We start from the raw sequence: 72,089 nt of genomic DNA on the forward strand, positions 1-72,089 counted from the left end.
CCTCTCCGGCACACAGTTCCAGATATGATAGATTACAAGAGAACTTAGTCTGCAGACGAACTTTAAGAATCACAAATGAATTTAGTAAGCTTGGGCCTTTTTAGCGAAAAACTCCCTTGCTGTACTGTTTATGATGGCATGACAATTTACAACTTTACGAAGCATGTTATATTTCATAGTAGGCATATGTGCCCACTGAGTACTTTTGTACTCAGCCCTGCATATATTTCTAAATGTGCAGGTTGAGCAGCTGCCGATGGTGATGGAGTGACGAGCGGGACTCTTTTGTCTTATTATGTATTAATGAACTCTAGGGTTACATGTCTTCATACATGTAATCAGAACCTTATTCCGCTGCGTACTCAGAAGTTTTATGTTATTTTGGATAAGTCGGAGTTATCCGAACTTACTAGTTATTTGAGTCTATACGACTAAAACTCCGTTATATTATAAATATCCCTGTTGTTAACAATGATACTGCGATCCTTTCTTGTTTGATTATTCCCCTTTCTACCCCGCTTCTAATCTCCCTCCATTAGTCACGGTTTCCCCGGCTTAATTATCCTTAATTATGTCCGGTCGTGACAGGAGGTGGCGGCGTAATCATCTCCGAACCCTGCTTAACATCCCCTCCGACTACACTAGCCTCTTCCTCCAAGGCGGCGACACCACGCATTACGCCACCGTCCCGCTCAACCTCTGTAACCCCTGACGATGTCATCGATTACGTCATCACCGGATCCGAGGGTGACAAGGTCTTCAAAGAGGTTGCCAAGTACTGTAAGCCTAAATCGATCTGGAGCAGCAAATCGAAGAAATGCACAAAAATCCCCAATTTCGATTCGCTCGAACAGATCCCTAGCGCAAAGTATATATCTCCTTAGTTGTGGCAATCAAACCATCCATGGCGTCGACTTTAAGACCTACTCGAGCCAATGAACGAGAACTAGGTGCTCGTCGCCAACATGTCGTTTGCGAGCAGGCAGCGGCGGATCCACGTGGGGCGGTGGGGGTACCACTGTACCCCCAAATTTTTTCTTCTTTTAGTAGTAATATTATATCCCCAAGCTCCAACCCAGTAGTGCCTTAAGCTTCTCATATTAATATATGTTTGGGATTCGGCCCAACAAATATAAAAAGAATTACACATATCAAATTTTGAGAGAAATTAATAAGATAGAGTCAGAGGAGAGAGAGAGTGTCAGTGCCCCTAACACACAACACAACAAGTAGTTTTAAGAAAAATATTTTATTAATTTTAAATTCATCATGTCCTCTATTTTCATATAGAATTTGATTCTTTCATCTAATTATAAGGTATTACATATATAGTGTTTGTTTAAATTAGGGGTAGTATATAATGCATCTAATCTTTTTGATAAAATGACTTTGTAAATTATATATTCTTGGCTATTTGATATGCGAAGTCGCTTATGTTTTTGAATAATTTTAAATTTGCTATTTTTATATTAAATTAAGTATTTTTATATTTATGTTTATGAGATTAGTTTTTCGTACCCCCAATTTAAAAATTTTAGATCCGCCACTGCGAGCAGGTGTCCGGGAAGGGAAAGAGCAGATCTTGTGTTGAATTAAGTTGGTCAATACAAATTCTCTCTATCATGCATGACATGGTGATAAATCAGTATTTTGCTAAGACAAAGTATTTTTCTCTTTGAATTGTTGCTTGGGAATTTTCTGTTTTAGAAGGATACTCATTTGTGAATTTAAATAAGAGTATAATAATTTTATCAATATTATATAAGGTTGGCCAAGCCAAGCTTCTCACATCGAGTCGGAGAATTCGTAGTTAATTACTGATTAGGAATCGATAGCTAAGTAAATATATAGAGCCTAATGATTGAAGATCCGGTCTTGAGTGTTGGAAAATAGTGTATTAAAACTATGTGTTCACCCTGAATTATTGTTCTATGTTTTGAGTAGATAGACGAAGTATATTTATTTTCTAAAAAAATTTCATTTTTGATGAGTGAGGAATAATTTTATTTTTTTTATAAACTAGCAATATTAGATAAAAAAAATTAAAATCGCACCACAGAGGATTCGAACCCAAGACATTTGACTTTAAGCATTAATCCCTTACTACTTGGCACGCACTACCATAATAATTATTTAAAGTGTCACTTGAAAGTGGTGTTGTGGGAAAATGTGGATAAGCATAAAAGGAGATTTAATGCCTATCCCACATTCGATTAACTAGCACTAGCATTAATTAATTCCTTATACAAATTATTACAATGGTACATGTAATAATTAACTGAACATGACTATGGGCATTAAAGCTCACACGTGCGTTGCCGCCGCCCGTCCGACCCTTTCTCCGGCTCCCGACGCTCGATCCCCGATCCTCGGCTGTGGACGAACTTGGACTTGGATCTTGACAATTGATCTTTGGGCCTTCTTAAGCCTCGTGAGACTTGTTGGGCTTGTTGGGCTTACCCGGCTCGGGGCCTATGTGACCCAGCCGCCTCGTGTGTCCTTTCAGGTTCCGTGTTGCTTCATCTCCCACTAACAATAGCCTCAAGCGCCCCTTATAGTTGTGGCTCCCCATCACTTTCGGAGTAATGGACCTAGATGGTGATGTACTCCAATAGTCTTTCCCTGAATGGGCGGAGCCTTATAAAAGGGAGTCATACTTGCATCAACACACACCAAACAATCACACTGTCATACTCTGCATTTCATAGTTGTTCTATCCTCATCTTTCAATTCGTCGGAGACTTCTTAGTTCGTGGTGCAATTACTTTGAAGGACGAAGAAGTAGTAGATCCATAATTTTAAATTTGGGGATGCAAAAAATAATTACATAACCATAAATGTAAAAAATATTTATTATTAAAAGTAATATTCTGAAACATTAATGTTAAGTTTTACAGTCATACACTTAAGAAATACAAAAGAGAAATATATAAATATCTAATTTATTTTTCGATGAGTCTTCATTATTTGAAAGTGATCGACAATTTCGTCATTAGAAATCAAAGTGACCAAACAATCATTTAAAACTATTTTTTTTATGCTATTTCACTACTTATTTTGACATACTATATTTTTTTTCTTTTTCTAATTTTTCGGTTGAAGGTTTGAAGTTGTTGTCTTTTTTGTTTATTTTCATATTCATTTGGTGATAGATTGATTTTTGAATTGGGATTTAGGACTTTTTCAAAATTAGACTTATATTTTGCACCGGACTTATAATTTGATTGGGGATACAAATATTAAATGTAAATAATTTATATATAATTATCAATACTATTAAAAAAATATATTTTTGGGGGTGCAACACTTAACTGGATCTGCCACCGGAACAAAGTAGTTTCATCTTTGGAACGACACATAGTACTGTGAGCTCTATTAGGGCGTATTTCGTCTCGCAAAAAGAGGACTCCTCGACTTGATTTTGAGTTTGTTCTAGTTTATATTTTTCTTACAATTATAAATTTTCTTGTTGTAATCTTTTTTTCCTGTTTTAAATTGTATTGTGCTTCATGAGGTACTAACTAACCTTTAGCAACACCATCGAAATTAGTCCTAACAAAGTTACAAAAACATTCATTATATGACATGAAACAAGAATATGTTTCTTGAATTTGATAGGGAGTGAGACCAATGACAAAGCATACTGAAATTCCTTTCAGGTTCCTGTAGGCAATTAAATTTATAGCCTATTAAATCCTGCTATGTGGAAATTATAAATTAAATATAAAATTATATATTTTATTTTATATTTTGGAATTAAATTAAATATAATTCTAGAATTAAATAAATATATAATTAATATTTGATTATGTGGATTTATTGATTAGTCAGAAATTGATGTGGAAAATCTATATAAAATATTAAATATTTTATGTAGATAAATATGAATCTTGAGGAGCCAATCAAATCGCGCCACCTCAGCCCTAAAAGCCCAATATGAGGGCCCAAAGCCCACCAGCCCACTCTATTCTTCACCTATAAATATGGGTTATTTGTGGAGTCAAAGTGGACAGAAATCATTTAAGAGCTCAAGCGAGTAACTCACTACAACGAAGTCATCTCCAACATTCGAAGAGAAGAATCAAAGGATTAAAGTAGAGAATCACAACCTGCAACAAATTCATTTCAATCCATATATTTTAAATTTATACATATTTTTGTATTTCATTTATTGAATACAATAAAAATATGTGTTTACACTTCCATAACCATAACTCATCAAAAAAGTGTAATTAGTCGTATCAGTATGTTAGTAGAGTGATGCAACTGTAATACGAGAATATAACAATATACAAAATAAATAAATAAATCAATCAATCAAACCACTTAAGTTGATAGTATCACTTGATATATTGGAATATTAAATAATGAAATCTTACGCTTTTATTCTTTCATTATTTATTTCATAAAACAATTAATTTATCTGCATGTGAATATGTGATGTATTAGTTCCTTATATATTTATTATGGGTAGTTATGTACCACACTTCTGAGTTCTGACTATTGGCAGTTGACTTTCTAATTTTTAAGGGAATTTAAAATTTTTGTATTTGTTTGTCTCAGATAATCAGATTGTTATGTGCTGCGAAAGTTGTAATTCCAAGTATAATAAGCGAAACATAAGTATTGATTTTTAAGATACTGAGTATTCAAAATGATAGGTATTTCAGTCTTTCTATTGTTAGAGCATCCGCATTGGTGTTACATGATAACTTACTTTATGAGGGGTGGTGTTACATGATAGCTTACTTTATGAGGGGGACCACATGATGTAAAGAGGCTGCATTGGGGTTACATGATAGCTTTAGTTTTGATTTTTCCATTTTTCATTTAAGTTTAATTTCATAAATTTAAATTACACAATTTACTTCAAATTTAAATTGCATTAATTTTGAAATCCTAAAAATTACATAAAACTTAATAAAATAAAAACAAATTCTACAAATAACTATTCCGGCCCTAGAGGTCCGAAACGTGCCCAAACATGCTCCATCAAATCATATTGGAGCGCGGTGTGCAACTGCCTATCTCAAAGAAGGGCATCTCTTTGCACATATTCCTCAAATTTAAATTACACAATTTACTTCAAATTCAAAATTCAATTTTTTTATTTTTTTTAAAGGCACATGTAGAACACGTGCCTTGCTTCAACGGTTGTGAGGGTTACACGATAGAACGTGTAGCCCTCATGTAAGTGTTTGTTGCATCGATTACACGATAGCAGCCTTACACGAGTAGGCTGCTATTGTGAAACCGTTGCAGATGCTCTTATTATTCAGTTACCTAAAAAAAAAGTGTTATTATTCAGTAATTTGTTCATCATTTATCATTTCCAAATTTGTTAAATTAACAATGACATATGATTTCTGGACTAAAGCTATTGCTCATTTCAAGGTGATGACGCTAACAAAATTAGATCCAAACTATGTGAAGTTAGTCGAGATTTCAGAAAGCACAATTTATGAGTATATCAGAAAGTGAATTCATCTGTACAAAATATTATTCTAGGATCATCGAAGAGAATGATACCTTTCAGCAACAATTAAAGGTGTCACACATCAAACATAGTATAAAATTATCAGTGATGTACCAATTGATCTACTAGTGATATTGATTATTTTTTTCATCTTGGTGCCAAACTGAAGATTTTATATAGATTGAAATGGTAATCCAAGATTGAGGCAGTAATGTACAAGCAGCACAATATTCTTGAAACATTAGGCAGTAGTAGTGCATTCTAGTCAACATAAGAGTATCCAAATATTAGCATCATCGACACATTCTCATCACAAGAAGCAGAAGATAACGACCTATTGGGGTCTTCGGGTGAATCTGGCCACAGAACAAGATACATCATACATTACTCTGCTTGTAAAACTTGGTGTCGAGCACTTGTTTTCCACACATCGCACACACTCCTACATTACCAAAAAGGGAATAATTTCAAGCTCTTTGCAACCAATTTCTTTTATTAAATTAACACATCATTGAACAAATGGAGAAACTGATATACCTTTACTGTAAGCACATGTATGGCAGTACTTGCCATTCTGATGAACTTGCTGCTTGCATATGGTACACTTTGTTTGTCCATAAGGCGCCCATCTGCAAGCAACCGATTTCATTTAACTCAAGGGGACAAAAAATACACACTAAAATAGTCGATTGTAAATGAGGCACAACAATTATCAGATCATCCTACTTTAGAATCGAACAAGCAGATTGATGTATTATCCCAAATTGATTAGTCACGAAACCATTTGTCTGCCAATGGAAACCTGATGTTGTAATTAGTATGATTAGTATCTCAAAACTGATGAGCAATCCAATATCCAATTGAAACTCCAATAAAGTCCACCGTGCAAAACCTATTCTTTATCTTAAGCAAATTGACTTCAGGAAAGTAATACCTCATGTAATATTGGTGTGAACTGATGGTTATAGAAGGAGAAAATTACACAAACAAGTGTTTACTAGTTAGGATTGATAATAAGTATGTTTATTGTCATCGTCAGGATTTCTCCAATCCTACTCTTCCGATTGGATATGAATCAATCAAGTAAGCTAAAGTTGTAGAAGTTATCAAGGGCCATAAGATATTCAAAAGTTCCAATCTACCTTAAGGGTCCGTTTGATTTGCAGTTTAGGATTGATTAGGATTAAAATTATCTTGAGAAATTAGTGTGGATTTATACTATTTCATGGGTGTTTGATATCATGGCTACTTAATCCTATATTGTGTTTGATATCCATAGGATTATGTTGGATTATATTATCTAATACCAAAACTATCCTCATATAATTTTAAAAATACCATGTATGTCCACCATTACTTGGGCATTTGCATCGATATGCGTGAGGAAGGGTAGCAAAATTTTTATCCAACTTCGCAGTACTAAAGTTATCCGGGGGGGGGGGTGGGGTTAGTAGTATGGATTATTCCCACAAAATAGTACATAGAAGTGGGATTAAGTAGGAGTTGACCACATTAATATAACATGATATCAAACATCACACTAATTTGTATTAATTTAATTTATCTTACCTATAAACCCATATCAAACAGGTCCTAAGTAAACAATAGATTAGCCTATACTATGTTTATCTATAATCATTCTATGTTAATGCCCAGCAGTAAATGCCCCCTATAATTCGTATACAACTAGAACAATAGCAGTAAGACATACCAATTACGGTACCTTATCATATAACCATAAACATTAACCAAAGCATGGTGCGTTCACAAATGTGGAAGAGAAGTGATTTCAATATCCCAATTCAAGAACTCTCACAAAGCACAAGAGCATTCAAGCAATGGAAACATATCTGAAACACACAAACAATTCAATAAACTAACCCTACAAATAAAGTTGCAAAATGAACAAGCATTCCAATTAATTATGAACAAACACATTATTCACAATACGTCTTACAAGAAATCAAACTATGCTGTCAAAGAAAGTTGTCCAGATTCATTCAACTCAAAGCTCTAAAACAATATTTCCACTATCTCCAATTAAAAAACAAGGGTAATTTTTTTATTTATCAATAAATTTCGCATATAATTCAAGCAAATTGACTTAATGAATTTGAGAATTTGCAGAAAGAAAAGAGCTTCGAGAAAGGAATACCTATTTTTTTTGGAGAGGAGCTTGTTCTCGTTGATCTTACGGCCGCCGCCTTCGGTGGTGTTGTGGGCTCCTTCCTTCCACTTATCCGGCACGATCACCTTCCCAAGCTTCTTCTCGCCTGTATATGGATACACGTAAAAATCCCCAATTCGGTGAAAACCCTAACGAAATTTCACAATTTCACATACGATAGCAATTGTATTAACAGAAATCAAGGTGGAGAAGGAACTCACACTTTTCGCAGACCATAGCGCGGTTGGATCGTTTTCCGATTGATGGAAGCAATCAAAATTCAGTTTTGGGAAGAGAAATTAATATGAAATCGCGATCGTTTATCAGATTTCCTATCGGAAATATGAGAAAGGAAACGGATTTAGATCAATTGACTTATATACCCTTACCTAAGTTTTATATTGTCCGCTTTTCGGGAAATATTCGGTTAATCGAAACCAAAATAATCACACAACCGATATAGATTAGTTTACTAATACGTCCTTTCATTCGGTGCATGCCCTGATACCGTATATGATGAGGACGGTTTGAAAGTTTACATTTTTTCATAGAGTAGTGATTTTCGGACACTGCATGAAAAACCGATTTTTTTAAGGTTTTTTGATTCAGCCGGTTTTTTGCTAATTTATGGTTTTACTAAAATATCATTTCCTAATATTTTTCAACTACTTTTAATCTTATTCAAAATATATTTTATGTAATTTTTTTTTTTGAAAAATATATTTTTTTTTTGTTTTTTTTTTTCTTTTAAAATATTCTTACCTTAAATTTCTCAACCACTTTTAATCTTATCCTAACTATATTTTATTTACATTTTTATTTTACCTAAATTTCATTTTTTTTTGCCAATTTTTTTTTAGTGGATTTTGAAAATAGCCACTTTTATATAGTAAAAATAAATTTTACGCACTAATATAAAAACTTAAAAAAATACTCACATTTACCATTTTACCCTTACATATAAAAATTTTACAAATACCCACGAATTCACAACCAGTGAATTCACAACTGAATAACAAGTATTGGTTGTGAATTCAAGTTTTAAAGTTTGAATTCACAACTATAAATAGTGTTAGTTGTGAATTCGCGTGAATTCACAACCCACACTATTTCAGGTTGTGAATTCACAACCGATAAAACTTGAATTCACAACCAACATTTTTTCAAGTTGTGAATTCACAACCAATAAAACTTGAATTCACAATCAACACTATTTCAATTGTGAATTCACAACCAACGCCGATGATTCAGTTGTGAATTCATAAACTTGGTTGTGAATTCAAGAACATTTGTACAAAATTTGCACGATTTTCATCAATTTCTTCAATATGTGATCCAATATACTTAGTATTCAATCAAAGCAAAGCTTATGCAGAAAATTTATTACATTTCCTTTATTGAAACGAAATACATCGCTTGTAAACATCGAAAATCCCCAAAATAAGAAAAATTTAAAAAAGCCCCAAGTTCATCTCAAATTAGGGCACGATTTCCCCAAATCAGGAAAATAAATCAAAAACCAAATCAGGAAACTAAATTAGGCCAGGCTCCCTTCACGCCGACCTTCGCGCGGTCGTTGTATGTCACCTCCGGCTCGTAGCGGTCGGCGCCGGGAGGAAGTAGACGGCGGCGCGGCAGAAGGCGAAGTCTCTGGTGCTTCTCCAGACTGCGTGGGCGCTGCAGATCCAGCGGCGATGCAGATCCAGGGCGGCTGCGTGGTGAAGGACGGGGCGGCGCGGCCGAGGCCAGGCTCCGCTGGACGCGATCAGAAGCAGAAATCGAGAGAGATCGAGAGAGAGAGAGAGAGAGAGAAATCGGCACTGAGGCGGCAGCGTGGTAAAGGACGGAGTTGGCGGTGGCCGTGCTAAGGCGGCGGCGTGGTGAAGAGCATGTGGCGGCGCCGCTTGGAAGAGAAAGATCGAGAGAAAGAGAGAGAAGAGAGAGAAGAGAGAGAGAGAGGAGAGGGCGTGTATAGAGAGAGAGAGCGGGTAGAGAGAGAGAGAGATGAGAGAATGAAAGGAAATTAGGGTTTGCCCATTTATATAGAAGGGTAATTTAGTCCTTTAACACAAAAAGTGAGTATTTTTTTATGTTTTTATTTGAGTGGGTAAAATTTATTTTTACTATATAAAAGTGGCTACTCTTATATATTAACACATTTTTTTTTCCGAAAATTATATTTTATTTTTAAATTGTTTATTATTTTTTTTTTCATTTTTTATTTTTCTTTTAAAATATTCTTTCCTTAAATTTATCAACTACTTTTAATCTTATGCTAAATATATTTTCTTTACATTTTTATTTTACCTAAATTTCGTTTTTTTTGCCAATTTTTTTTGCCGAAAATTATATTTTATTTTTAATTGTTTATTATTTTTTTCGATTTTTTTATTTTTATTTTAAAATATTCTTTCCTTAAATTTATCAACTACTTTTAAAATTTATATTTTTTTCGAAATTAATATTTTAGTTGTTTTAAGAGTAAATTTTTATTTTTTTTCAAAATTATGTTTTATTAATTTGTTTCCAGATTTTATTATTATTATTATTTATTTTTTGAAATTAAATATTTTTTTCGAAATTCATTTTTTTCCGAAATTAATATTTTAGTTGTTTTAAGAGTAAATTATTTTTTTTCCAAAATTATGTTTTATTAATTTGTTTCCAGATATTTAGGGATTCTCTTAAAAATATTCATAGATTTGTTTCCAGATATTTTATTATTATTATTATTATTATTATTATTATTATTATTTATTTTTTAAATTAAATATTTTTCTCGAAATTTATATTTTTTTCGAAATTAATATTAGTTGTTTTAAGTATAAATTTTTTTCCCAAAATTATGTTTTATTAATTTGTTTCCAGATATTTTTTTTATTTTTAAAAATTATTTTTCGAAATTAATAATTTTTCGAAATTTATTTTTTTTATGTGGATTTTTGATTGAACCGATTTTTTGCTAATTTATGATTTTACTAAAATATCCTTTCCTTATATTTCTCAATTACTTTTAATCTTATTTATTTTATTTTTTTTGTATTTTCGTTTTCTCCATTTTTTTGCCCCGTTCCTTCTAATGTCGTGTACTTATGTTTATTTTAGCTTATTTTACCTTTTTCATACATTCAATTTAATTCTTATGTTGATTATAAAAATATTAGTTGTTAATATAATTTAACTATATTGTTGATTAGTGTTTTAAGTGTGTAATTAATAAAGTATAAATTTGATAAAATAAGAGAGATAATGTAATAAAAGTGATAAAATAGGAGAGAGAATGTAATAGTTATTACCCAAAGAGGAAATGTGTCAAGATTCGTGAGACAGCCCAAAAAGAAAAACGTGTCAAGATTCGTGGGACGGAGGGAGTATATGTTAAATGGTCTTGCAAGCGAAATCCAATCGTAATTTTATTTTTATTTTTTCCAAATTCAATAATTAATTTCAATACATTGCAAAATGCCATCGTATAATGCATTCTTTCTCATCCAAAAATATGTTAAATAGTGTCGCGGCCGAAATCCAATTGTATGAATCATTTCACTTTATTTCATTTATTTAGATATTATATTCACAAATTTAACTTAAATTAATTAATAACTCATAATTTTATAACAAATAGTTATATCGACTTCGTTAAACTATAGTATAGCAGTTCATTGTCTTATTGGCATATCACGTTTAATTGTTTTCAATAAAGCATTGTATTTCCCTCAAGTATATGCATGTTAAATAGTTTTATATGTTAATTTTATTTCCAAATTCACTAATTAATTTCAAATAATTTATTAACTTTATTTCATTAAATATAATTTTTTCGACTTCACAAAGTATATGGTACATAGTTTTCCAAACAAAATTCATTCGTTTGATTCATTTATTTTAATTTTCTTATCGTCACTCACACAGTAGTAGTTGATTTTCTTATTATTACATCACCTTTAATAAAGTATATATTATTTATTTTTTCGATCTATTTCCCATCATATGATTCATTTTATTTTTAAAAATGTAACTAATTTAGTTTAATCAATTAGTTCAACTTTATTTCATTGAGTATAATTATTTCGACATCATTATTTAAACTATAGTAGTTCATTTTTTTATTATCATATTGACATCAATACTATATTATGATACATTTTCTTCAAGTATATGTTATATAGTTTCCCGAGCGATGTCTCATCGTATGATTCATTTTGTTTAAGTAAGATTTTTAATTACACAACATAATTCCATTGAGTAATATATTTATTCATTTATAATATATTTTATGCAATTTTATGTTTTTTAGGCTAAAACATATTCAATTGTTTTGACAAAATATACATTACTTAAAATATAATATATTATAGGCAATTTTATTTTTGGCAAAACAACTTCAATTGTTTATACAATATAAATATTCCTTCATTTATAGTATTTAATTTTATAATTTTCATAATTTATATTGCCCACATACACATTCCTTCATTTATAATATATTTAATATTATATATGTCTTCATTTAATTGGCCAACATATATATTCTTTCATTTTTAATAAAATTTCCTTCATTACATATATATCTTATACAATTCAATTTATTTCATTTTTTTTCAAATTCACTAAATAATTCAACTTTATTTCATTGAATACACTTATTTCGACTTCATTAATCACACAATAGTGATTTATTTAGTTATTGTCATATCTATATAATCAAATAAAGTATATTTTACATACTTTTCCGATCAAAATCCCATCGTATGATTAATTGTTTTATTTTTTATTTTTATCAACTTCACTAATTTATTTGAATTAATAAATTCAAATTGATGAACGTTGAGTATAATTATTTCTTATATTATATCGCGTTTAATACTAAAATATAATACATCGTCTTCATATATATGTCATATAGTTATTGACTTCACTAATTTAATTCAATCAATTAGTTCAACATTATTTCATTTAGTATAATTATTTCGACATCATTATTTACACTATAGTAGTTCATTATCTTATTATCAAATCGACATCAATACTATATTACAATGCATTATCTTCAATGATATGTTATATACTTTTCCGACCAATATCCCAACGTATTCACAATTTCTTTTTTTCAAGTTCATTAATTTATTTCAATTAATTAAGTAAACTTTATTCGTATTATTCCAATTATTATAATATATTTAATCTAAGTATATATTATTTAATTTTTGAATCGATGCCCCATAGTATGATTCATTTTATGTTTATTTCTAACGCATAACTAATGCGTTTGTCACTACCGGACAAGGTGGCAAAGTATTACTCACATATTATTGAGGTCTCAGGTTAAAATCCCGCAAACACACCTTTTTCTTTTTATTTCGGTTTTTTTTAAAAAAAATCTTCTTCCAAATGTTCTTTTTTTTATTATATTTCATTTTTTTTTAAAAAATAATCTTCCATATGTTCTTTTTTAAAAAAAATTCGAAAACAATATATAAATGAAAACAAATATAGGATTATTTTGAAGGGAGTCTTTAAAATTAGTAATAATAAAAATAATTAACATAAATATCGCAACTTTTGCTTTTATTTCGGTTTTTTTTTTAAAAAAAAACTTCTTCCAATTTTATTTTTTTGTTATTGTATTTCATTTAAAAAAAAAAAAAATCATCTTCAATATGTTATTTTTAGAAAATTATTCGAATAAAATATATAAATGAAAACAAATCTAGAATTATTTTGAAAGGAATCTCTAAATTAATAAAAATAAAAAAATTAACATAACATTCACAAAATAAATTATATGTGGAAATAAATCTAGGATTATTTTAGGAGAATATCTAAATTACTGGAATCAAATATAGGATTAATCTTTGGAGAATGAAAATCTCTAAATTAGTGGAATCAAATCTAGGATTATTTTAGTATAATATCTGAATATGTGGAAACAAATTAATAAAACATAATTTTGAAAAAAAAAACAATTTACTCTTAACACAACTAAAATATTAATTTAAAAAAAATCGAAAAAAAATGTAATTTCGAAAAATAAATATTATTAATAATAAAAATATATGGAAACAAATCTATGATAAATTTTAAGAGAATCCCTAAATATTTGGAAACAAATTAATAAAACATAATTTTGAAAAAAAAAATAGTTTACACTTAAAACAACTAAAATATTAATTTCGGAAAAAATAAATTTAAAAAAAAATTAAATTTCGAAAAATAAATAATAATAATAAAAATATCTAGAAACACATTAATAAAACATAATTTTGAAAAAAAAAATAATTTACTCTTAAAAACAGCTAAAATATTAATTTCGGAAAAACATAAATTAATTATTGCAGATAAAAAAAATATAAATTTAAAACGATAAAAAAAAATAAAAAAACAATTTAAAAAAAATATATTTTTCGAAAAAAAAATGGCAAAAAAAAAATGAAATTTACATAAAATAAAAATTTTAATAAAATATATTTTGAATAAGATTAAAAGTAGTTGAAAAATATAAGGAAATGATATTTTAGTAAAATCATAAATTAGCAAAAAACCAGCTCAATCAAAAAACCTTAAAAAAACCGGTTTTTCATGCAGTGTCCGGACACCGCAGTGTCCGAAAATCTTTATTGCTTTTCATAATAATGTTTACTTTTATTAATAAGAACTTTTACTTTTAATTATTTTCACTCATTAATATATTTATTCTTAACTATTTGGTCGTATAATCATTGTCGTATAAAAAGTAATTATTGTTACAATGAAATGTTATATTTCTAAATTATTACATTTATTCACGATAAGTGTTACCTTTATGCATCAGAACTTGTACTATTACGTAAGTATACATTAATTTGTGCGAACAAATGTATATCTTATGCTTATTAAAAGTAACCCACCGCATCTCATGCGGTCAACCGCACAAGAGATCAACCCTTTGTTATTTTAGTTCGTCCATCAATTTGTATTCTATTTATTTTTCGTAACTATTCCCTTAATTGCCATCTTTATATTTTACACTTATTTACACATATGTTATTGAGGAACCCACCACTTTTAATCTTAAAAAATATCATTAGTCAACTATACTTACTAATTGTGGATCCCCTTTTCCACTCAACAAATAAACAATACTCCCTCCGTTCACGAAAAAGAGTCTTATTTCCCCTCTTTTTTTTGTCTACAAAAAGAGTCATGTTTCACTTTTTATACAATTTTACGCTTTCTTGACTTATCTATTTACTTGATTTGCCACTCATGGACCCACATCAATAAATGCTAAACACCCTAATTAAATTCTAGTTTATTGCTTAATTAAATCCAAATTCAGTCAAATTAAAACTATTTCTCCACTTTTTGGGTGAAACCTTAAAGTCTTCTCCACACATATTTGCACCGCCTCCCTCTGGTGTTGCCATCTCCGAAGCGCTACCTCCCTTCTTCATCGTCTAAAAAGCGCCACTCCCTTCAAAGCGCCACCTCCATCTGAGCCTGAAATCTCAAATCGCCGCCTACCTTTGAGCCCGAAACCCTTAATCGCCGTCTTTCTGCCTTCTTCCTTGTTCATCTTCAATGAATCCTAAATCGTCTCACTAAATTACCTCCCTCAGGCGCCGCCTCTCTTCTTAATCACCGCCTCTGTAAAGGTGTGCCGCCTCTTTTCTCCGAAGAGCGCCACCACCGACCGTCTCTCTCTGTGACGCATCAATCAGCAGCCGCAGGAGGACCCGCTGCCGCCGCCGTCACCCTTCATGCCTCACTCCAGACCTAGAAATCACCCCTTTTGTTCTCAGGTAACAACGACAACCCCTCGTTGTCTCTAAAATTTTGGCAACCATTGCTTCCCCCAGCCTTGACTCTATCGCCGTTCGGAGAGACGACAACCCCAACCTCAGACCTTTTCCTAGATGTTCATTTACTGTTTTTTTCCTGAATTTGAGTGGAAAAATTGAATTTTCATTTGAAATGTAGCTATAGCAAATCTAAATGTATGCAATTTCATTCTCTTCGATGAAGTTTTTTTCTTCAATTTGGGAAGTTTGGTGGAGCCGAATATGTAAGAATTCGATGTATTCCTATTTTAGATGCCAGTTTGCTATGTAAAGTGATGGTGCTAATTTTTTCTTATGCTTATTTCTTTGAATTATTTTGTGCGTAAAAGTATAGGTGCTTCAATGGAGAATATTAAGGGTGTAAATCGATTTCAGTCTAATAAAAATGTGTTAGTCTTAATTGAGATTAAGTATTTAAAAAGTGTCAATTAACACTACCCCTACAAATTTACTTTTATCCCACTTACACCTACTTTACCAACTTTCTTAAAACTCGTGCCAAACCCCAAATGAGACTCTTTTTTTCGTGAACGAATGGAGTACATTTTTTCTTAAAACACTTGCCCCTTTCCCTTAGGACACGAATTGGTGGACAGAGAAAGTATTTTATATATTTTTTAAAATTTTAATTTTTTGAAAATTGAAAAGATATTACTCCCTCCGTCCGCCAAAAGTATTCCACTTTGGCCGGGTACGGAGTTTAATAAAATGTGTGATGATGTTGATGTAGTGGAGAAAGGGTCCCACCACTTTTTGAGATGTGTGGTTGAGATTGAATTTGGGGTGAGTTTTTTGTAAATAAAGAGTATTTGTAAGGATAAAATATAAAGGTGGATGGTGGGACCATGGCTTAAAAAGGAAAGTGGAATACTTTTTGCGGACGCCAAATATAGTAATTGTGGAATACTTTTGGCGGACGGAGGGAGTATTATTTATAAATTGATTAATTAATAACAAGAAAAATTAAAGTCCATTAAATTATTTTAAATTATTTTATCTGACGTAATATATTGAACCAATATATATTCTAAATTTAAAAATCTATGTTTTCCATATATTGATGTAGTCTCAAAATTTGCTCCTGCATGAGACTCAACTTCAAATACTCCATCCGTCCACAAAAAATAGTTAATTTTTGTTATTTTAGGACGTTCAATCCCTTTTCATTTTTGAACTATGTTAGGTCCGGAGGGTCTCGAATAGGTGTATGGGGGGGGGAGAATACACCTATAGGCTATTTTCGATCTTAACACAGAGATCAAAACGAAACTTTAAACACAAACTCTGACACCTGTTTACTGAAAAGAGTTTTGACCAAAGCAGGGTTGATGACTGATACTGAATACTCTTCAGTAAGGAGTTATCAGTTAAGCCAAAAGAACTTAACTGATGCACGTAAGACTTCAGTCGAGTTTGATAAACAGAGATGTTATTAATCTTACTGACTATCAGAGGATAGATCAGTCAGACTGATAACACATGCAGCGAAAAGCTTTTGTTTCGCAATAGCCTGTGAGTTAAGCACGTTGTTAGTCTTAAGTCACTTTTTGCAATTAATCAGTTTTCAGTTTATGAAAGGAAGAGCACAAGTAAGAAAGTAAATAGTGAAAGCTGTAAATAACACATAGATTTTTACGTGGTTCGGAAAACACTTCCTACATCCACAGTCGGTTGATCAGACCAACAACTTCACTCTGCAAGTGCTTGCGGGTGCACTGCAAACCGATGCTCGTGCTTACGGGTGCACAACAAACCTGAACGTGTGCTTGCGGGTGCACACAACCGAAACAACTGAAGATCCAATCTTCAGTACCAACACACCTTGTTGGATTTCTAACTCCTGGCACGTACTGGGCACTAGGATCTCACGGAGACAGATTACCTTCCTGAACTCCTTTACAACTCAAACACTCGATTCAGTCGGTCGAAGGGAGGTTTGAAAAATTGCCAACTAAACTTCAAAGAACAAGTTCTTTGCAGTTAGTTTGACCTAGGCTTTGGATAAATAAGGTTTGCCTAAGGTCTAAGAGAATTTATGTAATCAACAGTGACTGATTTTTGGCTTTAGGGATTCTCTTCTTCGATTCAAACTTTGGAGAGTCTGGGCTTTAGCTGAGAAACAATTTTAGAAGAGTTTCAGCTTATGTTGTTGAATCGGTTGAGATTGAAGTGATCCTCGAGCGCTATTTATAGGAGAAGTCTTGAATAGATCCGTTGGCGGAGAATGTCTTCAAGATTTCTTTCGTTAGATAGTAATTTGAACTTGGGCTGAGGCTTCAATCTTCGAGGTTCCTTGTTTGGTGAGAACGACTATGTTGAAGAGCAGGAGATGCGACATCTCTGAAAAAGTAATTACTAAAGAGGAATGACCTCTGCAGAGAAAGGACGATCCTGAGATCTCTGAATTTAATGCGGTTGTATTTCTGTAGTGCGTGACTTTCTTTGAACGTTGGAGGTGCAGTTCGAGGAAGAATGTTTAACTGATAATTGACTTTAGTATCAGTCCGCTGATTCCACTTGGCACGCATTAAGAAATCAGTTCAAAGCTAATTCTTCGACTGATGCTTCAGTCGGCAACTTCAGTCTTCAGTCTTCAGTCCTTCGTTTTTCAGTCTTCAGTCTTCAGAACAGCAAGCTAAACTAGAAAAAGAACTCTAACACTTGAGTTCAAGCAGTTCTAGTCTATTACAAAAGAAACCTATTGATTTTGGTATCATGAAAACAAGGATTAGTATATTTCATTAAGTTCCCAACAATTTTCCCCTTTTTGATGATGCCAAAACCACACTACAGTTCTAAGCAAGAAAAAGACTGAACTCAGAGCACAATTTCTAAAACAGGGTGAATACTATTCCCCCTTAACAATAGAACCTAAAACTTGTACTCAGAGAGAAGAACACAACAGTTCAAACAGAACAAGGACAAGACATAAAAACAATAATCAGAGTCTGGACAAAAAGTCATTGTCTTTAGGTTGAGATCAAAAAGAATTTTTTTTTTCATTAAAGAAAACTGATGAGAAATCAGTTTGAAATACAGGAAAGAAAAGGAAGAACCAAAGAAACAAAACAGAAGACTAAGGCTTCTGACCATACAAACTGAAGAACGCATTCCTGATATTGTTTTAAGCATCTGAGCCGTAGTTTGTAGGTACATTCCAAATGTTGCAGATGCTCCTAACTTCTCTTTTGATAGAATCTCTGTTGACGCCGTTTCTGGTTCTCGGAGGGCAAACCGTCGTCTTCAGGGAATTTGAGGTTGGAATTCCAGCTTTCCTTAGAGCAGACTGCATTCTTATAACCATTGCTCTTTCAGGCTAGTTTACAAGGAAGTATTTCCATGCTTCATTTTGGAAATTACTACTCCTGTTGAGATTGGCGAAAATAACCCATTTGCTGTAGCATTCTTTCAACTTTTCCCACCATTCATTCATGTCAGTCGGTATCCATTGTTCTTGTCACTTAAACCTGTCCAAGTAGGATACCAAGAGACCTTCGCTGATATATTATATTAGTCTTTGTTGTTCTCGAAGCCTTTGTGGGAAGGGTTGTTGAGTATCTTCGCCCATAAGGAGAACTTTCTTGGCCTTCGGCTCTGGGTCTCTAGACGATGAGGTTTCTTCTCTTGATCTCTTTCTGTTGAATTCTCTTGAGGTAGAAGGAGCTTGTGCATAGGGGTTGGTAGCACGTGAGAAGAGAGCTTGAGCTTTGACAAAGTCCTGTGCCAAATCTTCAGGGAGGTCAAGTTCCAAATACTCTTCCTCCTTTTTGGCATCATCTCCAGGGAGAGAGTTGACTATTCTTTGAAGATCCTTGATGTCGTGAAGCATCGATTGAATGAGCGATAGGTTGGATGAATCACGAACCATGTTCAGCTCACTTTCAAATTTTGCCAGGCGAGCAAAGATGGGACGGAGTTCTTCTGCGATCATAAGTTTAGCATCTGCAGCAGTCATGAAATCTTTCATGAACTCGATGCGCATTTTTCCAAGGTGATTTTGTAGATCGAGAAGTTGTTGCTTGGATTTTATCTCCGCTTCCAAGACTTGTTGTTGTAGCTCGTTGATGTCCTTTTGAGCTTTTGGAAATCCCTCTTGAACTGAAACCATGTCCCTTTTGAGAGTAAGATGATCAATTTCTGCTTGTAGAATTTTACTTCAGAGAACGGTCGGTGATGCGAGCATCATGATTGATCATGTCATCTTGGGCCTGTGCTTCAACAGCAATGAGATACCTTAGGAACTTGGCGCTGTAGATGTCCTAACGTTCTCTTTCATGTTTGAGCGTCTTAATCGTGAATTGTTGATCAGAGATGACATCTAGCAAAGCATCAATTTGATTCTCAGTGCCTTCAGGGATTTTGAACTGAGACTTGACAGGTTCTCTCATTTTCCATTCAGTGAGATATCCATCAGTGTCAACATCTGAGTCATATCGAATGACACCCGGTTTGCGAGTGATTTCGATGACTTCATCTGGTTGCTCAGGAGGAGCAAGAGGTGCCTGTGCTTGCCCTTGAGAGGTTGAAGCTTCATGGGATGATGTAGCAGCATCAGTGCCTGTGGTTGGAGCAGGAGGGAGAACTTCTTTATCTGTGGGAGAGGAAGGAGCAAAAGTGCGTCATTTTCTGATGTTGTGGCCCTCGGTTGGAGTGGGCTCATCAGTGGTGAAGATTGGCGGTGAGAAAGGTAGAGGAGCTTCTATGATGTCCTCAACACGTCCTTCCGGAGATGAGGGATCAGTATCGTCAACTGATTTCATCTCAGCTGAAGAAGGGGAGCTCGAATTTTCAGCCTTGTCAAGGTCACTAGGCTGAGTATCCTCAAATAGAGAAGGCATGATAGTGGAAGTTTCTGTCATTGACTGACTGATTGGATCAGTCAGTAGGTGATTCAGAGAAGCAAAACCAGCTGCAGAGTCGTCTTGAGGAGCAGATTCAGATGCAGGGGCTTTTTGAAGAGTAACTTCTGGTTCTGGATTTTGATGAGGATGAGGCGATGGAGCAACAAAATCAAGGACTGGAGTCTCTTCAATGATTCTCGAAGTGGATGTGCCGGTATCTTTATTGAGAAACAGGGTATTCTTGGAGTAGCCTAGGGATTCAAGATAGTCCATGGCGAACTTGTCAAAACCATAGATTACATCCCACACTCTGATGCTTAACAGAGAGGCTTCTTCAACTTCAAATGAATCTTCAGTTTCAATGCATTGAAGATCATTGACCTGAGGGCAGGGAGCCGTCTTCAGGAAGGTGTAGGTAAGAAGTCTGTGAAGATTCTGGTAGACTTCTAGAGTGGTATCAAAATCACCAAGAAGATGCAGTAAGTGATTTGTTACATCTTGTCTGGCTTCAGATTGCATTGCTGTGACTGCTTGGATTCTTGCTGATGAACCAGTGGGAGTGGGTTCAGAAGGAGTCTGCAGTACAACATTTCCTTTGGATTTGGGAGAGATTGGAGTTCTGGAAACAGCTTTGAGCTTCGGTTTGGGGATAGTTTTGGATGTATTTTTCAGAAGAGATAAGCGAGGACGACGAGGCACGTTTGTTGTATTGGGAATGGGATGCTCAGAAGTGGGAGGTTCAGGGAGTTCTGATCCGTTTACTCTGGGGAGGAGAGAACAATTACCTTCGCCTTTGTGGAAGGCTTAGGTCCACCTTTCGCAACCTTGAGAAGTCGAAAACTATTCGTAAATGGCAGCATCTCCGGCCAGTAAACAATAGGGAGAAGCTTTGTCCCTTGAATGATGATTTGGGAAACCCTGTTTTCCTGTCGGAGCAAGTTTGCCGGCTTGGAGTTGCAAGGCTCGCTGAAGAGGAGTTTGAGATAAGCCTCTTCCCAGTTGAAAGGTCCTTCCTTCAAGAGAGTGGCCAGAATATTCTTCTGGGGCTGAGAAGCCTTGTCCGGAGTTCCCGTTGCGCCTATCCAGCATTTCTGAATGATTTTGCCTAACAGAGAGTATTCAGGCTTGAGGAGAGATAGAACGAGTGTCCCTTCAGTTGACTCGTTTGGATTCTTCATTGCCATTTTGTGGGCGACATTGGTGTCCTCATCTGAAAGGGATGAGAGTGAAGAACCACTGTTCGGAAGTTTGAACAGATCTCTGACAATGTCTGTAACATTGAGTGTTTCTTCCTGTTTGTCCGAGAAATCTGATGTTGTGAACACAGTGATTTTGGAGAGAAGTTCACCAGAATCGTTGAATCGCAGATTCTGATAAAATTGTTTGACGGAGTTCCCGTTGCGCCTATCCAGCATTTCTGAATGATTTTGCCTAACAGAGAGTATTCAGGCTTGAGGAGAGATAGAACGAGAGTCCCTTCAGTTGACTCGTTTGAATTCTTTAGGGGCTGAGAAGCCTTGTCCAGAGTTCCCGTTGCGCCTATCCAGCATTTCTGAATGATTTTGCCTAACAGAGAGTATTCAGGCTTGAGGAGAGATAGAACGAGAGTCCCTTCAGTTGACTCGTTTGGATTCTTCATTGCCATTTTGAGGGCGACATTGGCGTCCTCATCTGAAAGGGATGAGAGTGAAGAACCACTGTTCGGAAGTTTGAACAGATCTCTGACAATGTCTGTAACATTGAGTGTTTCTTCTTGTTTGTCCGAGAAATCTGATGTTGTGAACACAGTGATTTTGGAGAGAAGTTCACTAGAATCGTTGAATCTCAGATTCTGATAAAATTGTTTGACGGCATCAATGAGAAGATAGTCAGCTTCCTTGGTCATAAACGTCGTCCATTGATGGCGAGTCAGAATTTCTTCAATATTAGAGTGCTCCGGCTTCTTCTGAAGAGATGGAGTGTCCACGGACTGTTCGTATCTGATTCATTTGGTGATGCAGTCGATTTCCTTGGTGCCAGATTTCTTTCCATCGGATTTGCTCATTTTTGTGAATCTGCAGAAAAAGTGTTTTGGGACAGGGAAAAATCTCACAGTTGATGGCTGTAGAGGGTAGTTAGTTGAAATGGGAGAGGGAAAGAGTAAATGTGATGATGTGATGAGAGTGAAAGACATGGTTTGTGGAGACAAAGTGCAGAAGTGAGACGTGGTGACAAAGTGTGATTGTGGAAGATGAACTGTTACTTAGGGCAATTGAAAAGACATCGACGGTTTTAAATCCGCACGCCAAGTCGTATTTAATGATATTTGAAATTCGTAATTAATGCCCATCAGAGAAATACCTTAATATAAGAGATTTTAAATGATGAAGAATATTTGACGCAATCTCTTACTCATGAAAAAGGGGCGGAGATCAAATCATGCGATGATCAGAAAAAGATAAGTTCAAATAAGGTATTTTGAATTAATCTCATTCATCAAGAAAACATGGTCACCAGTCAACATTTAAACAAAAGTAATCTTATTTCTTATCAGTTAAAGATAAGGGCATTTCAGTCAAGTTCCAAACAATCAGTCAGGAAGGATATCATTAACTGATTTGAACTGAACAATGTTCCCCCTAAGTTTGAAGACCAGTTGTCAACATAAAGACTGACTGAGGTAGATAACGCGGGAGAGACAAACATAAGCAAGGATAAACTAGTTTCAATGCATCAACAGTAAAAAATTGCAATATAAGACTGAACAAAAGGAGGTCGTCAAAACAGTTATAGAACATCATTTGCAAGTAAGAATTTTAAAGACAATTGACATTCTTGACCTTCCTTTGTCTTTAGTTGATGCGAAGTTTCTTGCTTGATTTCTTCTGTGGACTTTCAGTTGTCTCTGCAGCTTTCTTCCCTTTTCCCTTCTTGTCTTCTTCTTGCTTCTTGTTGTCGTGAGATTCAGGCACAACACTGCCTTTGGTCTGAATTCCCAATTGATGTTGAAGATTCATGACAGAGGATTCAAGGAGGACAAGTTTGACCTTGAGATCGTAGGTCTCCTCTTCTTGTATGAGCAGCCTTTCATCTAGCATTTGAATTTCTTCGTCAGAGAGAGGCCTTGCTGACTTCGGAGCTTCATCGGTTGAGTCTTCATTCCCTGTGTTAGAAGGAAGAGTTTGACTAATTGGAGACTCAGGATGAGTTTCATCATCATTGTTGTGATCTTCCTCGAGAAGACCTTTGGAGACCAGATACTGTCTGAAGTTGGGAGACCAGTCATAGATTGCATCCCAAAGATTTGTGACTTTGAATTTTTCAAAGACACTATTCTCTAGAGCTTCCATTTCAGCATTTGAAAGAACTTCGTGAATTTCCTGAAATCTGGATCTGGGCATTGTCTCGACGAAAATGAAGAAGAAGTAGCTGAAGAGGTCTTAAAACTCTTCAGCATGCTCGGTTGTCATGATTGAGGGAAAAGTGGTAGAGACACAGTGTTGAGCAAGAAGTGTCAAATAGTTCTTCAGAAGAGCGAACGGAGTCACTGAAGATGAAGATGCATCATCGAGATCAGCAGGCTCTGCAAACTTGACCTTCTTGTTGAAGCCTTCGAGGCAGAATTGAAAGAATCCGATGAGAGGAGGATGGAGTTCTTCTGTTGGACTAGCTTTTTTGTCAGCTGCTTGTGGCCTGTTTGGCTGTTGTTCTTCTTGATGTTGAGAAGGAACAACAGAGGATGGCAGTGGTTGATGAGAAGTTTGGCCATCTGGAATTGGTACTTTCTCTGACGTTTTCTGTGCAGCTTTTTCAGAGTGCTCTTTGGATTGTTGCTAAGGAGAGTCAAGAGAAATCTTGACTGGAGTTGGAGAACTGTCAAGGTTCCTTTTGGCTGAACCTTGAGTTCTGTAGTGAGCCTCTGTTGTTGAAATAAGGGTTTTACAAAACACGCTAGAAATCCCTCTGGTTGAGCCCTTTTGCTCTTCAAAGAGATGATTTGTTGAAGACACTTTGACGGTGTTCTTCCAGAAGCATTGAATCCTTTTCGTGCTGTGAAGGATCAGGGATGACACTCTTGTCCCTTGTCGTAAATGTCTGGAAGAATGAGTTTCTCTCTTTTCTTCAGCAAGGATTTGAAGTTATGCCATTTCCCAGTTGAATGGGCCTTCTTGGAGCTGTGCGATCAGTAAAAGTTTGTGTGGTCTTGACAAATGACCAGGTGATCTAAGAATGCCAAACCAGTATTTCTTGATCATTTTGGCAATGGGTCTGAGATGCGGATGCAGTCTTGACATGCTCAAGACGTTTTTGATGTCCAGGTTGGAGGAGGCATCATCCATCAGGGTTTCTCTCATGAGATTGGTGGCTTCTTCATCTGAGAAGACTGGAGCAGGTCCTTCAGCAGGAAGATTGAACAGTTCTCTTGCTGCTTGAGAGATGTTGACAATAAACTTCATCGTTTTTAAAAAATTTTAGTTGGTGAAGATGTTGATGTCTGCTGTGTAGTCACCAGTCGACTCATCAATCTGAATGGTGTCATAGAACATTCTGATGGTCTGTTCGGCGAGAAGGAATTCTGGTGCACTGTGAAGAAACTTTGTCCGTCCATGTCGCTCAAGATTTCATTGATCTTGCCGTATTCAGAAAGTTTCTGAAGAGCCTCAGTTGTGACAATGGGTTCGAAGCAAACAACTTGTTGAGAGGCGGATTTCGAAGATCTTGCCATGAGTAGAGTTTGAGATGAAGGGTTTCTGCAAAAATCTTGAAATTTTCTCATAGAGATTGAACTGTGGATTTCACGGTGAGTCAAGAGAAAAGAAGACACTTTTTCATTTGAAGAGAATGAGTTCTCAGAGATTGAGTAAATCTTTTACAGAAGATGAAACGATTTTGAAGAGAATGTGGAAGATCGTGCACAAGGCGGTTTCAATGATCTTTTGAAATCCGTGCAAATAGAGACGTGACACGTGTGGATCAGTCCGCTTGTTAGTAAAAAGGGCGGGATCGTGCGAACGTGTGACAACCATATTTAGACGAAAATTCTAAGTATCATTAAACAAAGTGAGAAAAGATATCATCTTGACAAATCAGCCTTGTAACAGTTTTCAATGAAGAGTCGTCAATGAAAAATAGTCATTTAAACTTATGAGCTCATTGAGAGAAACTTACACATCAACCAGCTTTGAATTAGACATTAAGAGCAGTGGAAGTTCCCCCTTAAACGATGACTGATTCTTTTTTAGGCACTCTGGTTTTGACTGTTACTGCACCTGCTTCTCTTGTTTCATCTTTCTTCTGTTCTGAAGCGTTGCTTCATAAATCACCCCTTCAAATATTTCTGACGTCCTTTTGAAGTTCATTTCAGTTTCTTCAAGACGTGGCAGAAGTTATTGTTTCTGAGACTGAAGAAGTTTCAGTCTGTTGATCAGTCTGCGCTCTTGAATATTCCTTCTATCAGCTTCGTCTTCGTCTGAGATATAACGCATGACATTCCTTAGAGCATCTTGCACAAGGAGAGTTTCTCTGATGATTTGCCTGTGCTCCCTAAGGAGATTTTCGAATCTCATTCTTAGGTCTAGATACTCTTGTCGAACTTAATCATATTTGCAAGTTTCTCCTAGAGTTGAGTGGGTTGGACTCTGGTTTTCTTCTAGAAAGATGAGTCTGTCGTTGAGGTCAGGATCCAATGTCCCAATCTCAAGTCCGTTGACTCCTCGAAAGAATGTTTTGATATGGTCGCTGGAGGAGTCTTTCTTGATCCTGTTCATGAGGAGGAGAAAAGAAAAAACACAGGAACAAAAAAAAGATCATAGAACATGCAACCTCCAGAAAAATCTTGAGAAGAATTTGACCAGTGAAAATAACCCTCTGTAGGATCTAGTTCAGTTAAAACCTAATCAAAACAGAATTGTTCTTGCGAACAACCCGCTCTGATACCAATTGTTAGGTTCGAAGGGTCTCAAATAGGTGTATGGGTGGGGGGGAATACACCTATAGGCTATTTTCGATCTTAACACAGAGATCAAAATGAAACTTCAAACACAAACTCTGACACCTGTTTACTGAAAAACGTTTTGACCAAAACAGGGTTGACGACTGATACTGAATACTCTTCAGTAAGGAGTTATCAGTTAAGCCAAAAGAACTTAACTGATGCACGTAAGACTTCAGTCGAGTTTGATAAACAGAGATGTTATTAATCTTACTGACTATCAGAGGATAGATCAGTCAGACTGATAACACATGCAACGAAAAACGTTTGTTTCGCAATAGCCTGTGAGTTGAGCACGCTGTTAGTCTTAAGTCTCTCTTTGCAATTAGTCAGTTTTCAGTTTATGAAAGGAAGAGCACAAGTAAGAAAGTGAATACTGAAAGCTGTAAATAACACAGAGATTTCTACGTGGTTCGGAAAACACTTCCTACATCCACGGTCGGTTGATAATACCAACAACTTCACTCTGCAAGTGCTTGCGGGTGCACTGCAAACCGATGCTCGTGCTTACGGGTGCATAGCAAACCGATGCTCATGCTTACGGGTGCACAGGAAACCTGAACGTGTGCTTGCGGGTGCACACAACATAAACAACTGAAGATCCAATCTTCAGTACCAACACACCTTGTTGGATTTCTCACTCCTAGTACGCACTGGGCACTAGGATCTCACGGAGACAGAGTACCTTCCTGAACTCCTTTACAACTCAAACACTCGATTCAGTCGGTCGAAGGGAGGTTTGAAAACATGCCAACTAAACTTCAAAGAACAAGTTCTTTGCAGTTAGTTTGACCTAGGCTTTGGATAAACGAGGTTTGCCTAAGGTCTAAGAGAATTTATGTAATTAACAGTGACTGATTTTTGGCTTTAGGGATTCTCTTATTCGATTCAAACTTTGGAGAGTCTGGGCTTTAGCTGAGAAACAATTTTGGCAGAGTTTCAGCTTATGTCGTTGAATCGGTTGAGATTGAAGTGATCCTCGAGCGCTATTTATAGGAGAAGTCTTGAATAGATCCGTTGGCGGAGAAGGTCTTCAAGATTTTTTCCATTAGAGAGTAATTTGAACTTGGGCTGAGGCTTCAATCTTCGAGGTTCCTTGTTTGGTGAGAACGGCTATGTTGAAGAGCAAGAGATGCGACATCTCTGAAAAAGTAATCACCAAAGAGGAATGACCTCTGCAGAGAAAGGACAATCCTGAGATCTTTGCATTTAATACGGCTGTACTTCTGGAGTGCGTGGCTACCTTTGAACGTTGGAGGTTCAGTCCGAGGAAGAATGTTTAACTGATAATTGACTTTAGTATCAGTCCGCTGATTCCACTTGGCACGCATTAAGTAATCAGTTCAAAGCTGATTCTTCGACTGATGCTTCAGTCGGCAACTTCAGTCCTCAGTCTTCAGTCTTCAGTCTTCAGAACAACAAGCTAAACTAGAAAAAGAACTCTAACACTTGAGTTTAAGCAGTTCTAGTCTATTACAATAGAAACCTATTGATTTTGGTATCATCAAAACAAGGATTAGGATATTTCATTAAGTTCCCAACAAACTATTTATCACATGGTGGGCTCTATTCTCCACTCACAATACAATTAATTATCATTATAAACACTAATTTTAAGTGAGATCTTTTTTCCATTAAAATACAATAACTATTTTTATTAAAATTTGTGTCGTCTCTGATTAAGATTATTTTTTGTGGACGGAAGTAGTAAATACCTGCTTCGGTTGGGAAATTAACATCTAAAGGTGAGTTGTACATAATTTGAAAGCTAATTGAGTCTAATTTCAGCCAAAGAAATTCAAGAAAACCTAATCTGGGGAAAAAGTTATGTCCATTTTCGTGAAGATTGAGACAATTTGTGAGGATTGTTCACCTTTCGGATTCCCAACTTTATTTCAAGTCTCTCCATTTATTTTCTAAATTAATTGTTTCTTGTCACGCATGTTAGTTCATTCAATTTAATTGATAAATACTTTTTAATATTTAAAGAGTCTAGGATTCAAGTTTCGATCATACCTTTGGAGGGATGTTCCAAAGACCCTATATATATCCCTTCCAATGAAGAAATTAAGGCAGTAGATTTAGAGTTAAAAAAAAATATACTTTGCAAATTTCTTGCATTTGTAGTGAGTGATTCCTCCTGCATCAAATGATTTAATTGGTTACATCGAGTGATTATGTGATTAGTAGCATGCAATATGTCCTAGGCTTCATAATTTCCACAAGTGTGGGTCGGGAGGTTTGATGTATTGAGAAATAGAGTTTGATATTTTTCAATAATAAATTTATATTTTCTCTTTCGTATTGTTGGGATCCCGGAGGGTTGACTGAGCAGGTGTATGTGGGGGGAGGGGGGGGGGGAATACACCTTGTGACTATTTTTGCGGCGTAAAACAAACTAACCAAATTTCAAATTTCAGTTAGAAAGATGGTCAAAGACTGATACTGAAGCGGCTTCAGTAATTTGACTTCAGTCGAGCACAAAGCTTAACTGATATTCACGAAAGGCTTCAGTCTAGAGTTTGCAAAACAGATTAGAGTTATTGATCTCACTGACTATCCGTAGAGTAATCAGTTAGACTAATAAATCAGCAGCGAAATTTTAAACTTAACGCCAATAGCCTTTTGAAAAGGTTTGTCACTTATAAAATCCTTAGTTATACTTTTCAGTTAATCCAATTCAGTTAAAAACAGATTTAGCACAAATAAGGAAAAACTGAAAGCAAATAAAGAACACAAGGATTTTTACGTGGTTTGGAAACAACGTTCCTAATCCACGATCAGATGATTAGTCTGACAAACACTCTGGGCTAATGCTTAAAGGTGCACATCAAACCCACCAACACTCTGGGTTGGGTTTCTCGCTCACTGTTAGCACGCTAAGACACACTCTTGCTCGGACAGCACTTCGCTAAGATCTCTGGAGTCAGAACCCTGGTTTGAACTCCGCTCTTCTCAAACACTCTTTTCGTTCGGTTGAAAAGTGAGTTTAATCTCTTCTAACTAAGACTACTGAAAACAGGTTCTCAAATAATCTGTTCTAGGCTTAGGATAAAACAAGCGTTGCCTAGATTTCTAAGAGAGTTTATATAATTAGCTAGACTGATTTTACAATGTTTGAGTACTCTCTTCCTCGATTCAAAGTTTTGTCTAAGTAAATGTTGGCTTGTGATTTTGACAGAGCTTCAACGTATATCTTGAATCGGTGATGATTGCAGGCGTTCCTCAGGCTCTATTTATAGGCGGAGTCTTGAATAGATCCGTTGGAGAGATGGTCTTCAGGATTTCTGCCGTTGTGAGAGAATGTCACTTCTTGGGCTGAGGTGGCAATCTTCAAGTACTCCTTGTAGCAAATATTTGGATTGCCTTGTCCTTGGAGTATGGTGTTTCTGCATCTTTACATGAAAAGGGAAGTTTTGGTACTCGCAAGAATGATCTTCAAATCCTCGGTATTTAATGTTGTTGCAGAAGTATTTAATGCGGCGTGTCTGATACTCTTTACTTCAATCTGATGTAGAGTGTCGACTGGTACTGATTTGAACTTCAGTTCGACTATGACATAAATTGCATGAGTATCTTTGACTGGTGACTGATGATTTTTAGTCAGGATGCGTCCTTTTGTGGTCCAGTTCAATATGCTTCAGTTGTGCTACCTTCAGTCTTCAGTCTGTTGGTCTTCAGACGTCAGTCATGTTCTAAACAATTCATCTCTAACACAAGAGTTTAGTGAAAAGACATATGCAATAAAGGGAGATCTAAGTGTTTTGGTACCATCAAAACTGAGGCAAGAATATTTCATTAATTTTCCAACAATTTTCCCTTTTTTGATGATGCTAAAACCATACAATCAAAAGAAGAATACCATTCCCCCTTGAGCATAATAACCTTATCTTGCAAGAACATAAAGGTGACAGAAAAGTGTTGAGCAAGATAAATAGCATAATAGCATAAAATAGTTAGGTCAAAAGGAGATTGTCACAGGAAAGATATCAGTTACTGGCATATTTTGAACACGACAAGAGAAGAAATATATTTTGAACAACTGATCAGTTCGTAGGAAAAACAAATAAAGAAGAGTACGCGGCAGGAAAAAAAAGACAACAGAATAAAGGGAACCAATCAGAGCAACACAAGATTAGATTAGATGTCATCAGTAGGAGGTCTTTTGAAAGACCTTTCGGAAGACCTTTCGCCAAATTTCCTTGCTGATTTCCCTTTCTTCTCATCTTCCTTCTTCTCTTCCCCCTTCTTTCGTTCTTCCTTTATCTCTCCTCCCTTCTTCAACTCTTCCCCATTTTTGGCATCATCAATACGAGAAGGTTGTGTCTTCTGATGATCTTGGGGGTTAATTTCAGTTGCACTTGTTGCCAGTTGACTGCTATGATGCTGGAGCTTCTTCACATGCGATTCAAGGATAAGGAATTTGGCTTTGAGATCGATTAGCTCCATTTCTTGAGCTTGAAGTCTCCTTTCACTTGGATGATCCATTACATCAGTTGATTTTGTCTCGGTTGTTGGGACTTCCTCTGTTCTTTGCTCAGTTTTCGCAGCATCAATTGTTGGGGTAGATGGGTGCACATCCTTCATGGTTTCCTTATTCAGAAGTATTTTGTTGATCAGGCCATGAGCAAATAGATAGTGTTGAATCACAGAGTCAGTCAAGAGAGTATTGAGTTCTTGAAATTTAGGTCGGGGAGCAGTCTTGACAAAGGTATAGAAGAGATATTGAGCAATATCTTGGTAAGCATCTGGATGTTCTTCAGCCCTTAGGGCAGGAAGATAGATACCGAGTCCCTGTTGTGCAAGACTTAGGAAGTAGTTTCTAAGAGCCACTGGCTGAGACGATCTCGAAGATGAGGGAGAATCGGAATTGACATAAGAGACATTTTCTGAAAATGTTTCAACGCAATGCTGAAAGAATCCTTTTAAATGAGGGAAAGATTCCTCTATCGGAGATGCATGAGATTGAACTGGAGATGACTCTCCAGAGATGCGCTGTTGTACCATGGGGGATTATGGTGATCGATGAGATAGTTTATCAGTTTGAACTGGAGATTTCTCAGGGCAGTGTTTCGGTGAAACTTCAGTTGAAGATGTGAGAGTAACTGGGTTGACTGAAGTGATGGCAATTGGAGAAATTGGCACTGTTGAACTGCTTAGAGTTTTTCTGAGAGAGAGTCGTGTGCGACTATGAACGCCGGCAGTTGATGGAGAGAAGACTGTGTTGGATGATGTAGGAAAAGCATGGGAAAGTGTAGGCGTTGCACGAGTTGAACTCAAAGAACCTTTAAAAAGGTTAGTAGCATCGATTACTGATCACTAATTTCTTAGCAACAAAAACTGCAACTAACACAGGCAATTGTAGCAAATAATAAGCAATCGAGTATCGTATCCTCAGGGACTGACACAACGAAATAACTCTAGCTATCTCCTAAACAGACTATAACAGTAGACAGACAACAGAAAGTAGGAAGATTTGATTAGCACTAAATTCAGATAACAACAAATAAAATAAGGTAAAAATTCAAATAATAAAATACTCTGACCCTAGGGATGTACTTTTACTAATTAATTACATGCATTTAATCTATTGATTCAATTACCAATTTAATCCAACCCTGATGAGAGATCACATAACTATTCACAAGCTTCTCTAACGAACACCTATGAAAGTAGATTAATTTACCCCTTTTCACATTCAAGACTCCAAGGAATAAATTAACTCCAAATAGCACACAAAGAATAACTTCCTATAGCTTCACCTGTCGCATTCAAGACTCAAGGCTAACACTATATCATGCATTCCTGAATCAGCTGAACAATTATCACATTCAAGACTCAAACTGAACAGCTAGACATGTAAATTATTGATCAGGTAATTCACAAGAAAACAGGCACTAGGAATCATGAATCACAAGTTGGAAGGCAAATTGATATCAATAAATCAAACACACATATTAAATCAACTTTGTACAAATCCTAGGTTCAGATAAAAGAACTAGCTAGACATCATAAAATAAAATAAAAGCATAAATAAAATAAAGCAATTGAAATAAATAAAATAGATAAAACCCGGAAAGAATTTAGGATGAACAACTAGAATCTTGAATCTTGCAGGAAAAGAAATCTAATCTATGAAAGCATTAAAATCCTAAGTCTAAAATTGAAAAATATGAAAAGAGATAAAGAGATGTGAAAAGATGTGTCTAATAGGTCAGGGAAAGGACCTATATATAGGCACAGGAGATAAATACAGTGTAGAGCTCGAAAATACTGATAAAATCCGAAAATCCCGCAAAATCCCGAAAATTCGGAAATTCCCGTCGGGCACTATTCACTGCTGTGCGCGACTTTCTTGTTTCGGCCTTATCTTCCTCGTCCGAACTCGGATTTGCGAACCGTTTGCGCCTACGAACTCGTATCGAGACGAACTACAACTTTCATTAAGATCAATAGTCCAAATTCGAACTCCATATTTCTGTAAAATTCATCAAAGTACGAGAAAGTAACATATTTCACAAGATAAAACAATTTAAGCACAAAACAATCATCCAACACTCAATTTCCTATAAAATTAACATCATAAGAACACTAAAAACCATGGAAACATGAGTGTTATCAATTACTTCGATTTCTTCCTTCCAGAAGTATTTCAAATCTTTGGTGCTGTGAAAGGATGATTGAAGATACTTTATTTCCTTGTCTAAGGTGTTTTGAAGAATGGGCTTAGTTTTTTTCCTCTGCTAAAACTCGAAGATATGCTTGTTCCCAGTTGAATGGACCCGTCTGCATTAGTGCTGCAAGCACTATTTTGTGAGGTTGGGATATGTGATCGGGTGATCCCAATGTGCCGAACCAGCATCTTTTGATGTTTTTTGCAAGAATTCTGAGGTGTGGGTGGAAAACAGACATGCTCATGATGTTGTTCACCTCAGACGGTGATTCTTCCTTCAAGGCTGTAAGAAGGATTTTGTCGGTGTCCTTGTCGGAGAAGACTGGAGCGGGACCATCGGTGGGAAGATAAAATATCTCTCTGACAATTCAAGAAACATTGAAACTGTGTTTCTCAGAGGTTGAGAAGTCCGCGGTTGTGAAGATTGTAATCTGGGCTGAGTACAGGCCAGACGCTGCATCGAGAATAATGGAGTCGTAAAACTCCTTGATTACTTTGTCTTCCAGGATCGAGGTACGGAATGAATGAAGTTGAGCCAGTCATGACGAGTGAGAATCTCGTTCACTTTGTCGTGTTCATTCTGGCTTAGCAGGGCTTCTAGAGGGATCGAAGCCTCGTAGCATACAATCTTCTGGTTAACAGAGTGAGGTGATTTTACCATTCAGAGGGAGTGTTACAAACATTTTCTGCAAATTTTGAATCTTTTCTCACAGAGTTGAGCTGTGGAGTTCAAGGCTTAGAGCAAGAGAAAATTGAGATAGTAAATCTCTGATGAGAAACGAAAAGACCAAGAATGAAAGGATTTGGTAAATCCTCTGCAGAAGATGAACCGTTTCGAGATGTTTTGGAGAATCGTGTCCAAGGCTGTTTCAATGATGTTTGAAATCCGGAGAAGTAGAAAGCTAACACGTGTTCTAAAAATCCACTTTTACATAAAAGGGCGGGATTTTTAAAGATCGTGGGAGTAACTGCTTATATCATTTAAAGATAAATGTAAGGAAATTTTGATTTGAGACATTTAAATGAGACATGAGTGCACTCCAGTTAACTATTTTTAGTTAAAAACAAATCAAGCCGAAAATAGATCAGTTAACTAGTAATGAGGGGATTAGCAGAGCAACCATTAAGTTTCATATATCAGTATGACACAAAGGTGGAAGGTTTCTATAAGAGGATATTTCAGTTAACATTTCCCAACAATATCAATTGACCAAGAAGGCAACAATTTAGATAAAATGAACCATGGGAAAGAAAACTGATACATTGTCACAAAGACAGTTAGGGATGCTTACGAGTCGACTGAACAATGTAGTCAGTCGATACCCTATTTTAGTTGAACTAAAGAAGTATAGTTTCTTCTTGATCAGGGATTGATTTCCTTTGAACCACCAATACATCAGTTCCGATTCTTCAATTGTTGGAGTTCCCCCTGGACTATTGCAGCTATCATGTCCTCATATAGATCTTCAGTGGTCTTCTTCTTCTTCAAGAAAAAATCGCTTTGGATTTCAATCATTGGTTTGGTCCTTGATCGATATTTGACTCTTTTTCGAAGTCCTGAATCTGACTCACTATCAGTAGAGGTGGATCTTCTATGTGGTTGACTGATATTTTATCTGAGGATGAGGCTTCAACAGATAATCCTCTAAACTCGGCTTCCATCTCCTCTTCTTCAAAACTAGGCCATGGAACGACTTGAAATCTTGAGTAATCATCATTGTGTTGCCTTTGAAATAATGGAGTAGCATCAGACTGATAACCGTTTGGTTGAACAAGTTGGATCACTGACTGAGGTTGTCTGATCTGCGACTGATGAGATCCAAACTCAAAATCTTTAGATGATTCTGGTGAGTCATTGATGAAATTATCAGTTGAATCTTCGACCAGAACTCTTTTTCCCTGATTTTGTTCAGTTGATCTTTCTCCATTACTTTCTTTTGGTAAAGGAGACGAGATAGTGTTTATAATAGAATCATTCTCTATCCAGAACTCTACCCACTGACCTTTCTTCAACCTCACCTCTGACACTTCAAATAATGTTTCATCTAAGAGTCTTCTTGATTGAATTAATTCATCTTCAGTCTCTCTAAAGACTCCTTGTATGAGTTGATTTCTCTCTATCTGAAGTGTCTGCATCAAATCATCCAGTCTAACGAACTCTTGAGCTATTTCTTCATGATTATCTCCATCAAAGATGATTGAAGAGATTTCATTTGCTCTGGATGTAGTCATGGCAATGGCCATCTCCAACCTCTGCTTTTCCAATCTACACCTTAGATCCTCGTACCCGCACATTACCTGTTCCAACTCACTTACTTCAAGTAATATTGGTTCAGAGGAAGAGGCTTCTGTGTTTTCAGCACAATTGCCAATGAAGAATTGACTTCTATAGACTGAGCTTGAGGAATTGCTGGATGAGAATTCTGAAGAGGAATTAGGATCTTTTGCATCTTCGTCAGCAATCGCCTTTCCTTTGTTGAGTTTCTTGACTTCATCCTCATCGGAGATCATAGGGAGTGTTGATGATCTGCAGGGGTCAGTATCCAAAACAGGAGAAGAAGAGAAAGATAGAGAACTAAAGGAAAATTCTGCTTGTTTGCCATTCTCCTTGCTTTCCATCCACTGATTCGTCAGTCTTTTCTGGCTTGTTGCTTCACGAATGATTTCGTCGAGCTCCTTTGAAGATCGCTTCAGATCAGTCTCAATATCTTTTAGAAGAGACCGCAACATTGTCTTTTCTGATTAAAGAAATTCTATTTTCCTCAAAAGTTTATTGTCTTCTACAATCAGTTTATCCATGTCTGCTTCATCTGGGAAGTAGAGAATGATCGTTTCTTGATCAAGCCGTACTTTGCTGATCTCATTTTCTAATCTCCGATTTTCCCTAAGAAGATTTTCAAAGAGCTTCCTCAAGTCTTGGTATTCACACATGACTTGATCATACTCACTCACTGCTCCCAGAGATGAGTATTTCGGACTCTCATTTTCTTTAGGAAAAACATATGAATCCTCAGAATCAAGATTCAATGAACCAATTTCCTGACTCCACAAAAATAATTATCGATGTAGTCGCTTGTTGAGTCTTCAGTGTTCCTGGCCATGAGAGCAGAGAACAGAACAATAGGAGAGGACAGAAAAGGGAGCACTTATCACGTTGGAGAAAAAGAAAGTTTTGAAAATTTTGACAAAGCTTGTTCTTGCGAACAACCTACTCTGATACCAATTGTTGGGGTCCCGGAGGGTTGACTGAGCAGGTGTATGGGGGGGATAATACAACTGATGGCTATTTTTGTGGCGTAAAACAAACTAACCAAATTTCAGTTAGAAAGATGGTCAAAGACTGATACTGAAGTAGCTTCAGAAATTTGACTTCAGTCGAGCACAGAGCTTAACTGATATCCACGAAAGGTTTCAGTCTAGAGTTTGCAAAATAGATTAGAGTTATTGATCTCACTGACTGTCAGTAGATTAATTAGTTAGACTTATAACTCAGCAGCCGAATTTTAAACTTAACGCCAATAGCCTTTTGAAAAGATTTGTCACTTATAAAATCCTTAGTTACACTTTTCAGTTAAAAACAGATTTAGCACAGATAAGGAAAAACTGAAAGCAGATAAAGAACACAAGGATTTTTACGTGGTTCGAAAATAACGTTCCTAATCCACGGTCAGATGATTAGTCTGACAAATACTCTGGGCTAATGCTTCAAGGTGAATAGCAAACCCACCAACACCCTGGGTTGGATTTCTCGCTCACTCTTAGCACGCTAAGACACACTCGTTCCCGGACAGCGCTTCGCTAAGATCTCTGGAGTTAGAACCCTGGTCTGAACTCCGCTCTTCTCAAACACTCTTTTCGCTCAGTTGAAAAGTGAGTTTGATCTCTTCCAACTAAGACTACTGAGAACAGGTTCTCAAGTAATCTGTTCTAGGCTTAGGATAAAATAAGTGTTGCCTAGATTTATAAGAAATTTTATATAATCAGCTAGACTGATTTTACAACGTTTGAGTACTCTCTTCTTCGATTCAAGGTTTTGTCCAAGTAAATGTTGGCTTGTGATTTTGACAGAGCTTCAACGTATATCTTGAATCGGTGAAGATTGCAGGCGTTCCTCAAGCTCTATATATAGGCAAAGTCTTGAATAGATCCGTTGCAGAGATGGTTTTCAGAAATTCTGCCGTTGTGAGAGAATGTCACTTCTTGGGCTGAGGTGGCAATCTTCAAATACTCCTTGTAGCAAATATTTGAATTGCCTTGTCCTTGGAGTATGGTGCTTCTGCATCTTTACACGAAAAGGGAAGTTCTGGTACTTGCAAGGACGATCTTCAAATCCTCGGCATTTAATGATGTGGCAGAAGCATTTAATGCGGCGTGTCTGATACTCTTTACTTCAGTCCGATGTAGAGTGTCGACTGGTACTGATTTGAACTTCAGTTCGACTATGACATTAATTGCATGAGTATCTTTGACCGGTGGCTGATGATTTTTAGTCAGGGTGGGTCCTTTTGTAGTCCAGTTCAATATGCTTCAGTTTTGCTGCCTTCAATCTGTTGGTCTTTAGACATCAGTCTTGTTCTAAACAATTCATCTCTAACACAAGAGTTTAGTGAAAAGACCTATGCAATAAAGGGAGATCTAAGTGTTTCGGTATCATCAAAACGGAGGCAATGATATTTCATTAATTTCCCAACACGTATGAAGACTGTTTGTTTTCTATATTTTATTATGTGTCAGTAGGTATACAATATTCATAGACACAATGAAGATTTAACACTTATATTGTTGTTAAGCAATCTATCTCTTTGACCAAATGGAAACATGGAGTAATGGTCTTATAATTATATTTGACATATCTATAAAATGAAGCCAATCTAAATCAATGATAAACATAACTCACAATTACATCAACTAATTTCTAGAAATTAAAATACAAAGAAAAGATAAAAAATTATAAATGGCATGTATAAGTATTAACTTCAATCTCTGGACACACTCACAAATACTCCATGTAGATTTGCATTTCCAAGAACATTACAAAATTCAACTAAAATTATTCTTTTGAAGTTCATCACTCGAACAATGATTTAAGAAAAAATAATTCGAATGGAGATAACTTGAATAGTGAATAGATTATTGATATTGAAGAGGAAAACATAACGTGTTGTTGTTGGCAGAAACAAAACCAAAGCAATAAATTCCAAACAATAGATTTTAGAATACCATTGGCACTTTGCACATGAGTGTAGCGGATTCAATATAGTATATTGATGTTGTAATATTTAATTTAACAGAACAATAGGAATGTGAAGGAAAGATAGAATTTGGAGAAAGAAAGAGGAAAGATAAGGAGATAAAAGATACTCCTATATTTCATTTTTCTTATTGTTCTTTTTAACATGTAAAAGTGGTCCCCAAACAAAACCAAACCAAGCTAAACTAAACAAAACATAACAAATAAAAAGCATTCCTCCTTCATCAATGATTTCTCCCTTTCAACCCCTCAGGATCAAACCAGGTAGGCAGCGTCAATGCTTCTTTCCTTGTGGAAGCCAATCAATGCCACACGACTCTCTGTCTTATTCTTTTCGTCGCATGATATTCTTAGTTCGGCCCACGAACCCTAATTTCTCTTGTCCTTTATCAAGATCATATTTTCTAGCTCTTATCTTATTTTCTTCACTCAGACCCATGATAATGAGCTGGACAAATCTATTTTGATTCTCTAAATACATTGCATGTAGAGCATTTTTTAAAAAAATACATGTAGAGCAAAGATATTAGAACCAAGAAAGAAAATGTGCAAACCTTATCTTTACGAAACATGATGACCAATTGAAAATCAACTATATATAATGCTTTAATTCAGATGAAACAATTCTGGTGAAAAATGGAGGCCATAATTGTAACTTGTATGTTTAAATTGAATACATCAAAATCTATAGATCTTATTATTAGGAGTATATATGAATTATTTTGCTTTTGGAATTTCATAGTGCGTAAAACTCTAAGGCAACTTATGATGACGAAGAAAACCACAAGACAAATAATAGTAAAATGAGTTTATTAGAGAAAAAGAAATCTATATAGAACATTGAAACATATATAGTTTTCTTGGACTAAATACAAATTATTTAAAGCTAACACCATGTTAAAAATAACGAGTTATTCTAAAGTTCAAAATGCAGAATTAGTATGCATAACTTGTAAGAAAGGTTTCTAGAAAAAAACTTAGTAAAGAAAATGAAAAAAAAAAATAAATTAATGAGGAGACAAAAATTAAAAATGAAATTTTCATACACAGACGGACATTAATATATTAAAGAAAATAAACAGCGTGACCATAATATTTCACTAACTGTTGATCCCGAGCGAACATGTAGTAGTGTATAGAGAGGAAATACACCAATTTTAAACTTTTCTTTGCTTATTACTCCCTCTGTCCCAATATTCAAGTCTCGTATTCCTTTTTTAGTCATCCCATGTAACTAGTCTCCTTTCCTTTTTTTAGCATTAATTAGTATACAATTAGTTAGTTAATTAACATTTCTCTCTCTCTCTCTCGCTCTCTCTATTTGTAACTTTAATCTGTCACTCTCTCTCTCACTCTCTTTTCCAAATCTGTCACTCTCTCTCTCTCTCGGATGCCTCACCACCACCGTTCCTCTTCTCTCTCCCTCGGTGACCGCAACGACAAGGCCCTTGCCTCGCCGCCCGTTTTTCGGCTACCAGTCTGCCCTCTCCTGGCTATAGCAAGGCGCCGTCGCCTCCCATCTCTCCACCGTCTCCGCCTTCCATTTCTCCACCGCCTCCACCCTCTGCATCCACCACCTTCGCCTCTGATCTCCTACGCCTCCACCCCCTCCGTCTCCCATCTCCTCCGCCTCTATCTCCACCCATCTTCTTTCTGCCGCCTCACCTCCACCACCGTTCCTCTCCACCACCAACGACCTCCCCCTCTTCTCGTCGTCTCCCCCTCCTCCACTATTTCTTCTGTTGCCGCCTTTCCTTCCTCCATAGTGGGCGGATTCGCATCGGCAACTGGCCAAAAGGTGAAGGCGAGGGTGCAGCGGATTCACAGATCTTTTCACTCACGATGCAGAGGTAAAGGCGAGGGCGCGACAACGCGCCTCTTTCCTCGCCATTGCTAGATCTGGGAAGGAGCAACTAAGAGAGGGCGACAACAAAGAGTTACCCATAGCAGCAGTGGTGCGACGGCGGCGGAAATGATATGTGTGTTTTCTCCGACGTGTGTGTTGATGTGTTCTGGGAAGGGATATGTGTATATTTTGCGATAGAGAAGATGGAGAAGAGATATGTACGTATTTTGCTAGATTTGGGAAAGGATGTCGGTTATTGGTATCTGAGAAAAGTGAGAAGAGATATGTGTGCGGCTCGCGCTGCAGGAGAGACTGCCGAAGAGGAAAGTGGTCTGTGAGAGGGAGAAGAAAGTGGTCCCTACTATTTTTACATCTGCTAATATTAAAAGGTATTTTATTAGTCAATTTAATTAAGAAATAAAATAACATTAACTAAGACACTAATTATGTGGTCCGTACTACTTTTACATCTACTTTAACCCTCCTAAATACCCGTGCTCAAAAGAAAGGGGACTTGAATATTGGGACGGAGGGAGTAGATTATATTCTAAGACAAGATTAACTGATGAAAATCATCAGTTAAGGTGATTCAGGTCAGTTGACCAAAAGGTGTGCTGACTGCTGATCAAAATAAAACTTGTCTAACTTAGTGATCAGTTAGCAAACATACTAACTGCTCGAAAGTTGGTCAGTTGGACTAATAACTGATGTTGTGCGGAACGTGGTGGTTAAGATAATCGCATTGTGAAAATCTTTAAGTGCGAGCTTTCAACTTAGTCAAATATTTAGTTTGATTTGAAGCTTAAGTCTGTTGATAAAAAGTGTGCTAAAAATCTTGTCTTCAACTTAAGTTGAGTTTTGCAGTGATGATGGTCAGTATACTAATTAATGACAGTTTATCAATGCTGAAGAGAAAAACTAAAAGTAAAACCCAAAACAATTTAACATAGTTTGGAGAAACCCTCTTATATTCATAGGCCTAGGTTATAGGTGAATCCACTAACTTCGAATTTCTTATTTTAGAACTGCTAGTTAGCCGATTAATAAGCATCCTTATGATGATCCACGGGTTATGCAACTGTGACCGTTACTGTGATTTACTCGATCGCGTTCGAATACAACTTCAACTTTCAGACTACCAATCGGTAGCTTTCTTGTTGACTATCTTCTAACAACTACACCTAACTTATACGGAGAGTGAGTTTTTGAAGGGTGAGTCTCCAACTAAAGAACACACTTTTACAATGATGAACATATTTAGTTTTTCAGTATGTTCGAGTCTAGGCTTTGGATTTACAATGTAAACACTTAGAATCTAAGAAAACGTTTATAGGAATCCCTGGAAGATTAGATCTTAACATTCCAAAGGATAACACGTATACACTTGAGAAGTTATCTTCCTTAGAAAGTAGCTGAGTTCGAGAGAGAATAAGATGGATAACTTGAATGCTTGTGAATTCAAATGCGCAATATTTTCGGTAAACCTTCTAATAGATAAAGCATGATATTTATAATCTAGAGACTGAATAGTTCTACTAGAGAGAACATCTGAAAAAAAAAATTAATAGTGTAGTTGTTGAAATCTTCATGTTTGACCCATATAATGTCGTTGTCAGGTTTTTGATTCATCGTATAAGATAGATTTTGACAATCTGATTTTCCTTGTATTTCTTTTGACATAAGCTCCAGATTCTTCAAAATTCATGTTAAATGTTGTATCTTTTGAATTAAATGTCTTGTTGGTAGACTTCTCTTTAAGGTTGACGTGGCTCCAAATCAGCTAGGGGTTCCATTCAACATCATCAGTCTTTGATTTTTTAGCTTCGGCATGCTTCGTCTTTCAAGTCAACAAGCTCTTCTAAGCATGGTGAGTCGTGGAACGTCTGGAGTTAATCTTCATTTACATTCAGCATATCATAACTGCTAATCCTTCAACTAAACTCTTGTAAACATAAGAAGCACGATCCCTAACAAGTGAGTTGGAGTCCACAAGATACACAAGCATGCATATCATCAGCAGTGAGGGGTTTTGATATTAAATCAAAACATTTATAATTTTCTCAACAATTTTTCCTTTTTTGATGATACTAAAACCATTAAGTTTAATAAAAAGTTTCAGAGCAAAAATCAAAATTATATCAGAGCTAATCTCTCTAACAAATCAAAGAAAACAAACCTAAAAATCCAGTTAAGATATTAGTATAACCATGCTGACAAAAAGAGAAATAAAAGCCATAAGGTAATAAAGCTGAAATAACAAATATTAAAGCTTATCAGATTGAAACATAACTGCGTGTCTAATAGCTTCATAAGTTGGAACTGAGTCTTGATCAATTGAATCAGCATGGCAGGGGTCAATGGTTTTCCTTCAGTTAAACTGAGATGGTATCAAAACAACCTCACTGAATTTCTTCAAAGGTTTGATATTCTATCTTGCTTCCCCCTAAACTAATTAATCTTTTGAAAAAACATATCAGCTCAAATATTCAGCAGTGTTTACTGGTTAGTGCATAAATAAGATATTGGACAGATGCTGGACGAAGAGATATTATCATCACGGTGGACCAAGGAACTGATTTTATAAAAGTAGGATTGTTGATTATGTGATACATCTGAACAAGTGACAAAAATATCAGCAACCTACATTTGGCTAGGGTTCGAAACCTACTTAATGCAATTTTTGTATGTGTGTGTGTGTGTGTGTTGGCCTAGTGGTAGGAGGTTAATGACCAAGACCTGGGGTCTGTAGTAAAACTGTTATAATCTTAAAAATATTGTAAAGAGAGATCCCAGGAACAGTAAACATTCCACCCGTAGAAGCGATAGCCCATAAGTTTTCATGAAGAATTCCCATAATAAAACCAGCTCCAACGCGATATCAAATTCATGCAAAATCTTTTCCAAGAAATCCAATAGATCGGACGGATCTCTGTCGTAAATAAAGCGACGGGAAACCGAGTCGCCTGTAATCATTAGATCCACAAGCAAAAAATTCCCAACACCGCACAAGACATGAATCACACAAATCTTAATCAAAGAAGAGCGCACGTAAACACATCAGCATGTAAATCTTACAATACAGAAAAGAGCACATGTTCACAAGAAAGTTCAAATGGGAGGAAACCAACAGATCACACAAATTCGCGCATATAAACACGTAAACAATCATGTATGCTCCTTTAACTCAGATTTTTCAACAAAGATAAGCAACTTTTGCCAAAAAATTCCGACGAGCGGTGTTCATACGGAAATTCCTTCACGTCTTAACCTCGGTTCACGAAATCATTCCCACAGACGGCGCCAGTTGATGAGTTCGTTTATTATAACCTTTGACTAAAAGTGGAGTGATTCACCTGTAGTATGCAAAAGATCGAGAAAGAGGTGAAGATAGTGAAAAGTAAAAGAGAAGATGTTATATTACTGAAAGCATGTCTACAATGGAGAATGTGTTCCCTATTTATAGGAGTTTACAATGGGGGCAAATAAGTCAATTCATAGTTGGTACGAGCCCTAAGTTAGTTGAGAAGATTCTTCAGTAAAAGTTATCAGTAATTCGTATGCCATCAGCCTTGGGTGCGTCAGTCTCGTCTGATAAAGCGAGTTATCTCTTTTATGTTCTTCCCAGCTCTGACATCCACTCCCTGTTGCGCTCCTCTGGTCAGATCAGCTCTGGCTCTTTCTGTGACAGAATCCCTTGGTTCCGGCCTAGAGGCCTCCACTACGCGTGTTTTCCACAAAGAGTATCGTTCCGAGGCTTTTTTACTCCTTCGATTCCAGGGCTGGAATCTTCAAGGCTATCTGATCTATCTTACACATATTTTACTCCTCATCAATTTGGTCAACTTTACTTTAGACTTTTGATCTTCTATTTTGGTTGTTTTATGCCCAAAACTCATTTGTTTTGCTGATCATACCTCTCTCACGAAATGCAACAGCATTATGTCCTACCTGACCCTTCATCCAACAGTCATTTATTCAAGAATTAAAGTGTGACAATTTCTCACTCACCACATATCGGTTTTGAGTAAATAAATATACTACAATCATCCACTTGGAACGTAGATTGATCTTGTGTAATTTAATTCTATAAAATTAAATGTCTTTGTTACTCGAAAATTGATCAATCAATGATCAACTCAATAACTAATTTCCAACCATACTCTTGGTTGTGATGAGTTTTTAGGCTATCATTCATATATAACTCTTTCATAACTACGACGTTGCGAATCACATCACTTTTCCTCAATGTGAATCACATCACCTCTCGTATGATGGGCAAACCAATCGGTTTTCCCATCAACGACGGTGGAGGCATGCGTCTGTTTGCTATCGTTAGTCACACTATGTCACCGATTCCACCATGATTACTTAGATCTTTCTCTCTCTCTCTAATACACGAGCTAACTTTATATCCATAACACTATTCACTATCATAAAGAAAAATGAAATTATGAAATCACAGAAAACAATAAAAAAAATAAAGAAATAACCAAAATGAATATCCCAAAATCAACTGAAAAGTCCATTTCTCGATGCGGTTTCAGATTAGAGAGCATGAGTCACCTCCATCATTGTTACCGCCAAAGATCGAGACTCTGTTGTAGAGAAGGAACAAGACGAGGATGAGCACTAGCGCGGTGCTGACCAACGATCCATTAGCTCGGTGGATGAAGTTCGACTCGCCAGTCGAAACGGCGACAAAGGATCCGATGTCAGAGGAACAAAATTAGAAAATTATGTAATCTTATATAATACTCCCTCCGTTCCACTCCAATAGGCTCATTTTCATTTTTGGGATGTCTCACTCCAATAGGCTCATTTTCTTTTTTGGGTAAAAAAATTATACTTAATTGGTGTGGACCACACCACTTTACTACCACTTTCCTATTAAAAAGTAAGTTTTCTTAATCTCTGTGCCCAAAAGAAGTGAGACTATTGGAGTGGGACGAAGGAAGTAATTGATTAAATTTTACTCTTTTATATTTATAAATACTTGTCTTTGTTACATGAAAATGAATAATTTTATATATTAGCTTACTATAAAATCCATTTTGCCCCTTTTATCATTTGTTTCTTTTATGCAGGTTCTCTTTCCCTGAGATTGAGTAGCCTAGCTAGTTCTTGAAATAGTAAAGGACAAATTAAATTTCGCAATAAATTAAATAATTAAATAAACGGAACTTGGAACCTCATCTAGTCATCTCTAAGACATATAAAGAGAGAAGAAAAAAATGGGAAATAGCACATTTTATATATGGAGAAAGAGAAATTATGTTGAAAATGCTAAATGTGTTAAGAATTGAGAATGCATGTGAATACACGCGAATAAGTTAATACTCCCTCTGTCCCATGAATCTTGAGTCACTTCTTTTCGGCACGGGAATTAAGGAGTTGATGATTAGTGTTTTAAGAGTATAGATAATAAAGTAGAAAAGTGATTAGGTAAGTGTGTAGGTAATAAAATAGAAAATTGATAAAGTAGAAAAGTGGTAAAGTAGAAAAGTACACAATTAGTTAAGATAAGTTTAATTAGAACCCCTTATTTTTTCTCTAATTCTTACTAGATATAGAAATGACTCAAGATTCATGGGACGACAAAGAGGAAATTGATTCAAAATTCGTGGGACGGAGGGAGTAATTTTTACGAATGAATTAATGTAATACTCTCTCCGTCCGCCAAAAGTTGACCACTTTGGCTGGGCACGAGATTTAATAAAATTGGTGATAATTTTGATATAGTGGAGAAAATGTCTCACCACTTTATGAGATCTGTGGTTGAGATTGAATTTGGGGTGATTTTTTTGTAAATAAAGAGTGTTTGTAAGGCTAAAAGATTAAAGTAGATGGTGGGATCATTTCAATAAAAGAAAAGTGGTATACTCTTTGCGGACGCCCGATATAGTAAAAGTGGTCCACTTTTGGCGGACGGAGGGAGTACATGAATAGACATCTTTAATTGGATTCAAATCTTAGAAAAAACGAGATTTTCACCATATTTGCTGAATATGAATATTCGTGAATTATATTGTTCGTATTTTATTAATTAATTTATTAATCTCATCTTTTATGAAAAAAAAAATTCACTAAAACCACACTCTAAAATAACAAAGGACGGGCTAAAATATTCGAATGAATAAAAGACGAATAACAACTCGAAAGTGCATCAATCAGAAAAAATCAACCATAGTTTAGGCGAAACATGTCGTTCTGCACGAAATAGCTCCCTTCCCCCGTCGGAATCAGCTGAAACATCTGCACTTCATGAAAAACAAAAAAAAAATCTTATTTTCATCTATTCTAAATCTGAGTTAATATATTCATTTTCATATTTTAAGATAAATTTAATCAAAAGGTACAATGTAGCATTTTCTGTGATCTAAAGTACTCCCTTCGTCCCGCTTCAAATAACCCTAAATTTTTCGACACGGAAATTAAGGAATATGTGATAAAGGTGTAAAGTGGTGGTGGAACCATCCAAAAAGTAGTGTTCAATATTTTTAAATTTGGGTTGGGGTCATTTGAAGCGGGACAGAGGGAGTACTACTTTGTCCTTAATTCACGATTAAGAAGTTTTGTAGCTGTGAATTGTAGGTTAAATATAATCAATTTGTTTGGTCAAAAAAAAAAAATTATAATCAATTTGTCTAAAGAAGATTTGTAATTGTAAATTGTAGATAAAATATGGTCAATTCACGACTCTCAAGCTTACGTAGTTGTGAACTACAAGCAAAACAAAGTGTTCACAACTGAAAGCGTTTTGATTGTGAACTTATTGGGTGAATAAGAGCAATTCACGACTAAAAAGCTTTGTGGTTGTAAATTATGGGCAAAATAGGATCAATTCCAACTACGGAGCTCCATAGTTCTAAATTTTTATTATATTAGCAAGGGTAAAATTATAAAAATGACTATTTTTTTTTTAATCTTTTTATCTCAGTGTCTATTTTTTATTTTTACAATAGCAAAATATCTATTTTATTGGTGCACTCCTCCAAACAAACTAGCAAGAATATTAAACTCCATGATAATGAAACAAAAAGAAAAGAATGGCAGCTGCATTGCACCTGGCTAAACCTCAAGGGGTGCTCCTCCCCCTCCAGCTGGAGGCTACCGCTGACAAAGACAACGACGCCACCGGCAAAGGCCGAAGGCTGGCAATCAACGGTGCTGATGACATGGTGGCATTGATCAAACGGCAGCTGGTTGATCTTAGCTGAGATGTGATCGGCCCCTTGAATCCTCTGCCCCTCGAACGTGAGCATAGACGTCGGATGATAGAGCGAGATGAGGGCGGTCCGGTCGTGGTCGAAGAGGTGGTAGTAGTGGTCGACGAAGGCTGCTCCCACAACTTTGGCCTGTTCTTCCATAGCTAAGCTTTCCCGAGTGCCAGAAATAGCAAAGCATAATTGAGATTTATAGTTATAGGGAATCTTAATGCTGCTGTATGCTTAAGCAAAGTATTTAAATATGCATATGCTTTCTTGCCGGCCCTGCTAAGAGGCCTTTTCTTGAATCCTTATTTTTATGCCTACTTTGTAAAATGTAGATTGTGAAATGGAGAGGGTTGATTTGATTCGTTATAGAAAGTATAGGATTGTGATGGTGGTATCCTCGTGGCAGTTAAATCTCAAGGTACAAGTTTGATTTGGAGGAATATATTCTCCCTACAAACTTTTTCTTTTTCTTTTTCATTTAAGATATTGTCAATTTATCACCTCAATTTTGGTGCAATTTGAAAATGGTTAATCATAATTTGTGTTCTCAACTTTCAATATTTTCTAAAAAAATATGGTCAACTTGCATTTTTACTTCAAAACTCCTCAACTTTGGAAAAAGTTTGATTTATGTTTCGCCTTACAAATCCAACGACGGAATAACGAAACATTTGGCCAGAATCTACATTACTCAATATAAAATTGCAGGAAAACCCCTAAACCTTGAGAATCATCTAATATAGTAACTCATCATTCCGTTGCTAGGTATTGTAAGGCGGGATAATGTGAAAACGTAAGTTGATGACATTTTAAAAAAAAATACTAAATGATTGATACATAAAATAATGATTAACCCTTTAAAAAAACTGTCTTGAATTGCCGACATTTGAGCTTTTTTTTACAAAAATATGTATGGATCAAAATTAACTGAAATACGCAGTCTTATGTTGGCACTTCATATAACAAGAATTATTTTCCAAAAGAATAGCAAGAACAATATGCATCAATTATCAAAACTACAACACAATAGAAAACGAATCTCTACTTATTTCATCAGACAAGAAAACGGCAGCAACAACTTTAAGAGGCAAGCAGAAGTTATACTGAAGCAGATGATGCATATAGTCATGCAGCTTCATGCATAACATACAATGATGTTTATCGGGCATATATCGAAGTCCAACTATCAACAGATCAGTCTGCAACTGGTAGCAAGAGATAAGAAAGGCTTGAGCTGAACGCAAACGAGAGAGGAAACGAAGTAAGACGTTTATAGTTATAGTCCCTAAACTATTTAGTTCCTAAGTACGTTCCAGAAACTGAGATACTACCAATTGATAGATCATCACTCAGCAGAGCATTCATATTCTATATGATGCTACTCAATAACACCCCACTAAACTATTTCCAACATACACTACTCCAGCGGCATTCCCACCAAATTCATAGGACACTTTCAAAATTTGGGTCACCACAGAAGGAAGAGTGCAAAAGAAAAAAGAAAAAAACAAGAATGTCACATATAGACCTCAAAGATAGTACAATAGAGAATGAAACATAGTAAAGAAATATATATCCACGTTGTTAACCTTAATTCAGTAACTAGACCCATAACCTCACATTGAGAAAAGAAAATTTGTTTCTCCAAATATGAAATAATGCATGCCACTGGAGAAAAGAACCACAATATGAAAGTGTTGGCTAAAGAGAACAGGCAACAAGAAAAGTGAGATAAGTATGCTACTCACTACAAATTATAAATAGTACTACTACCATAGTTTGCCTACAACTAGTTTGGTGTATTTGGAGTCTTCTCTCTTTAGTTCTATCACAGTGGCATTCATGAACTGATACAGCTCCAAAGAATCTATGCAAGAAAGTACTTTTACTCAAAACAAGTATATGTCACAAGTACTGTCACCGCTAATTAATAAAGAATGAATAACATACCCAATCCCAGCTTAGCATGGATGAATGAATAGAAATCAATAATGTTGAATTTCTAGAAATTTGATTATGGGGTCCTACTGATGGTGCATGCGTATGAGAACCTGAGAAACTTAAGACTAAGTCCTTGTGATGGTATGAGTATAAAAACAATAGAAGACTTCACTCTAACTCTAAGGCTGCAATTGATTCATCTTGGGATATTATTGCACAATGCACATGACATAAAACCAACTTCCAGATTATCTAAGCCGTTAAAATAAGTTAAATAACAGAACAGTTTAACTCCTAGGGTCAAAGCAATCACCTAATTTATCAGTATATAGTATGAGCCAAGCAGAGAAAGGATCAATTTAGCCATCAGAATAATCATACTCCCTCCTAATTAAAACCACATATCAATATAAACAAGAGGCTTAGTGATATCATATATATGCATTAAACAGAACCAGACACAAATACAGATGCATTCAGGAGTGGGAAGTGCAAATTGTAACTACTAACTGAAAAACCATCAGCAAAGGAGCAGCAAAAATCACTATTACATATCTTCTAAAGAGAAATATCTAGCATTGCATATATGTAAACTCCCGCGTAAAAGAAAAATATCCAATCAAAAGCCGAAAGTCTCGAGTGTGTATACATCCTACACATTCAGCCAGAATCAAATTCTTACCTAAAGCCAGAGAACCACACACATTCATCACAATCACTGCCAGCTCGTAGGCATGTAGCCGTGAATGCCATACCCTGTCTTCCAATTATCCAAGAAAATCACCTTCTTCACGGCCCAGAACGACACGAAGAGCACGAACAGCATCACAACCCTCTGCACAGTCTTGTTCTTCACCCTCACCAATACATGAGTCACAAAAGCCAGCAGCAGCCCCACGATCGTGTACAAGAAACCGATGGAGAAACCCTCGGCCCCAAGCTGCATCCCTGACCCCTGGTAGAAGAATACCAGCTTCGATGGATCCTGCCTATCCGCGATAAATATCGGCATTTTCCTAATTATGTTGAACATCGCCCCCGAGACGCTGAAGAAGTAGACGAAAACTGCCCCCGCCATCCAAATGTTCTTATCGTGGAATATTGTGTTGCCGGCGATCAATTTCTTCAGGAAGAACGGAGTCCAGATCAAAATTACAACGACTATGAATGCGATTTGCTTCTTCGAGACGACCGGGGGGCGGTGAATTGGGCCGACGGTGAGCTTAGCTCTGGATTCGATGAATTCGGCCATGGAGTCGGCCAGCCTCGAGTAATCGGCGGCGTCCATTTGAACGGAATCCGTCTTGACGTCGGATGCGGACGGCGGGATGAGGCGGATGTGGGGGAGGGAGTTGACGCCGAATAGGGCGAAGGAGGATTGGGATTCCTGGAATTCGATTTCGAAGAAGAAGAGTTTGGATTTGAAATCAGGGTTATTAGATTTGAAAGAGGCGGAAACAAGGGCGAATTCGGATTTGAGTGTGGGGAGGGAGAGCTCGGGCTTGGAGTGGAGCTGGTGCGCGTCGAAGAAGATTAGGGCGTGGAATGGGCGCGGGGTGGGGAGGGAGAGGATGCGGCGGAGGAGGGCGTCGGAGAGGCGGATGACTCCGGTGGGGGACTGGGATTGGAGGGCGGAGAGCTCCGCGACGAGGGGGTCGGAGGAGAGGGATGTGGCGGGGGTCGTGAGGATAGAGAGGTAGGTGATGAGGAGGAGAGCGGCGACGGCGACCGTGGTCGGAGAGATCGCCATTGCGACGGCGGGCGGCAGAGGGGAGTGAGGTCTGTTTGAAAGAAGCGGAGACTTTTTTGAGGACTTTTGTGTGAAGTGAAGTGTGGAATTTGGACAGAAAGCTGACTAGGATTTTTGGTATAGGTGGTGCTACCAATGGGGTTCTGCCACCTCAGATTATTAATTCCTCTCATTTGCTTTCAATACAAGACAAGATGACTTTTAAAAAAAAATACAAGACAAGGTGCGAAAATATCATATATTGCTCTAATGTTTGAATTTTTTTTCGATTATTATGTTACACTTTATTCAAAATTAAATAAAATAAATTAGTATGTATGTATGTGTTGATCTAGCGGCAACTAATTAATGTCCTATGGCATGAGATATTGGGTTCGGGTAATTTATAATAATAATAATAATAATAATAATAATAATAATAACTTAAATAGCATTTGAGTAATTTTTTAATAATGTCAAAATGTCCAGATTTTGACCATTGAAATTTTATATGACACGCCAAATCAGATGTAGAAATACATGTATATTTGTGTAATTTATAGAAAAAGAAGAAGAAAACGATGACTTAATTAACATTTGATTGCCTAGTCTCTGGTGCGTGGGGATTCGCTTAAAGAAAAAATTGGAGCTTGTGCAGTCGAATACTCGAAGGGACTCAACTCGATCTTCCTAGCACTCAACCGGCATCACCTTGTCCGGCGGGAGATGCAATATTTTTTTTAATAATGTCAAAATGTCTAAATTTTGACCATTGAAATTTTACATGGCACGCCAAATCTGATGTAAAAAATACATGTACCGTATGAAAGGGGTTGTGCCACATCATATCCTGCATGCCATTTGGATTTACAGAGCCAAAACTTAGGGCGCGTTTGATATTGGCTAATACACTGTATTAACTAATTTAGTACAGATCAGTTTACTGTTTGATATTATTTAATAATAATGCAGATGACTCGATTTAATCCCACGACCTAGTATTATTAGTCCAGATTTCTTAGGGTTAATAATACCACCTCCCCCTAGGATTAACTTAAACCATGATATTCTGTATTTAGCCATGATAGCAAACACCAACTCAGTATTAATAATCTGTCATTATTCACGCTAAATATCCTGGTTAAAAATTATCCAACATAATCCTTTATTGAAAACCAAACGAGCCCTTAGGGTGGTAGTAACATTAAATTCACAAGAATAAGTGCCACGTCAAAAGATTGAACCCATCAACTTATATAAATTTATCTCCGCAACAATGAACCTATAAAAAGCAACTTTTGGGTCTCATCATGATTACTATATATTTTTCATATTATACATATATATTTAGACTGGACTTTGAAAATAGCCACTTTAGAATAGTAAATTTAAAAATTATTCACTAAGATAAAAATTTTTAAAAAATAGTCACACTTACCATTTTACTCTTTAAACATCTCCCTTTAAAAAATTCGCGCATTTCACAATCAGTCGAATTCACAACCATAATCTATCTTGGTTGTTGTTAGGTCCGTAGAATCTCGAATAGGTGTATGGGGGGGGGGGGAGAAATACACCTATAGGCTATTTTTAGAAAAAGAAACTTTGAATACTCAACCTTTTTAAGTGAAAAGAGTTTTATTAAAACAAGGTTGACGACTGATACTGAATACTCTTCAGTAAAGAGTTATCAGTTAAGTCAAAGACTTTAACTGATACACATAAGGCTTCAGTCGAGTTTGTTAAATAGATAGATGTTATGAATCTTACTAACTATCTGAAGATAGATCAGTTAGACTAATAACACATGCAGCGGAAAACTTTTGTTTCAAAATAGCCTGTGAAATTAATCACGTTGTCAGCAGTTAAGTTTCTCTTTGCAATTAATCAGTTTTCAGTTTAAGAAAGTAAGAGCACAAGTAAGAAGGTAAATACTGAAAGCTGTAAATAACACAGAGATTTTTACGTGGTTCGGAAAATACTTCCTACATCCATGGTCAGTTGATCAGACCAACAACTTCACTGGGCATGTGCTTACGGGTGCACAACAAACCGATGCGTGTGCTTACGGGTGCACAACAAACCTGAACGTGTGCTTACGGGTGCACAACAAACCGAGATAACTGAAGAGCCTATCTTCAGTACCAACACATTGGGTTGGATTTCTCACTCCTAGCGCACATTGGGCACTAAGATCTCACGGAGACAGGACACTGGCCTGAACTCCTTTTCGACACAAACTCTCAATTCGGTCCGTTGAAAAGAGGTTTGAAAATTTGCCAACTAAACCACAAAGAACAAGTTCTCTGCAGTTAGTTTTACCTAGGCTTTGGATATACAATATTTGCCTAAATTCTAAGAGAATATATGTAATCAGCAGTGACTGATTTTTAGCTTTGTGATTCTCTTCTTCGATTCAAAATTTGGGGAGGCTTGGTTTTGCTGAGTAACGAATTCGGCAGCGTTTCAGCTTATGTTGTTGAATCGATAAAGATTGAGACGTCTTGAATAGGAGACGTCTTGAATAGATCCGTTGGCGGAGATGGTCTTTAAGATTTCTTCCGTTAGAGAGTAATTTGAACTTGGGCTGAGGCTTCAATCTTCGAGGTTCCTTGTTTGGTGAGAACAGCTACTTTGAGGAGCAGGAGATGGGACATCTCTGAAAAGGTAATCACCAAAGGAATAGCCTCTGCAGAGAAATGACGATCCTGAGATCTTTGCATTTAATGCGGCTGTACTTCTAGAGTGCGTGGCTTCCTTTGAACATAGGAGATTCAGTCCGAGGAATAATGTTTAACTGATACTTGACTTTAGTATCAGTCCACTGAATCCACGTGGCGCACATTAAGTAATCAGTCGAAATTGATCATTTGACTAATAAGTCAAATATCAGTATTTGACTTTGCCTTAATCGTTACATCAGTCGGCACTTTCAGTCTTCAGTCTTCAGTCCTTCGTTCTTTAGTCTTCAGTCTTCAGTCTTCAGACCTGCTGGGAAACCCATGGAATATCATGTCTTGTTTTGATGATACCAAAATCCTTAGGCTTCACTTGTAATAGACTAGAACTGTTTTGAACTCAAGTGTTGGAGTTCGTTTCTAGTTTAGGTTGCGGTTCTGAAGACTGAAGACTGAAGACTGAAGAACGAAGGACTGAAGACTGAAGTTACCAATTGAAGTATCAATTGAAGAATCAGTTCAGAACTGATTACTTAATGCGTGCTCCGTGGACTCAGCGGACTGATACTAAAGTCAAGTATCAGTTAAACATTCTTCCTCGGACTGAACTTCCAACGTTCAAAGGAAGCCACGTGCTCACATAGTACAACCGCATTAAATGCAGAGATCTCAGGATCATCCCTCTCTGCAGAGGTCATTCCTATTTGGTGGCTACTTTATCAGAGGCGTCACATCTCCTGTTCATCAAGATAGCCGTTCCCACCAAACAAGAAACCTCAAAGATTGAAGCCTCAGCCCAAATTTAAAAAGCTCTCCAACGGAAGAAATCTTGAAAACGTTCTCCGCCAACGGATCTATTCAGGATCTCTCCTATAAGTAGCGCTCGAGGATCAACTTCAATCTTCACCGATTCAACAACATAAGTTAAAGCTCTGTCAAAATTGCTACTCAGCCCAAAGCTTAAACTCCCCAAAGCTTGAATTGAAGAAGAGAATTCCAAAGCCAAAATCACTGCTGATTACACACATTCTCTTAGACCTTAGGCATATATCTGTTTACCCAGAAGCCCAGGTCAAAACTTGCTCCAAAGAACTTGTTCTTTGAAGTCTAGTTGGCAAGTTTTTCAAACCTCCTTTCGAAAGAAAGAAATCGAATGTTTGAGTGAAAAAGGAGTTCAGGAAGGTACTCTGACTCCGTGCGATCCTAGTGCAAGGTCGTGCTAGGAGTGAGAAATCCGACACGAGTGAAGTGTGGGTCTGAAGAGTGGACTCTTCAGTGAAACGGTTGTGTGCACCCGGCAAGCACACGGCTCGGTTTGCAGTGCACCAGTTAAGCACTTGCGGAGTGAATTGTTGGTCTGATCAACCGACCGTGGATGTAGGAAAGTGTTTTCCGAACCACGTAAAAGTCTTTGTGTTATTTACAGCTTTCAGTCTTTACATACTTACTTGTGTTCTTATCTTTGATAAACTGAATACTGAATAACTGCAAATCGAAACCTAAAACTAACAACGTGCTCAACCGAGGCTATTACGAAACAAAGTTATTTCCGCTGCGTGTGATATCAGTCTGACTGATCTATCCTCTGATAGTTAGGAAGACTTATATCATCTCTGTTTTAGCAAACTCGACTGAAGTTCTTACGTGCAACTCCTTACTGAAGAGTTTTCAGTATCAGTCGTCAACCCTGTTTGGTCAAAACTGTTTTCAGTCAACAGGTATCATAGTTTGCGTGTAAAGTTTCGTTTTGATCTCTATCTTGAGATCCCTCTATTTTTAGAGGAAAGAAAAGAAAAATAGCCCATAGGTGTATTCCCCCCCCCCATACACCTATTCGAGACCCTCCGGACCTAACAATTGGTATCAGAGCAGGTTGTTCGCAAGAACATTCTGTTTCTGACTAGGTTCTAATTGAACTAGATCCTTTTTCTCGAAGGTCTCGAGAAACTTTTCTCTTTCAAGTTGTGCTTGCTATTTGCTCTTATCTGCTGATTATCTGTTGTTATGGAGACTAACCATGGCAGGTTATCTTCTTTACCTATGTTTAGTATTGAAAAAAACGATATATGGAAATTTCAGCTTGAAAGCTTCCTCGTTGCTCAACATTGTCGAATGTGGGAAGTCATCACCAACGGACCAATCATCATCACCGAAATCGTAAAAAGGTCGGGATCCTTTCGATGACGTCCAAATAAAGCAAAAGGTGGACTACACCACAGAAGAAAGGAAGCAGGATGAGCTTGACAATCTCGCCAAAAGTATCATCTCCAGCACAGTACCTGACAAGCACGTCACAAAGATCATCAAGTGCAAAAGTGCAAAGGAGATGTGGGACATTCTTGAAAGAATGTGCGTTGGCTCTGAGGAAATAAAGGAGAATAAGCTATCCATAGCATGTTAGAAGTTCGACTCCTTCCTCATGCTCAAGAATGAATCTGTCGAAGAGATGGAACTTAGATTCAATCAAATCCTGAATGAAGTTTAATCCATCTCGAAGGACAAGTACACACAACGAGAAATCAACTTGAAGATTCTTCAAGCACTGCCACGAGGAGATTGGCAGATCTACTCAGTCGCTCATCAGAACAAGCCTGGATTCAGTCAGCTCCCAACAAACAAGCTCTTCTCTGATCTCTTAGCAAATGAGTTCGACATCCAGAGAAATCTTGGAATCAAGAAAACCGGAGGATCAGATGAAGACGACCCTTCAACCTCAAGAGGAGCAGCACTGAAAGCTTCAGCAAGAGAAACCAAGAAGCAAACAAAGGAACCAGCGGAATTTAGGCCAGAGGACTTCTTCAGTCAATATGCTTTGTTGACTGAAAGATTCAATAAGATGGAGTCCAAATTCCGCAAGTACAGAAGGTTCCACAAGCAACACTACAAAAGAAAGGAAAGAGAAAGCAACTCCAGACATTCCACTGATCGTAGCGGAGAAAGAAAGTCAGCCGCCTATGATATCAAAGATATGGAATGCTTTGGATGCAAAAAGAAAGGGCACTTTCGAAGTGAATGCCCTGAACTGACGCAGTCTGAGCGCAAAGAGTTGAAAGCCAAGAAAGAACGCAAGTATGTGAAGAAGAAGGCGATGGTAGCTGACGATGCTGAATCTTCCAAAAATACATCAGAATCATCCGACTTCAACTCTACCAGCTCAGATGATGAGAGTCAAGCCCTGATGGCCAACGAAACTGAAAGCGTGGCTGACAACAGCTACGACAATGGAATGAATGGCTCAGAGGTAAACTCTCACTCAAAAACTCCTTATACTGATTATTCCCTGGTGTATTCAGGAGATCATTCAGGATCTGCAGAAGGCTCAATCGATGAAGCTGACGAGCTGGATCAGCTCATGACTGATCACTGTTAGCGGAGAAAAATGTTCGAAGATCTCCTCAAGCAGAATCAAAAAATGGAAAAGGAGATTAATGATGAACGAGCCAAGAATCAGACAGTCATCTACTTTCCGGATGAAACGTGTCTTGATCAACTGATCATGGAGAACAGTCGACTGGAAGAAAAGCTCAGAATCGCAAATTCAGAATGTGACAGAGCATCTCATGAAATCAAGAGACTCAATCATAATCTGGAGGAAACAGTCAAGGACTGCATGATGAAATCTCCCATGATGAGCAACTTTCCATCGAAAGGTTTTGTTGAAAGCATCGGAGGAAATATTGCAGTTGATAAAGAAAAGAGTATCATGATCAACGAGTCAACTGATGCTCCTGAAGACAGCACTTCAGAAGGATCAACAGATCATGATATGGAAGAACTTCGGAAACGCAAACTGATGGCAAGAACGAATGTTCCTCCTCCACAAAGCTACAGACGAGCAAAGGACGCCCCCAACCAGATCATCCTACTAAGAAGACTGGAAAGCAGATTTCAGTCAAAGATCGGGGAAGGAACATCAGGCATCAAGAAGACTCTTCCTCATCAGTCCAGGGGGAAGAACAACAACATCAGTCAGAAACTGAAACCAGTTCAGTTCCGAAGAGAAGAACATCCTTGGAGACAAAGCTGTAACAAATCTAGACAAGGCAAAAATCATCAACAACAACATGCGACTGGATATCCAAAGATTTATACTGCTCAACATAAGTCAAGTCTCCATCAGTCAAGGATGACTCAAGTATCTCAAGGCAGATACCTTGTAGAGCACAGAAGACCTCAACCCCTCATCAGAAAGAACTCCTACAAGAGTGAGGCATTCAGAAGAAAAGCTCAACAGAAGAATACTCATGTGCCAACCAAAGCTACGACTACTTCAGTCAGACGACCAGCAAAGCGCAAGAGATCAGCACGACCAGTCATGAAGCAGATATGGGTTCCAAAGGGAACTCGAGCTAACATTGAAGGACCCAAATCTTGATTGGGTACCTAAATTGACTCTTCCTTGCAGGTCAAATGCAGAAAATCTAAAAAGAAGGAAGAAGTCAAGGCTTCAATCAGAACGTGGTATCTTGATAGCGGCTGTTCGAAGCACATGACGGGCTACAAAGAATATCTAACTCAGTATGTTGAGAAAGCTGGATCCAAAGTTGCATTCGGAGACAACTCAATCGGAGAAACAAAAGGCTATGGTGTGCTCAACATGGGTAAAGCCAGTATCAGTAATGTTAGCTTTGTTTCTGGTGTTAAACATAATTTGTTGTCTGTGAGTCAATTTTGTGACAGCGGTTTCACAGTGAAAATCAAAAAGGAGGAATTCACTGTCAGAAACAATCAAAGAAAGGTGGTTCTGAAAGGTTTCAGACAAGAGAGTCTCTATGTTGTCTCATGGGAAGACAGCCCTCCAGAAACGTGTCTCATCAGCAAGAGCAGCTCAGAGCTCAACTGGCTGTGGCACAAGAGACTCAACCATCTCAACTTCAAGACGATCAACAAGCTTGCTAAACACCAGTTGGTAGAAGGCCTGCCTTCTATTGTATTCCAGAAGAAGCAAGAATGTGAAGCATGTCAAAGAGGAAAGCAGACAAGAACATCATTCAAGTCAAAGTCAAGACACTCCTCTGGAAGGATTCTTCAACTACTTCACATGGATCTGTTTGGCCCTATCTCTCCCAGAAGCTACAATGGCAAAGCTGCTGAGAAGGCTAAGCGTTGAAAAGGAAATCAACATCATCATCATCAGATCAGATCGTGGGACTGAGTTCCTTAATACTGTCATCCGTGAGTATTGTCAGGAACATGGAATCAGTCATCAAACTTCTGCAGCAAGGACTCCTCAACAGAACGGAGTTGCATAAAGAAGAAACAGGTCTTTGAAGGAAGTAGCAAGGACAATGCTAGCCGAATCAAAACTCCCCTTGAAGTTTTGGGCCGAAGCAGTCAACAACGCATGCTACACACAAAATCGCTCCTTTCTTACTCAAAGACATGGAAAAACTTCATACGGGATATGGAAGAACAGAAAGCCTTCAATCTCTTATTTTCATGCTTTCGGTTCTAAGTGTTTCATCCACAACAATGATAAGAAGAGATTAAACACTTTTGATAGCAAGGCTGATCCAGGAATCTTTCTTGGATATTCTGGAACCGAACAATCCAGCAAAGCCTATCGAGTGTTTAATTCTCAAACTCTCTGTGTTGAAGAAATACCTCATGTTGTCTTTGATGAGTCTGATGATGAATTCAGAAAATAGGAAACAGAGAATGCTGAAGTTTCCAGAACTGAAAAGCAGGACACCGAACCTTCTACAGTCCTGGTGTGGGGACCTGGAAAAGATGAAGATACTAAAAAGCTTCAGTATAAGAAGATCATTCAGAGGTCAGAAGTTCAGACTGGAGCCAATGCAGATGGCATCAGTCAAGGGGGAACTCCTATTGATGAGGAAAGACCTGAACCAGCCGAAGAAGATCCAACTCATCTCTCACCAGTTCAGAACAATGCTCAACACCTCAGAACCATTCTGACTGAAGAACTTCCTCCATCACCAGAAGAGATTAAGAAGTATCGAAGATGGTTTGAACTCCATTCAAAGGAGAACATCATTGAAGAACCATCAGACGGTGTCAAGACTCGAAGATCAATGTGCAACCTCGTCTTTGATATCAACCAGAACTGCATCAACGAAGATAAGAATTTCAGCTGTTTCTTATCATCCACAGAGCCCAAGGATATTGAAGAAGCTCTGAAGTCTACTGAATGGGTCATTGCAATGCAAGAAGAGCTCAATGAATTCAATCGGAATTCAGTTTGGGAACTTGCGGATCGACCAGATGATGCAAAGGTGATTGGCTTGAAATAGATTTTCAAGAACAAGAAAGATGAAGAAGGTCACGTTGTGAGAAACAAAGTAAGGCTAGTTGCAAAAGGATACAGTCAAGAAGAAGGAATCGACTACGATGAAACTTTTGCACCAGTGGCCAGATTGGAAGCAGTCAGGCTCTTCTTAGCCTTTGCAGCTCACAAAGGATTCAAGGTACATCAAATGGACGTGAAGTGCGCTTTTCTCAATGGAGTGCTCACAGATGAAGTCTACGTTGAACAACTTCCAGGGTTTGAGGTTGCAGGTCCAGAAAAGGTGTACAAGCTGAAGAAAGCGCTCTATGGACTGAAGCAGGCTCTAAGAGCATGGTATGATACTCTCTCTGAGTATCTCATTGAACAAGGGTTCAAGAAAGGATCAGTGGACAGAACTCTGTTCACTCTCAAAGAAGGAGAAGATCTCCTACTTGTTCAGATCTATATCGATAACATAATCTTCGGATCCAAATCCGAACGCATGTGCAAGAAGTTCGCTGACATCATGACCAATAAGTTCCAGATGTCCATGATGGGAGAAATGAATTTCTTTCTAGGATTGCAAGTCAAGCAGACCAGCGAAGAAATACTGATCAATCAGTCCAAGTACGCCAAGGAACTGATCGCCAAGTTCGGTATTTAGCACATGAAATCAGTCAAGATTCCAATGAATAAAAATTGGAAAGTAGATCCAGGATCAGAAGGGAAATCTGTATCTTCAACCAAGTACAGAGAAATCATTGGATCATTGCTGTATTTGACTGCTAGCAGACAAAATATTGCGTTTGCAGTCTGGTTTTGTGCGAGATATCAGTCAGATCCAAAGGAAGCTCACATGGATGCAGCAAAGCGAATCTTGCGATATCTTAAAGGCACACCCAATTTAGGATTGTGGTACCCAGCTGACGACGACTTCAAGCTCACCGGATATTCAGACTCAAATTTTGCAGGATGCAAAATTGATCACAAATCAACGTCCGGAACCTGTCAATTCCTAGGCAACAAGCTCATCTCTTGGTTTTCAAAGAAGCAGACTTGAGTCGCCACCTTCACAACTGAAGCTGAATATGTTGCTGCAGGAAGCTGCTGTTCACAACTCCTATGGTTAGTCCAACAGTTGAAGGACTATGGGATCGAAGAAAAGGAAGTCCCAATATATTGCGACAGCTCCAGTGCTATTGCAATATCCCAAAATCCAGTTCATCACACCAGAGTCAAGCATATTGCTAGTCGACATCACTTCATACGTGATCACGTTGAAAAGAAGGATATCTCTGTTGAATGGATTCTGACCACAGTTCAGAGAGCAGACTTGCTAACCAAAGCTCTTCCAGAAGAAAGGTTCAACGATCTGTGTGGAAGGATTGGCCTCATCAACCCAGAAGAGTGATGCTGTGTTTGAAGATGTCTCTCAAACAGTCATGTTGACTGGTGGTCAACCAACTGCTGTTCTACGACCGCTGACGTGGAAAGCAATGAAGAAAACTCATTGTAATGAGTTATTCATAATCAAGTGGTATTGACTGACTGCAATGCTCAGTCGATTAGTAAGTTTTTTTTAAGCTTACTGTTTAATATCAGTTAATTTTAGTCTAGAGTTCTGTGCTTTTAAATTCAAAATCTTTCTCTGACTGATCAGTTCTTTTCAAAATCTTTAACTGGTTTGTTTTAATTGTTGGGTCATGGAATATCTTTGGAAGACGGGGATTTGATTTGATGTGATTTGATCTGATTTGATTTAATCTGCCCTGATCTTTACAGAAAATATTTCCAACCTTTCTGCCTATGTGGTCAAACTTCTTGAGAATCTCATTGATTTGATATATCTCACCTTTTGAAGCTTCTGTCCCCTGCAGTGACGGCGGACGTGAATTTTTTTTCAAAAATATTTTAGGCATAGTTTTCGAAAAACCTTTCATCTTCTCACTTGGTAATTGTGTTTATTTATACCATGATGTCTTCAATAGTTTTCTGCGTCCACTAACAAATCTCCACAACATTCACTGTGAGAAAAATTTCAATTTCATTCAAAGATTGCAGAGAAAATTCTGTTCCGACATAGGATAATTCAATGACTGCAAAGTCATGGAGTGGGAGAATGACGCTCACATACTTGGTCTTTACCAGACCCTTCCACTGGATCTCAACGTCTTTCTGACGTCAAAGCTTGCGCTGTTCTCACTTGTATCCATCGACGCGAGCGTCTTCCATCCTGATGCCCGGACCATATGGTTTGTAGTACATGTCTCAAGAAGACAGACTGCACCTGGTTCTCAGGAAAACTTTGCATCTTTTGTAAAGCTTCCATGTGGTGCAACAACAATGAGCAGGAGCTCGTTGTCAGCCGGCGCAACATCGACAGTGCTAGTCCTCACGACTACCACTGATTCGATATTTCTTCCTCACATCCACCCCCTATATGTATGACGAGCCACCCCTTGCATTACTTCTTTCACCAAAGGCTCGTCATGCATTTCTTTCATATCCCGCCTCACCTCCAACACTTCTCTTCCCCACCGCTCCTTGTCTCTCGTCCTCTTCCTCAGGTTCGTATGCATAGCCGCATTTCATGAATATCTTCGAAATGCTATGCATACTTTCTTTTCCTTCAATTCTCCGCCTTCCTTCTCATCTCTCTCTTTCCCCACTGGCGTCCTCTTCCTTCTGCATCTCGGGTTCCTCTTCTCAAGTCCTCCCACGAGTGCTTGAGAGTTGGAGTTGAAGTCCCATTCGATCATAGCTTCCATCATCAACTCTCTTTTTGATGTTGCCAAAAAGGGGAAAAGTAGGAAGTCAGAAAAAACCTTCTGAAAGGTTTTCCCTGCATCTTTCTTCTTGACTGAAGATGGGAAAACAAAAGGATCACCAGAAGTAGTAAGGAGGACGTTACAGCAGAGACCTCAAGTCCAAGGAAAACAAGTGGGAATGGAACAAGCTTAGGAACATGAAGACTGAAGACAGAAGATGAAGATCAAGAAGTTCAAGGCGCAGCCAAGCAGACTGCTGGAGTCCATGGGTTTCCCATGAGTTTTTGTATTTCTTTTGTGTACTCCAATGTAAGTTTACCCTGTACCTCGACTGATGTCTCATCAGTCAGTTTATTGAAATAAAAGAACTTCTGTTAATCTCAACCTGAAGACAATAACTTGTTGTCCAGGCTCTGATTATGGTTTTATGTCTTTCCTCGTTCTTGTTTTGAACTGATGTTTTCTTAACTCTAAGTACAAGTTATTAGGTTCTATTGTTAAGGGGGAACTGTATTCACCTTGTTTTAGAACTTATGCTATGAGTTCAGTCTTCGTTTTGCTCAGAACTGTTGTAAGGTTTTGGCATTATCAAAAAGGGGGAAATTGTTGGGAACCCCATGGAATATCATGTCTTGTTTTGATGATACCAAAATCCTTAGGCTTAACTTGTAATAGACTAGAACTGTTTTGAACTCAAGTGTTGGAGTTCGTTTCTAGTTTAGGTTGCGGTTCTGAAGACTGAAGCCTGAAGACTGAAGACCGAAGGACTGAAGATTGAAGTTACCAACTGAAGTATCAATTGAAGAATCAGTTCGGAACTGATTACTTAATGCGTGCTCCGTGGACTCAGCGGACTGATACAAAAGTCAAGTATCAGTTAAACATTCTTCCTCGGACTGAACTTCCAACGTTCAAAGGAAGCCACGTGCTCATATAGTACAACCGTATTAAATGCAGAGATCTCAGGATCATCCCTCTCTGCAGAGGTCATTCCTATTTGGTGGCTACTTTATCAGAGACGTCGCATCTCCTGTTCATCAAGATAGCCGTTCCCACCAAACAAGGAACCTCGAAGATTGAAGCCTCAGCCCAAATTCAAAAAGCTCACCAACAAAAGAAAACTTGAAAATGTTCTCCGCCAACGGATCTATTCAGGATCTCTCCTATAAGTAGCGCTCGAGGATCAACTTCAATCTTCACCGATTCAACAACATAAGTTGAAGCTCTGCCAAAATTGCTACTCAGCGCTTGAATCGAAGAAGAGAATTCCAAAGCCAAAATCAGTCACTGCTGATTACACACATTCTCTTAGACCTTAGGCATATATCTGTTTACCCAGAAGCCCAGGTCAAAACTTCCTCCAAAGAACTTGTTCTTTGAAGTCTAGATGGCAAGTTTTTCAAACCTCATTTCGAAAGAAAGAAATCGAGTGTTTGAGTGAAAAAGGAGTTCAGGAAGGTACTCTGACTCCGTGCGATCCTAGTGCAAGGTCGTGCTAGGAGTGAAAAATCCGACACGAGTGAAGTGTGGGTCTGAAGAGTGGACTCTTCAGTGAAACGGTTGTGTGCACCCGGCAAGCACACGGTTCGGTTTGCAGTGCACTAGTTAAGCACTTGCGGAGTGAATTGTTGGTCTGATCAACCGACCGTGGATGTAGGAAAGTGTTTTCCGAACCACGTAAAAGTCTTTGTGTTATTTACATACTTACTTGTGTTCTTATCTTTGATAAACTGAATACTGAATAACTGCAAAGCGAAACCTAAGACTAACAATGTGCTCAACCGAGGCTATTACGAAACAAAGTTATTTCCGCTGCGTGTGATATCAGTCTGACTGATCTATCCTCTGATAGTCAGAAAGACTTATATCATCTCTGTTTTAGCAAACTCGACTGAAGCCCTTACGTGCATCAGTTAAGTTCTAGCAACTTAACTTATAACTCCTTTTTGAAGAGTTTTCAGTATCAGTCGTCAACCCTGTTTGGTCAAAACTATTTTCAGTCAACAGGTGTCATAGATTGCGTGTAAAGTTTCGTTTTGATCTCTATCTTGAGATCCCTCTGTTTTTAGATGAAAGAAAAGAAAAATAGCCCATAGGTGTATTCTCCCCCCCCATACACCTATTCGAGACCCTTCGGACCTAACAAGAACAGCAACTAAACTAGAAAAAGAACACTTGAGTTTGGACAGTTCTAGTTTATTGCAAGTGAAACCTATTGATTTTGGTATCATCAAAACTATGATTATGATATTTCTTTAAGTTCCCAACTGTTGTGAATTCACAACCAGAATTTATTTTGAGTTTTCAAATTTGAATTCACAACTAAAAATAATGTTAGTCGTGAATTCATGTTTTAAAGTTTGAATTCATAACTACGAATATTGTTAGTCGTGAATTCAAGCTTTAAAACTCAAATTCACGACTACTTGAATTCACAACTAACAATAGAGTTGGTTGTGAATTCGAGATTTAAAACTCAAATTCACAACTAACACTAGCAATTCAATCGTGAATTAATCGAACTGGTTGTGAATTATAATTTTAAAACTCGAATTCACAACCAAAACAACTAGTTGTGAATTCGAGCTTTAAATCTCGAATTCACAACCAACACTAACGATTCAGTTGTAAATTCATTGAGCTGGTTGTGAATTCTAATTTTGGTTGTGAATTCATAGATCTGATTGTGAATTCACAACTCATCGAGCTGGTTGTGAATTCAAGAACACTAAGTTGTGAATTCATCGAGCTGGTTGTGAATTCATAGATCTAGTTGTAAATTTAAAAATATTAAGTTGTGAATTCATAGATCTGGTTGTGAATTCAAAAACATTAAGTTGTGAATTTATAGATCTTGTTGTGAATTTCAAGAACATTAAAAAAATAATTGGTGCTCTTCGTAAACATTAAAAAAATATTAAATTCATCATATTCAAAAGTCGGCGGACCAAAAATCATTATCTGAGGAAACTAGCATCACACACAAATAAGAAATTTCTTCGTAAAATGTGTTAACTAGACAATTAGAGAATTTCAATATAATCTACCACTAAAACTGTGAAATTGCCAATCCAAAAGTACATCGATCATAGAAGAATAACATATCGAAAAGAAGAACCTTTACCCATACTGCTGCACATTCTACCCCTCTCACGACACATACCAGCACTCTCACGACTCACACATCCAACTGTCGCCGTCTTCCCACATTTTCTCAGATTTTTCGGCGAGCAGCGGCGGAGCTACTACCATCGCAACTCCCCCAAATCTCTCTCCCATCTCTCTCTCAACACTCAGCCCTAGATCGAAAATTGTCGCCTCTAATTTTGATTCCCGACGTTGACAGTCACAGACCGCCAAAGCCGTCACTCCCACTTAACTCTGAACCCCGGCGGTGGCACGGCCACAAGTCGCGCCTCCACTTCAAGCTTAACATCGCAGACCCCTAAGTCTCCCCACCTTCTTCGACTGTTGCCACCACCGTCGGGATTGGATGTGCCGCCTGAATCTGGATGGCCGGCGTCATTATCGGCGCTACTGTGGCTTCCAATTCTTCGACTGTTGCCACCATTGTTGCTTTAATAGCTGCCATTAATATTGGATCGGAGCTCAGAGCTCTGCCGAGAGAATGTTAAGAGCAACTCGTCGGAATAAGCGGCGGCGATGGCGAAGGGAGATCAACGGCGAAGAGAAAGGGGATCCGTCGGAGGAAACCATGAGAGAGAGAGGGGGAAACCATGAGAGTGAGAGAGAGGAGAAAGAAGGGAACCGTGAGAGAGAGGATGTAATCAGGCTATTTTTTAAAATTTTATTGTTAGGGGTATTTCTGACATTTTGCACAAAAACTGGCCAATTTTTTAAATTTTTATTTCCTAGGCCAAATTTTAAATTTACTATATAAAATTGGCCAAATCCATATATTACCTCATATATTTATATATTCATTTAAATATTCAATTTAATTTGATTTAGTTTAATTCAATATTAAACTGAATGTATTTAATTTAATTTAGGTATTCAATTATTTAGTTAAAGTTCACTAAAATTGCTATTTAACAATTATTAAAATTATGTAATGAAAGCATTAACATAATAGTTTAGCACAAAAAAGGTATTTGAATTGCTATGAAAAATTGTTAAAACATACGCACCCGTATTCTATAATTTTCTACATGATAAGATGTCACACCCCAATTCTTGAAACAATAATTATAACTGGGGTACGACTAATCATCTAAATGAACAAGGGAAAATCCTTGTGAAATCCAAATAAGAGGGATAACAATCGGGCTTAGCCCCCTTGGATGAAGAAAGACAGGTATTCAAGTGATACGAATCAATCAACAAACATAACAACTTCAGGATCACAAGTTTAGTGTCATGCTTCAGATAACCAACATTCACTGATCGAAATACTTGAGAGTCAATAGTTTAGGCTCAACAAAAGTTATTGTTTAGAGTCACAACATAATAGGTCTTAAGTTAAGGAACAAAAGACAGATACTGGCTAGTTCTACAGCGGAAGTCAAAATAAGGAGTTGAACTCTAGCCTCAGCTCCGCCCCGTCATCACCTGCCGTTAACCTGAAAACATTTGAAAGTATTTTTGGGCTAAGTACTAATGTACTTAGTGGGCTGCAACTTTAAAACATTTCATAACCTGAGGAACAGTTTATCCAATCATACTTGACATGACTTAGAAGGTTTTAAAGTGAAAGAACTTCTAGGCATGTTAAAACATTTCATTATATATATATACTTAATTTGCTCGCAGTTGTCACACTCATTTCTGTTACTCGCTGTGATCCCGGACCTCTAGCCACCGACGGATCCATTTATCCCATTTACTTGAACTGAGGGCGTAACCCAGACAAGTTTACTTTTGACCTCGGGACGCTACCCAGGCAGGCCCTTACATTCTATGCTTCGGAACACATCCAGCAAGCATCCTTATAACGCCTCTTAGTTAGTGCCCGAATGGAGATCAACCCACCGAGTCAGCTAACGGTGTACACAATTCTCAAATAACGTGTTAGGCTATAAGAGAACCTCAATTGATTCGTTGTGGCGAGCCTTAAACAAAGCAGAGTGCACAAAAATATTTATTGGATAAACAGTTTATATTTCACGAAACATTTAAGCTCATTAGCTCAATCATACATTTGGAAAATAAGCCCACCTGATTAGGCAATGCCTGTCGTTTAACCTTATCTCTGAATCGGAATAGCAGTGCTAATCCTCCTGACGTTCAAAGCCTACAAGAAATCTATTCTCAATAGGTCTCCTTGAATCTAATCTTAAGTCGTGGTGAAGTGCTTAACATCCTATGATTCACTTAGCCGGGTTTTCAAAATTTAATGAATAAATAATTGAAAACATTTCTCTTGAGTTAAGAACACCAACAATATTCTTACTCATCTTTCTTTAATAATTGGAATTATAAATAACCAATTAAATCATGATGCAATGCATGACTCATTTTATACTTAAACATATAATAAGTGTTTACTTAAAATATGCACATAATAATAAGTTAAATATTATTATGCAAATTAAAATAATTAATCAAACTTAATAAGTCTAATTAATTAAAATAGTATAGTTCAGCCCAATTAATTTAATTAATCAAAGCAGCCCAAAGTTTTAAATAAAACTGACCCAAAGGATATTTAAATCAGGGCCCAACTGGAAATAACCCAAAAGAACCGGCCCAGACTCAGAGAAAAATCGGCCCAGCTTTCTTGATTAAATAAGAGGCCCAATGCTCTTTTAAATAAATGAACCCAACTGAAATAAAAATGGCCCAACCTTATTTCTCCCCCTTCTTCCTCAACAATACGCACACCTCCCTCTCTCAGAAATCGGATCTCTCTCCCCTTCTCACCAAAATCGCCCTCACCATCAAAATTCCGACCGCCGCGGAGCTCGCCGGAGCGAGCGGCGACAACCACTGTCCCTTGGTTCTCCCTTCTCTCGCGCTGAAACGGACCTGACATCCCACCGCAATGAGCGGCGCCCGAGCCCTAGCTCCCTCTCTCTCAGAAATCGCCAACGAGCAGCGGAAGCCGCTCTCTTCCCCGACTCCGGCGAGTAGCAGCGATAAGCTGCCGCTCCACCGTTCTCCGCTCAGACCCTCACAGCACACCCCTGTCACTCCCCCTGTTCTCTCTCCTCCTTGGCGACGACGGAACGCCGCCGCCTCCCTCGGCCTCTCTCTCTCGGCCTTCCGGCGACAACAGTAGATGGAGCAGACTGCCGCCGCCGTCTTGACCTCCCTCCACCTCTCGACTCTAAACCACACGAGGTAAACTCTTCTTCCTTACCCAACTCGACACAGCAGCACAAAGTTGAAAGTAAACTCATAAAAATTCTTTCTTTAAATCATTCAAACTTGTATAACAGTATAGTATAGTTCCCATTCAACAACATACATATATATAAAGAAAAGATGAGATGGTTATGCTCGTATGATATGTCATGAATTTACTGCTTAATAAAGTGTATAAACTCGTGTGGTTTACTGAAATATGATTTGAGAGGTGTTTAAATCATATGCAGAATGAAATAGATGTAGGTGTTCAAGATGAAACCATTAGAAGGACTCACACTTGCTGGATTTTCTCTTGAGTTGTTTGCTTCCTTGTTTTTGGTGGGAACGATGGCTGATGAGGATTTTTCTGAAATACATTTGTATTCTTCAACAAATGCAGGGTGAAACATGAAGAGAATGGGGGAGATTGAAGCTAAGATTTACCTTGAATAATGGCAGAAAATGCAAGGAGTTCTCCTACTTGCTCTTCTCGTGGAGTTAGTGTAGAATGGTGAAGGGAGTTGCTAGCTGTTTTGGTTTAAAGGGGGATATTGGCAGCTACCTCTCCTATGACAAGCAAGAAAGAGGGGCTGCAGGTGGAGTGTAGGGTGGCTGAGTTGACAAGCTAGTGTACTATGAGCTTGACTTTGCTTGAAAGGAAGAAGGGAGGTGCAGGCTAAGGGTGGCAGCGGATGGATGATGATTTGGGGGATATCTTTTGTACTAACACATGCATGTATGTGTATGTATGCATAAGTATATATATATGTATTGCTTCCATACTTTATGCAATAGTGTAGGCTTGAGTAGTAAAATTGTAATATGAATGTAATTAAATCCTTTGTATATCGTTTTTTTGTTGGAATTTAAAATAATTCGTTTTCCTTTTATCCGGCGTGAATCATCTTAGCTTTTAAGTTCAAAATTATTCTAAACTTAGCTCGAGGAAACGGGGTATTACATCCCTCCCTCCTTAAAAAAAAATTTCGTCCCCGAAATTACATACCTTGATAATCTAGCTGGGGATACTTGACTTTCATTGAATCTTCAAGTTCTCATGTGGCCTCTTCCATCCCGTGATGGTTCCACTTCACTTTAACGAGAACGATGTTCTTGTTACGTAAAACTTGAACCTTGCGATCAAGTATCTGGACTGGTTTTTCTTCATAACTTAAGTCCTGGGCTAGGACCACTTCATCGTGCTTAATCACGTGCTTTGGATCAAACACATACTTTCTTAACTGAAAGACATGAAACACATTGTGCACGTCTCCAATACTGGGTGGCAATGCCAACCTATAGGCTACAGGGCCTATCTTATTCAGGATCTCAAAAGGTCCTATATAACGGGGTCGTAACTTGCCCCTCTTTCCGAAACGTATAACTCCATTTGAGGGAGAAACTTTGAGGAAAACTCGATCCCCAACATTGAATTCTAACTCCGATCGGCGTTTATCGGCGTAAGACTTTTGTCTATCTTGAGCTTCTTTGATTCTTTGCCTGATGTGGTCGACCTTCTCAACCATCTGTTGGACCAGTTCAGGACCTAACAACTTTCTCTCGCCCACTTCATCCCAGTAAAGTGGTGAACGACATTTTCGGCCATACAAAACCTCATATGGAGCCATTCCAATTGTTGCTTGATAACTGTTGTTATAAGCAAATTCTACAAGAGGTAACAAATCCTCCCAATTTCCACCTTTATCTGCGACAATCGTTCGCAACATATCTTCTAGAATCTGAATCGTTCTTTCTGACTGCCCGTCAGTCTGAGGGTGGTACGCTGTGCTGAAATTCAGCTGAGTGCCCATTGCTTCTTGTAAACTTTTCCAGAAACGCGATGTGAATCTGGTGTCACGATCTGACGTGATAGATACAGGTACACCGTGGAGGCGTACTATCTCTTTGACATATAGCTTTGCAAGTTTCTCCAATCCAAAAGTCATTTGAATTCGCAGAAAGTGCGCTGACTTTGATAATCGGTCCACTATGACCCAAATAGCAGTGTTTCCACGTGCCGACCTCGGTAAGCTTACGACGAAGTCCATGTTGATGTGCTCCCACTTCCACTCGGGGATAGGTAGTGGTTGCAGCATTCCATACGGCCTCTGATGCACGGCCTTCACTTGTTGACAAGCGAGACATCGTTCCACAAACAACGCTACATCTCTTTTCATTCCTTTCCACCAGCAAATTTTCTTCAAATCCTGGTACATCTTTGTGCTGCCTGGATGTGCAGTGTAAGGAGTATCATGAGCCTCGCTCATAATCTCGTTCTTTAACTCTTCTTTGTGTGGTACACACAATCTTTCACCAACCATCAGTGCGTTATCCTTTGCTTCAGTGAATCCTTTCGTTTCATTCGTTCTTGCAGCGAGACGCATCTTCTCCAAGAACCAATCTTCTCTTTGTGCTTGCACAATTCTTTCTCTCAAATCAGGTTTAGCTATCAATGCAGCTACACAACCCGATACTGAATCTGGGGGACAAACAATCTCTAAACTGAGTGAGGCAAAGTCACGAATCAGTTCCTTCTGCTGGGTAATGAAATATCCTAGTTTGGCCTTCGTCTTTCGACTCAGGGCGTCAGCTACTACGTTCGCTTTTCCCGGGTGGTAACTGATGGTGCAATCGTAATCCTTTACTAATTCGAGCCATCTTCGTTGTCTCATGTTCAAATCCTTCTGCTCGAAGAAGTACTTCAAGCTCTTATGATCTGTAAAGATCTCACACTTTACTCCATAGAGGTAGTGTCTCCAAATCTTCAGCGCGTGCACGACGGCTGCTAGTTCTAAATCATGAGTTGTGTAGTTCAGCTCATGGGGCTTCAATTGACGAGACGCATATGCTATCACTTTCTGATTTTGCATCAATACGCAACCCAATCCTAGTTTCGAGGCATCAGTGTACACCATGAATCCTTCATTCTCTTCTGGTATTGCTAAAACTGGTGCAGTAGTCAGCCTAGTCTTGAGCTCCTTAAAACTTTGTTCACACGCTTCAGACCAAACGCATTTAGTCCCTTTTCTCAAAAGCTGAGTCATTGGCCTAGCCAATTTCGAGAATCCTTCGATGAACCTTCTGTAATAACCTGCTAGACCGAGGAAACTTCTGATCTCATTGACATTTGATGGTGCCTTCCATTCCTTGACTGCTTCGACCTTGGCGGGGTCTAC

At 37.5% G+C, this 72,089-nt stretch overlaps 3 protein-coding genes across 4 annotated transcripts; all 3 read right to left on the reverse strand.

The window, feature by feature from the left end:
* Nucleotides 1-5,510: 5,510 nt before the first annotated feature.
* LOC131012958 (uncharacterized) lies at nucleotides 5,511-8,152 on the reverse strand. Its single transcript, XM_057940946.1, has 4 exons — nucleotides 7,865-8,152; nucleotides 7,632-7,749; nucleotides 6,014-6,105; nucleotides 5,511-5,918 (listed from the first exon to the last, which is right to left on the reverse strand). Exons 1-4 carry the CDS (start codon nucleotides 7,878-7,880, stop codon nucleotides 5,854-5,856), a joined length of 291 nt encoding a protein of 96 aa, XP_057796929.1. The 5' UTR covers nucleotides 7,881-8,152; the 3' UTR covers nucleotides 5,511-5,853.
* A 37,955-nt stretch (nucleotides 8,153-46,107) lies between these two features.
* On the reverse strand, nucleotides 46,108-50,022 carry LOC131012955 (nuclear transport factor 2-like). Of its 2 annotated transcripts, none has more exons than XM_057940936.1 (3): nucleotides 49,883-50,022; nucleotides 47,110-47,414; nucleotides 46,108-46,297 (listed from the first exon to the last, which is right to left on the reverse strand). In XM_057940936.1, the coding sequence occupies exons 1-3, from the start codon at nucleotides 49,908-49,910 to the stop codon at nucleotides 46,223-46,225; spliced, it is 408 nt and encodes a 135-aa protein (XP_057796919.1). In that variant the 5' UTR covers nucleotides 49,911-50,022; the 3' UTR covers nucleotides 46,108-46,222. The 2 variants fall into 2 exon arrangements, with proteins under 2 accessions (XP_057796919.1, XP_057796920.1); XM_057940937.1 differs by having other exon boundaries at nucleotides 46,108-46,302.
* Nucleotides 49,684-50,950, reverse strand: LOC131012947 (probable dolichyl-diphosphooligosaccharide--protein glycosyltransferase subunit 3B). Its single transcript, XM_057940929.1, has one exon. The coding sequence runs from the start codon at nucleotides 50,948-50,950 to the stop codon at nucleotides 49,916-49,918; it is 1,035 nt and encodes a 344-aa protein (XP_057796912.1). The 3' UTR covers nucleotides 49,684-49,915.
* Between the last annotated feature and the right edge of the window lie 21,139 nt (nucleotides 50,951-72,089).

This window comes from Salvia miltiorrhiza, chromosome 2, assembly GCF_028751815.1.
Source record: "Salvia miltiorrhiza cultivar Shanhuang (shh) chromosome 2, IMPLAD_Smil_shh, whole genome shotgun sequence".
In the NCBI taxonomy this organism is placed as follows: domain Eukaryota; kingdom Viridiplantae; phylum Streptophyta; class Magnoliopsida; order Lamiales; family Lamiaceae; genus Salvia; species Salvia miltiorrhiza.

Excerpts from the sequence above, each read along its gene's own strand:
- LOC131012958 (XM_057940946.1), bottom strand. Across the intron at positions 6,106-7,631 it reads CTCCTCTCCAAAAAAAATAG|ATGGGCGCCTTATGGACAAA; the intron begins GTATTCCTTTCT and ends GGTTGCTTGCAG. Across the intron at positions 5,919-6,013 it reads TACATGTGCTTACAGTAAAG|GAGTGTGTGCGATGTGTGGA; the intron begins GTATATCAGTTT and ends TTGGTAATGTAG.
- LOC131012955 (XM_057940936.1), bottom strand. The coding sequence starts at position 49,910 with ATGAATGTGTGTGGTTCTCTGGCTTTAG. Across the intron at positions 47,415-49,882 it reads GTGTGGTTCTCTGGCTTTAG|CTATGGAAGAACAGGCCAAA; the intron begins GTAAGAATTTGA and ends GGGAAAGCTTAG. Across the intron at positions 46,298-47,109 it reads ACCCCTTGAGGTTTAGCCAG|ATGTTTCAGCTGATTCCGAC; the intron begins GTGCAATGCAGC and ends CATGAAGTGCAG.
- LOC131012947 (XM_057940929.1), bottom strand. The coding sequence starts at position 50,950 with ATGGCGATCTCTCCGACCACGGTCGCCGTCGCCGCTCTCCTCCTCATC.